This window comes from Myotis nattereri (genome assembly GCF_964212035.1).
Source record: "Myotis nattereri genome assembly, chromosome: 2".
Classification (NCBI taxonomy): domain Eukaryota; kingdom Metazoa; phylum Chordata; class Mammalia; order Chiroptera; family Vespertilionidae; genus Myotis; species Myotis nattereri.
Genome location: NC_138076.1, coordinates 119,249,648 through 119,321,736, shown reverse-complemented (window position 1 = coordinate 119,321,736; position 72,089 = coordinate 119,249,648). Strand labels below are relative to the sequence as shown.

Here is a 72,089-nt window from a genome sequence, read left to right as displayed (position 1 = left end):
TATTTCTTGTAACCACAGGGCTAATATTTCTGACCAGTAAATACAAAATTTAACTGAACAAGTGGCTGAGTTACAACAGCAGTTGAATTCACAGTCTTTACAAATTTTATGTGAAAATTATGACATGATTGAAAAATGATGGCATTTTGAAACGTGGAATAGAGAAATCTGATAGAATTCCAATGAAATTGAGAATCTGGCACCTATGAGCCACTCTGAGCATCCCTTAACAATGGAAGTAGGTCAGTACTACCATGACTAGCCTTCTTTTTGCTGGAAAACCCTGCATAACTTCACCTTGGGCAGATGCCTTGAAAGAGATGCACATCTTCCTCAAGACCCACTATTATCACCTCTTATTGCCACTAGACCCACACCTTGCTCAAATACTGCATGTTTCAGGGACTCATATACACAATGTCAATGTAAGAATGTCCAAATGTGTAGAAAATTTTTATGAGTTTATTAGAGTTTAGTTGAGCCAAACAGAAGACATGCCTTGCAGCAAGATCCCAACAGACAGGAAATGCTTCCCTGATGACAGTTTGCAGTTTCTGCTACATTTGGAATTAAGGAAAGAACCTGAGGAACATCACATGAACAAGGGATAAAGCAAGGCAGGGAAATCTCTATGATTGGATCACAAGATAGTTAATAAGATTATGTGCTCTCTTGAGGGCGGTTATGCTTCTGGGGGGGAGGGGTCTGAAAAAAAGGCATTTCTTTTTTTTTTTAATATATTTTATTGATTTTTTACAGAGCAGAAGGGAGAGGGATAGAGAGTTAGAAACATCGATGAGAGAGAGACATCGATCAGCTGCCTCCTGCACATCTCCTACTGGGGATGTGCCCGCAACCCAGGTACATGCCCTTGACCAGAATCGAACCTGGGACCTTTCAGTCCACGGGCCGACGCTCTATCCACTGAGCCAAACCGGTTTCAGCAAAAAAAAAGGCATTTCTTGTTTCATTTCTTCTTTTTTAGTATCTTCAATTTTCTTTTAATTTTTTATTTTTTTATCACCGTTTATCATCCCCTATACCCTCTTCCACTTCCACTTACTCCCCTGTCCCCCCCGCCTCCCAATCACCATGCTATTGTCCACATCAATGAGTTATTTTTCTTTTCATTTTTAGCTTTTTTGCTCCATCACCCCTCCCAGGTCACCCTCTCCCCTCCCACCATCACCACCACCACAGCTGTCAGCCTGTTCTCTCTGTGACAGCACGGGAGGACCTGGAGGACATTATGTTCAGTGAAATAAGCCAGTCAGAGAAAGACAAGTACCATATGATTTCATTCATATGTGGAATCTAATGAACAACTGAGCAAGCAAAATAGAGACAGACTCATAGAAAAAGGTATTTCAATGGTGTGTTAACAGAAACAACGGACAAGGACTGATCAGACCTTTCACTCAATAGGCTATACACCTGGAGCCCGACCATCCACCATGACCTTCCCAGATAGGACTTCGTGGTTAGACCAGCCTGAGGGGCTATTTACTCAACTTTATTACAGAGACCTGTTTTTATCTACAACAGTATGACCCAGAAGGAAACAGCTTACACACTAAAAGAATTGCAAGACTTTTTCTAATATATATGTTGGAAAAAGCTTGGGGTATGTGTGTGTGAATATATTCTAAGGGAGTTAGACCAAGGAGGGTAGAACATAGCACTGTATCAGGCCAAATTAATTTATATGTGTGTCCTTACTAGAGATTCCAGATTTCATTTTTTAAGTTATGCAGATGAAAATGGCTCTAAGATATTACTTAGTTGATTGGCATTTGTATTCAATATGTCTTCTGCTTAGTGAGGGTGAAATTCCATAGTTTCCATGGCCTGATGTAGAAGAAGGAATCCAAAGGTTTAGGAAGATAAGAATATTTCTGTGGATTTATCATGTGTAATACGCACACCCATGCCCCAACCACATCTTCTGGTTCAGAAAACACCTCATCACTAAGATTTTTAGAAGTAAATGAAGGAGTACCTGCATCCTTTAAAAGCTCTGTAGTTGCCCTCATTTGCAGACTAGATATGACCACGGGGGATGCTACTCTGATTTCAATGGCATTAATGGAATTTTGGAGTAAGAGATAGCACATAATTGTCTGACACAAGGTGGACCATATAGCTTCACAGGTGAATTTCACCAAACCTTTAAAGAAGAACTAACACCTATTCTTTTCAAACTATTCCCAAAAATAGACACAGGAAGGCTCCAACCTCAGTTTACAAAGCCAACATTACCCTGATTACAAAACCAAACAAAGACATTACAAAAAAAGAAAATTATAGATGCAAAAATCCTCACAAAATATTAGCATTTAAATTCAACAATACATTAAAAAAATCATACACCATGATCAAGTGGGATTTATTCCTGGGATGCAGGGTTGGTTTGATATCCACAAATCAATTAACATAATACACCAAATAAACAAAATAAAGAATAAAATCATATCACTATATCAATAGATTCAAAAAAAATCATTTGACAAAATCCAGCACCCATTTATAATAAAAACTCTGAGCGCAGTGAGAATAAATTGAACATACCTCTTCATTAAAAAGATCTTGTATGACAAACCAACAGCTAACATCATACTGAGCAGTGAAAAGCTAAATGCATTTTTTCTTAATATCAGGAACAATACAAGGTTGTCCACATTAACCACTTACATTCAGATGTTCTACATCTGAAACGAATATAATATTGAATGTCAACTGTAATTGCAAAAAATTTGTTTAAAGAAATGTTTACTGTCATATACACCAGACCTTGAGTTTTGACTGTGAACTTGATTGAGAAGACTACCACCACTCACAAGCCCTAGAAACATCAGTGAGGGTCTTTGGGAGCACGTGGTCATATTCCATTTGCCCAAAAAGTATTTGTTGAACCCCTGTTATGTACTAAAAACTGTTCTAGGCACTAGGTGCACAGCAACTATTGGCTCTGATTACCCCTAAAGTGTCCAGCAGATCTGATGAGTAACACCTCTCCTACACAAGTCCAAACATGCACCAGACAAAGCCTCACTCACAGCGTGTGGTCTCCCCATAAGCCCAGCTGAAGCTCAAAGGGGGCCTCACAGGGTCCTGCACACAGTGTGCCCGAAGATGCCCAGCCTAGAATGAGAGTCAAAGGTGGCACCCAGCAGCTTCAATTGCCAGGCTTTGCTCCTGCTGGGGGTTGTGTGAGCCTAGCAAGGCCATGCATTCATATAATCATACTAGTGGCCTGGTGCACAAAATTCGTGCTCGGTGGGCAGAGGGGTGTTGGGGTCCCTCAGCCTGGCCTGCGCCCTCTCCAATCTGTCCCCTTGGGGGATGTCAGACTGCTGGTTAGGCCCGATCCTATACCAGCAGTTGGACATCCCTCTCGCAATTCAGGACCGCTGGCTCCTAACTGCTTACCTGCCTGCCTGACTGATCGCCCCTAACCACTCTACCTGCCAGCCTGATGGCCCCCAACTGCCAGCCTGATCACCCCCAACTGCTCCCCTCCTGATGGCCTGTGGGCACTGGAGAAATGCTGGAGAACAGAAATTAGGAATCAAGAGCCATTTATTTTCATTACAGTTCGGCCTTTAGTGACTGACTTCTGGGGAGGCCCTCCTTCTCTCTGGACCTCAGTTGCCCCAACTGTGAAATGGGGGCTTGGATAACTGGATTCTTAGCCCCCTTCCACAGTGACAGCTGGGATTCCGCGAAAGCTCTAAGCAGCTGGGTGTGGCCCTGCCCCATGGGCGCCCAGAAAGGCCCAGGCTGGGGTCACACAGGGAAGGGCTCCAACCCTGCCCAGACCACAGTCTGAGCTTCCCGAAAAACTCAGGGTCTCCCTTCAATGGCGTGTACCCCGTGATTGCACCACAGCTGGCACTTCCACACCACGGGCCCTTCCGCCAGGGCAGGGTGCACACTCTACACCCTGCGCCCGCTCTGCTGTGACCCCAGAGGCACTCGCATCCAGGGAGGCTGGGGGTTCCTGAGGCACCCGTGGGTGAAGGGTGGGGAGGGGAGGAAGGAGGAGTTGCAACAATACTTCTGGGAGGAGTAGCTAGGGCAGCAGCAGTGGCTGCAGCAGCTGGAGGCGGAGGCTAAGGCCTAGGAGGAGATGCCCAGGCACTCCCCCTCCCATTGTCCCCAGCCCAGGACAGGCCTGGCCCCGTGCCCTGCAGCGTATCCCATGCCACGGGCCAACCAGCCCTTACCTTGCAGCGCCCAGCTGTCCCCCTGCTCGCTAAAGCTAATTATCCTGGGAAAGCTTGTGTGGGGCCCAGGAGCAAACCCACAGACAAAAAGTGAAACTTTGGCAGGGCTGGAGTGACTGCTGGTTGGTACCTTTCCCCCTCCTTCCTTCCCACCATCCCCACCCCCTCCCCTCGGTCTCCCGTGCTGTGCCCTGAGACTTGGAAGCTGACATCAGGGGCCCAAATTCCTGACTTTGCCTGCATGCTTTTGTCCATGTAAGGTATGGGAAGATGGGTGCCTGGGAGCCACGCAGTGCTGCCTGTTGGAGGAGGGGGCCGCCTATGGCAGGCAGGGGCTGTGCTAAAAGGTGGGCACACAGCGGACATTTTATTTCCTGGAAATGAGAGGAGGGGACCTAGGGATGCAGGGTGTGTCCGCTGGCTCTGGCCCCAGCAGCCCAGCACCACAGCCTCCGCAGGGCTGGGGCTGGGGTCCAGACCCCCGTGCGGGCTTGTGTGCCCGCTGGCCCCATGGCTCTGGCCGGCTCGGCCATCTTTGTGGTTATGGGCACTACCATCTTTGTCATGAAGTGATGGTTAATTTGCATATTACTCTTTTCTTAGATAGGATGTGCAGATGAAGATTCTGGGACCTCAGGTCCCACCTTGCTGAGAACACTGCTGAACTGGATGGGTCATTCAGGACAGTGAGCATATTCCAGCGCTTTCTTATCTGGGGAGAAGGGGAAAGTAGCAGTCGCCTCCTTCTTTGGTACTCTCTGCTAAGACTTGTACAACCCCCTTAGACTGTGGCTGGATCAGCTGCTGGAGGAAAGCAAAAACTAATTGTTTCTGGGGTAGAAGAAAAGCATGTCTCTGGATGCTCAAACCACCCAGCTTCCGTGGGCTCTTGTACCGTGTGGGGGCCCTGGAGTCAGTGTGGGAGCTGTCTACTGCTGTGTAACAAAGTCACATAAATTTAGCATCTTAAAGCAACACTTCACGGTTTAAGTTTAGCAGCTTAAAGCCTGCTCTGTCCCTAGCCTGGCCCAGCTGCTGTGGACTGTTGGTGGGGGACAGAGTAGAACCCAGACAGTTGTAGAGGAATGAGCAATTAATGGTGTGTGTGTGTCAGTTAATTCCCTTTATTAAGTGAGCCAGTAAGTATAAGGATTTGCTGTTACTTGTGATGCTGTTACACAACACTAGGCAATTATTCCCAGTTTTCGTATGATTAAGGTGCTTTTATTATGCATATTTTGTAAATGAAAATATTGGGAGGTTAAAGAACTTGCCCACGTTTATAACTCTAATACTACTGTCCTTGGGTGAGGATTAACTCCCTCCCAAATTTTATGGACTTAGGGTTAGATGGTTATGATCATTGCATCTCTGTTTGCTGAGGAAATAATAGAAAAAAGTATTTAGATAATTTATTTCATTGTTCAATTACATTTACACTCACTATTATTTTGTATTAGTTTCAGGTGTGCAGCATGGTAGTTAGATAATCATATACTTTAAAAGTGGTCTTCACCACCCGTATTTAAAGTACCCACCTGCACAGTAAATACTGAATACAATGTTGTTGGCTATACTAGTATTCCTATGCTGTACTTTACATCCCAATGACTATTTTGTTCTCAATTCCTTCAACTTTTTGACACAGCACCCCAACCCCTCTCCTCTCTAGCAACCATAAGTCTGATCTCTGTATCCATGAGTCTGTTCCTATTTTGGTTGTTTGTTTTGCTGTTTAGATTCAGTAAGTGAAATCATATAGTATTTGTCTTTTTATATCTGATTTATTTTACTTAGCATGATACCCTCTAGGTTGATTCATGCTTCCTTATACTAAGGAAATGGTAAGAATTCATTCTTTTTTATGGCCAAGTAATATTCCATATATACCACAGCTTTTTTATCCACTCCTCTATTGGTGAGCACATGGGTTGCTCCCATATCTTGGCTATCTATACTAAAAAAAAAAGGGTAATATGCTAATTAGACTGGACGTCTTCCAGACGTCCATCCGGACAAAGCCACAGCGGCTGGGAGGGCCGGTGGCATGGGAGAGGCACCGTGGGAGAGGAGGTGGCACAGCAGCCTCAGGAGCGGGAATGGAGGTGGGTGCGAGGACTATGACTTTTGCATCAACTGCTACAACACAAAGGGCCACGACCACAAGATGGTGAAGGTGGGGCTGGGCCTGGATGAAGAGGGCAATGAGGGCAGCAGCCAGGGCGAGCCGCAGTTCAGGAGCCCCTGGCAGTGGTGGCGCCAGCCCATCCAGCGCTGCATCCAGTCCCTGAGGCGTGCCCATCAGTGCCATGACGCCAACTGCCCGCAGCCATCCTGCCAGAAGATGAAGAGGGTTGTGCAGCACACCAAGGGCTGCCAGCACAAGACCAATGGAGGTTGCAGAGTGTGCAGCAGTTCATCACCCTTTGCTGCTACCATGCCCAACACTGCCAAGAAAACATGACCCATTCCCTACTGCCTCAACATCTAGCAGAAGCTCCGCCAGCAGGAGATACAGCACCGCCGGCAGCAGGCGTAGCTCATGCACCACGATCAGCAGAGTCTGCCTTCCTCCCCTTCAGCACCACCCCGGTCACCCACACTGCATCCCAGCACACCCTGGACACCACAGCCCCGACTCTGCCCAGACCTCGCCTGTGAGCAGGTCACTAGCCGGTGTCTCCAGCATGGCCAGAACTCAGCCCCCCACCAGTTTACACTGGGTGCCAGCCCCCCCGCCCCCGGCCCAGGCCCACCTGCAGCAGGGGAGGCGCCCGGCAGATTGCACATGGGACGCAGCAGCAGCAGCATCTGTACTGGGTGAGCACCAACAAGGGTATGCCCCTGAGGCACAGTGACCTCCGAGAGCCAGATGGCCCCCATGGGCCTGAATGTGACCCAACCAGGTCAGTGGGCCTGTTATTCTGCGCCCCCCCCCCAACCCCTGGCAGTGGCAGCTGGCACCCATCCCCGAGCAATAGCCAATGTGAGGCATCCCAGACCCGTGATGTCTATGCAGACCCAAGGTGCAGCCACCTCAGAGCACATCTCCAGGTGCCCTGCAGGACCTGCTGCAGACCCTGAAGTCTCCCAGCTCCCCCAGCAGCAGCACATGTTCAACATCCTCAAGTCAAACCCTCAGCTGATGGCAGCTCTCATCAGATAGCACACAGCCAAGTAAGTGGCCAGCCAGCCCGGCCTTCAGCTCTAGCCCAGCCTGCTGAACCTGAACGCCATGCAAGCCAGAGGGCCACGACCTGCTGTCCCTCCGCAGCAGCAAGCAATGGGAGGCCTGAACCCCCAGGGCCATCATAAACCTGGGGCGCAACCCCAGCGTGGCAAGTATGAGCCACAGTACAGAGAGATGCCACGGAGCAACAGCAGCAGCCGCAGCAACAACAGAAAGGCAGCGCTGGCATGGCTGCAGGCCTGGCAGGACACACCCAGGTCCAGCAGCCTCGGGGACACTGACGCTACCCGCAGCCATGCAGCAGCAGCGGACCCAGCAGCAGATTGGGTGCCAGGCCAGCCAAACCCTGTTAGGCATATTCTGTGCCTTTCTCCCGACCTCAGTTTCTCCCCTGCGCTCAGAACTTTCCTATTTTCCCCGCTTGAGGCTCCTGCCCTCTCTGCTGTTTTCCTATTATTTTCATTTCAGGTGTCACAAGAGAAGCTAAGCAGCCGAGAAAAGCAATGCTAAACCCAGCTTCCTGCAACTGCCTGCACCTATATCCGACCCACAGAGACATAAATATCCTACCCTCCCTACTCTTGCTGGCTGAAATGGATATACTGGTGTGTATTAAAAACAAAATTTCTAAAACTCTCACAATGTCTCTTGGCCTGTCTCCTGTCAGCACAGACCTAACAAACCCCATGAGCCCCAGCAGCACATGTTCTCAGAGAACCACAGGCCTCACCTCTCTGGCCAGCAGATGGCCACATCCCTCAGTAGCCAGGTAAGATCTCTGGCCCCTGTCCAGTCTCCAGACCCCAGTCCCAGCCTCCACATTCCAGCCCATCACCACGGATATGCCCCAGCCTTCACCACACCATGTCTCCCCCCAAATTGGTTCTCCCCACCCAAGACTCCCAGTCACCATGGCCAGTTCCATAGATCAGAGACACTTGGGGAACCCCAAACATGCAGTGCTACCACAGCTAAATACCCCCACAGGAATGCATTGCCCAGTGAGCTGTCCCTGGTTGGTGACATCACAGTAGACACCCTAGATATGTTGTGCGAGTGGGAGTGGAGGTAGCATCGCCGCGGCAGTAGAGGAGGCGCCGCCTCTGCCACCTCCCCCGCCACCACCCCTATTGCAGAGGCAGAGCAGGAGAGGCAGCGGAGCGGGCCCTTCCGCAGAGGCAGCGGGAGAGGGGGCTGCGCAGTCCCGGTCCCAGTGCTGCCCCTTCCACAGAGGCAGCCACAGAGGCAGCGGCACAGCCAGGTCCCGGTGCCACGCCTCCGCAGAGGCTGGACAGGGTGCAGCCTGCTGTGCCACAACCTCCCACAGCCCCTCCCCGAGCCGGCCTGGCCCCAGATAAGCCCCCACCCACCAGTGGGCAGGGCGGGGCCAGCACTAAGAAGCAAGGGCCGAGGGCCAGCAGCCAGGGCGGCCAGCTGTGGCAGCAGCAGCGGGGTGATGGAGGCGGTGGCTTCCCATCAGCGCCCGGTCACCTCCCACAGAGGGAGGCCAGACTGCAGCTTAGGCCTGCCCCCCAGTAGGTCAAACTTAATTCTAGACCAAACTTAATTTTCCCCAAGATTCGATCTCTTTCTGTTTTGTTTTGTTTTCTATCTCTGTTATGATGAGGACAGAGATTTTATGTTTTGCTTATTATTTCATTTGCTAATGCCTAGCATAGTATATTGCACCAAATAAATGCTCAATAAATATTTAAATAATTGACTTTCCAAGATCAAAGCCTTTGAAATTTATAATCATATTCTACTTTTCTTTATAAGCATCCATTACTCTTTGAATCACTTTTCTTGTTTTCTAGGCATTGCCTTCGGTCAGCTCCTCATTACTCTTACCTGGACTTTGTAGCAGTCTCCCAAGTGGTACTTTATTTCTTTTATGTCTTGTCTGTACTACCTGTTGTAGCCACCACGTTTTTAGTACAGTTCTGGTCATTGATTCAGCAAGTATTTCCTGAGCACATACTTTATGCTTGGGTCTGGTATAGATGCTAGCATAAAATGATATAGTATTCTTGTCTAACATCATCTTTCTGTATACAAATCATCTTTGATTCTATAAGGAATCCTCCTTTCTTGTGTAATAATGGCATATCTGGAAGTAACATCTGGAATATGTTGCTCAGCCTGTGTTGATGCCAGGCAGCATGCATGTGTGTGAATTATCCCTGGATGGTTTGACAATAAACACCAGCAGTGAATGAGGATTCCTTTTTCTCTGCAACCTCTCCAATACTTATCACTTGTTGATAATAGCCACTCTAACAGATGCGAGGTGCTGTATCTCACTGTAGTTTTGATTTGCATTTTCCTAATAGCTAGTGAAGTTGAACATCTTATCATATAGCTGTTGGCCATTTGTATGTCTTCTTGAGAGAGGTGTCTGTTCAGGTCCTTTGACCATTTTTTAATTGGACTGTTTGTTTAGTGTTGAGTTGTATGAGTTCTTTATATATTTTTGATACTAACCCCTTATCGGAGCTGTAGTTTGCAAATATAATCTTCCATTTGGTTGGTTGCCTTTTTGTTTTGCTGTCAGTTTCTTTTGCTGTGCAGCTTTTTAGTTTGATATAGTTCCATTGATTTATTTTTGCCTTTACTTCCCTTGCCTTTGGGGGCAAATTCATAAAATCCTCTCTAAGATCAAGGTCCATAATTTACTACCTATATTTTTCTCTACGTAATTCTTTGTTTCAGGTCTCATATTTAGGTCTTTGACCAGGAATCAAACCAGCAACCCTTTGGTGCACAGGACAACACATACCAACTGAGCCACACTGGCCAGGGCCCAACATGGTTTTTATACCAGGGAAATTAGGGGCCATCCCCCGGCTGCCAAATGTTTATAATGCAAACACTTAAGCCTAAAAGCGCCCTCAGTGGATGATGATGAACTTGTGCTAAGTTAACAAGTTGTCTTGTGTCACAGAGAGCCTGCCATAATTCTACTTTTTAAACTTGCAGTCCAGATTCACAATCAATAAGAAATAATTCCAAATGGCAGATCAGACCCTACACCAATCCTGGTCAATGTTATCTTCTTAAAGACCTTTAAAACTTATTTTACATCTCATCTTCTACATTTGCCCTATAAAAATTATTTTATAAAAACTTGTAGCCTATGTCCTGGTCATAAGTTGCAGTTTTTTTCTTTATGCTTATCTCAGTCTGTAAACTTGTAGTCTTAAATAGAAGGGAGTCAGCACATGTATTCTCCTGTTGGCTCCATAGCAAAACTAGATTTTACACAGGGGAACAATAAATTGGGTTATTATAATTTTTTTAAAGCGAAGAATAAAAACATTCTGGCTAGATAAGTAAGAATAATGATCAGTTAGCCATTTTGCAGCTGGACAGAGCATGAGACAAGCTCCCAACCTGGGGTGCAAAATTTAAGGAGGCACCCACTCTTGGGGGTCATGTGAATGAGGGTCCTAAGAGTGAGTGCCTCCTTAAATTTTACACCCTGGGTGCCTCACCTGCTTCACTCTAGCCCTGGCCCTGTCCTGGAAGAAACATATATTAAGGAAGGCCAATAAAATACCTATAAGTAGAAATTATTTCTAAAATATTCCCTAGCCAGAGAGTAAATTTTTAGTAATTTCATCTATCAACATGCTGCCTGCTCATAATGATAATTCAGGAAAGTCCCACTCTCCCACAGAATGACGATAACACCATAACCACATTGATCTGGTTGGAGTATGGGTAGAATGGCTGTAAGCCCCAATTTCAAGTGGTACATCCTGTCGACAACTCATCCCAATCTGTGATTTAGAAAATTCTGTAGCTTGAATATGCACCGAGATTGCATCCTTTTGCTTTTACATTAGTTGCTCTCTACTAATAGAAAGATGCACTGAGTTAACTTCTGAGGATCAAAGCCACTATTGCACAACAGGAGATTGGGGTACAGCAAGGCTAAAAAATGCACACAATTCAAATTCCTTTGTCATGGCTGGAACAACAACCCATATTTCAACTCTGTCTTGGGCCGTTCCACTATAATTTTGCTGCCACTCTCCTTGGACCACAGCCCACTCAAATTTCTTTTAGAAGAAAGTTGTAGTAACAACAACAACAACAAAATCTGCATCAAACTGGTTTAAGCAAACAGAGAATTGTTGGTCCACACAACAAAATATTCCAGGAGTATTCTACCTTCATGTTCAGCTGGATTTAAGGCCCTAAACAATGTTCTCATGACTGGGTTCTCCCAGCCGTTTGGCTTGCTTCTCCCTCTCTATAGGTCAGAACAATGGCTGCCAGCTAAAGCTCTAACTTTAGAGAGCTTTTAAAATCTGAGAAAGGCCTTGCCATTTTTCCCATGGGATTTCCACAGTTCAGATGGCATCTCATTGGCTCTGACTGGATCAAGTTCCATCATGGACATCGTTGCCATGGCTAGAAGGAGGTGCTGTTCTCTTTAGCCAAGCCTGAGTCCTACGTTCCTCCCGCCCCCGAGTGTAGAGCCTACAAAATCTGAAAGATGGGGCCTGAGAGTGGACATTGAGCTACTTTCATCAGAAGAAAGGGAAGTGAATGGAATGCATCTGAACAGGAAATGTTGGCTGTAGGCAAGTTTCTCTTTTACTCCACTCTCCTAGTAAATTCAACTCTATTTTCCAACTCAAACTGTAACTCTCCTGTCTCTCTCCAATGGCCATTTTCTCTTGTGTAGCTCATTTAACATTTCAGAAGGTAAATAGTGGGGGGGAAAAATTCAGTGGGAATTGCCCTGCTGGGTTTCAGACTTATTTGATACCAATGATTCCTCTTTTCCTTCCAAATTCTCCCACTGGATGGAGCCTCTATCCTATGTCTGTCTCACCATTGTTTTTGGAAACATGTAACTTGCTGCCTGGTTTCACAGGCTCACAGATAGAGAAGAGCTTTGCCCCACGGTGATTAACACAATAGGTCTCCTCTATAACCGACTTAAATGATTAAGATAATAAGACTTGGAACTTTGCGTTGAGGACATTTAGATGAAATTTTTGGACTTAGAGTTGATGTGAAATTGTAATGACTTTTGGGGATGTTGGGATGGGATAAATGTATTCAGCATGTGGGAAGGACATGAATTTGAGGGGATCAGAGAACAGACTGTTGTGGGTTGAATTGTGTCTCCCCAAAAGACGAAGTCGTAACCCTTGGTGTCTGTAAATCTGGTCTTATTTGGGAATAGGGTGCTTGCAGATATAATCAGATTAAGATTGCAGTAGACAGTTAGATAGGCATGAGTAGAGCAGGAATGATGGGCCGGGTGCAGAGGGTCACCAGGGTGAGAGTCCCAGGTGCCTAGCAATGGGAAAAACTACAAGCCCTTATATGACCCATTCCCTTAAGCATTAACCCCTGGAGATGACATCTAGGCTTCAGCTGTGTTTCAGTCCAGGCCCAGCGAAATAGCAAAAGCAGATGGAGCAATGCTGTGGCTGACATCAGGACCAGCTGCAATGACTAATGACCCCCTCCCCTCTGGCCGATCAATCAGTGGAGACTGTGAGGAGTACACCTGGAAGCTGATGAATACTCTATTGATATCCTCCCCTGAGACCTCAAATAAAAGCTCTCAGGTTGGAGAACCGAGCACTGCTCTCTCTATGGCGCACACCCATGCCTTTCCACACCCTTCTTTCCCCCTAAGGTCTCTCTCTCTCTCTCTCCCCCCTAAGATTCACAAGGGCCCTTCTTTTGCTGTAACTTGTTTCCTTCTACGGCTCACTTCTTCTACCCTGTGACTTTCTAAATAAACTTTCTCTTATAGTTTGAGCCTTGGCTCTGCATTCCTTCCTAGCCGGAAATTAAGTACCGAGGTTGCTAAGCTGAGGTTAACACCTGGTGCCATTTTCTGCTGATAACTAGATGATATCATACTGGATGAGTGTTGGCCCTAATCCAATACAATTGGTGTCTTTATAAAAAGAGGGAGATTTGTACTGGTACACAGACAAAGTGAAGATGGCCATGTAAAGTCAGAGATAAAGCTCGAAGTGATGCTGCCACAGCCGTGAAATGTCTAGGATTTCTAGAATCTGGAAGCAGCAAGGAAGGATCCTCCCCTGGAGGCTTTATAAGGAACTGGTCCTGCCAACACCTTGATTTTGCATTTCTAGCCTCCTGAACTGTGAGAATAAATGTCTGTGGCTTTAAGCCACTCAGGTTGTGGTGCTTTGTCATGGCAATCCTAGGAAAGTAATACACATTCAAGTCCGGCAAATGGCTCCCTAAACAACTATTTGTTGAACTGAATGGCAATTAAAACTTAAATTAAAACAGTCTGAGTGAAGTGTGTTGCGGCCAAAGGTAAACTGAGGGGGGGGGGGGGCGGCGGTTGAAAGGATTAAGGAAAGACAGATAAGAGAATGAAAGCAGGGTCTCGGTGGGACGCTGCTCCCTGATGAGGAGACAGCGCCAGCACCCACAAGCCGTGTCTTTATTTTATAGCAGATGCCACAAGGCAAAGTAGGGGCGTGATCACGTTGTTTACAGCATTCTCGTGAGTTCCAACCTCACTCAACTATATGTACCTGAACTCTACCACAAGGCACGTGGGGCTACGAGCTCGGACCATAGGTTTAAGCTTACAACCACAGCCGTTGGCTATGATTGTGCTGGGAGGGCCCTGCCCTCCAGGAGGGACTTGCACGTGGCAATGAGAGGACCCTGTCCTTTCATTAGTCCGAGGTTTGAACCTGGCCAAAACACTGTAGCTGTGCCCCATAAAGTGTTGTGCCCGTTTCTGGGATGCCTCATTGTCACCAGCTTAACACTCTTACTAGTCACTAAGTGGAGAAAACATTTTCCTTTCTCCCTGTTGTCCTCAGAAACACAGATGAGAGATCAATCATAAAATGGCTCCTTTGAGCCCTAAAATGATATCAAAACATTCCACAAGAAATGCACATGCAAAGCATTCTTCAGATAATGAAAATAATGAAAAATATCAAAATTACAATAAAAAATGCAGGTACTTAAAATTTTACTCTAAGGAAGATAGCAAATTACATAGAATTGGTGTTAAGAATGACATTTCTATTTTTACCTTTTTATGATAATTACAATACTGAGAGTAATTAACATAGAAAAATCATCTATTGTATCTTCACCGAGCTAACTCTGATGGGTGGCAAGGCGGATTTATAAACACTCCCCATCATTAGCTGCTGAACAAAAGGAAGCCTGTGAAAGTTGTGTCATCATCCTCATCCGCAAACAGGCCGTTAAACCTCTCCCCTCCGGACACCTGCAGCCACACCTCGTCCCCCAGCTTCAGCGGCAGCACAATGCCGCCAGAGGCCTGGTCCTCAGAGCTCATGTAACTGTCCTTCGTGTGCAGTATTTTTACCCCATTTTTGACCAAAGATACCTGCACATTCCTGGAGAACACAGTGATGTGGTAGGTGAAGTAATAGACGCCGGCAATGTGGCAAGTAAATTTTCCCGTAGCTATATCATAATGGTTGAATTCATTATACAAGATCCGGTCAAATTTAATGGGTACGTCTGAAGAAGGAAACTTGCTCAGCACAGTGAGCCCCACAGTGAAAGCACTTTTGGGCAAGACTGGAGTCTCACCAATTTTCCCTTTTTCCCCTCGATCCCCTTTCCAGCCTCTCATTCCCCGGGCTCCTGGCTCACCTTGAGGTCCCAAGGGCCCAGCATCTCCCTTGGGACCAGGCTTTCCAAGGGGGCCTATGGGGCCCTGCAAACCGGTTGGGCCCACAGGTCCACTGCTACCCTTTAGCCCTGCTGGGCCAACGGGACCCACATCGCCTTTCTCCCCCTTTTGCCCTTGAGGACCAGTCTCTCCTCTGAGGCCTTTCTCCCCCATGGGGCCAACAAATCCCTTTGGCCCATGTTTCCCTGGGGGTCCTCTGGAGCCTGGATCTCCTTTGATGCCTTTTGCTTCAACTCTTCCATCTGCTCCTAGGTAGAGAGAGAGAAAGAGAGAGAGAGTAAACCAAGGAAAAAATGATTTGTGAAACATTACCTATAAAAACAACTGGTTTTTCTACTATTGAATATACAAGTGTGATAAAACAGTGTACAGGTTTAGCATATACTCAAGGTTTGAAAACCCATCCATTCCTAAATCGCATGCGTGCGCACGTACCCACACAAACAAAACACTACTGAACTAGTGTCAGGGCTCTCATCAGGAGGCACAACTCTTTACCGTCTATTCGACTGCTAACATTGCCGATTCTTGAGGAAACATATCTTTGGAATTAGCTCAGGTTACTTTCAGGAAACTGACAACTATGTGATGTCCCCCGAAAAGCTCCTCATGGAGGGAGCAATCACTAGTCTTCAGTGTGCCATTTATTGGTCTCTACTGCCCAGCCCAGCCTGTCCATTGTGCCAACTGTATTGGGCTACTTGTCAATATGCAGAATAGCTCTGTGCTTCCAGGTTCCTTTGCCTTGACTGGAAAGCAGTGACTATGAGCATGGACTCAGAAGTTAAAGCCAGAATTCAATCCTGTCTCCACCACTTATGCACAGTGGGATGTTAGCCAAGCGGACTAGCCACCTCTCTTTCCTCCTCTGAATATTGGGATAATCATATTACTTCATTTATAGGCGGTTGTATTGAGTCAATATATGAAAAGCACTTAGGACAACCTAGCACAAAGTGAACATTATATGTTAGCCATTATGTCTATTCTCCATCCCCATCAGTCACAGTTGCCAAGGTTCCTCCCTTCCTTTCAGGGCCCAATTCAATGCCACCTTCTCCATGTAGAGGCACTGAGTCAAAATTCAGTGTCATTTCTCAGTGCTCATACGCTAACTGAGGCTGCAGCAATCTATGATCAAAGGCCAAATCCAGTGTGCTGTCTGATTGTATTTAATTGTTTGTTTGTTTATATATTTATTTACTATTTTTATTTATTTCAGAGAGGAAGGGAGAGGAAGAGAGAGATAGAAACATCAATGATGAGAGAGAATCATTGATCGGCTGCCTCCTGCATGCCCCTTACTGGGGATCGAGTCTGCAACCCAGGCATGTGCCCTTGACCAGAATTGAACCTGAGACCCTTCAGTCCACAGGCCAGTGCTCTATCCTCTGAGTGAACCAGGTGGTGCCTGTCTGATTTTATATGGCCCACAGCTAAGAATAATTTACACTTTTAAGTAGTCACAAATAACATTCCGCAATACATGACAATTATATAAAGTTCAGATTTTGTTTTTCATTTTTCATAAGCACTTCCCCACTTATATAAGTAGAGACTCCAGCTGCTTTTCACTACAATGGCCGAGTTAAGTGGTAGTGACAGAAACCGTATGGCCGGCAAAGCTAAAAATACTATTGGGCCCTTTGCAGAAAAAGCTTGCTGATCTCAGCACTGAATTATGAGCTTCTGGAGAGCAAGAACTGTTACCTTTATTGTTGGGTTATTCCCACAGCCCAGTAAACTACTTCTCCTTGGGAAGAACTTATTGCTAAATCCTTGATGGTTCGGAATGAGAGCATGGTGAAACGGAACACGGTGTCTGACCTTGTTCTCCTTTCTGGCCGTGCATGCCATCCTTCCCTGGACCACCAGGACGTCCTGGTTCTCCTAAGTGGGAAAGAGAGAAAAAAGACAAGAGTTGAATTTCCAGTTTTCCTAGATATCGGTCTCAATCAGTGATGTAGACTGGTGAGAGGCAGATGTGAGGGAGCAGTAGGGTGCTGGGTTGTGTGAAAGAAGTGAATTATTATAAAATGAATTGGACGTCTCAAGTACTCAGCTCCCAAAGGCAGGACAAGAAGGGAGCATGTGCACAGATCATCACAATTGAGTTTTCTCATGTGAGGAGCACTCAGGACGTGATCAAATATCTGGGGCACCCTGGCTGGTGTGGCTCAGGTGGTTGGAGCTTTGTCCCTTACATCAAACATGGCAGGTTCAATTCCCGGTCATGAGGCAACCAATAGATGTTTCTCTCTCACATCAATATTACTTGCTCCCTCTCCCTTCCTTTCTCTAAAAATTAATTTTAAAAAATGCCAAAGGCATTGGGTGACTTTGTCACTTCTCCTTTTCTTTATTTCCTTTTATGTTTTGAATTGAACATTTTATTTTTCATTTATGGTTTACATTTAAAATTATTTTGTATAAGCATTAGGTGACCAGCATACTGGTTAATCTTATACTTTACAAAGTGTTCTTCTAATATTTCCAGTACCCACTGGGCACCATACATGGTTATTACAATATTATTGACTATACTAGTGGCCTGGTGCACAAAATTCATGCACATTAAATGAGAATTAATTGGAGGAAATATTTTAATATTGTTATTTGCCCTTTCTCTATAATAGAAGTGTCAGAGATGAAAGAAAATTAGTAAAATGTATATGAAAATCTTTCTCCTGTCAGGGTCTGGGGTGCGCCATGGGACTCAGTGTCAAGTCCCCACCCAACCGCGTGCACCTTGAAATCAAGCGAGACCTAGACCCAGCCAGCCCCACCCTCATCAAGCCCTGCCGGGCAGGGGGCGCTGCCTCAGGTACCCTGGCCTGGCGCTGGGCAGGGGTCACAGCCTCAGGTCCCCCGTCAAGCCCCGCTGGGCTGGGGGCGCAGCCAGGCACCAGGGAAGGGAGTGCAACCTGAGGTCCCCCATCAAGCCCCATCAGGTGGGGGGGTGCGGCCTGAGGTCTCCCTTCAAGCCCTGCTGGGTGGGGGGTGCAACCTGAGGTCCCCTGCCGCGGCCCGGCACCACCCATCCTCAGGTCCCTGCTGATCGCTCTTTATGGCTCATTACGGGAACCCCGCCTCCGCTGTGGGCGCAGCCATCTCGTATTACAGGAACCCTGCCTCTGCTGTGGGCGCAGCCATCTTGTGACGGCGTGATGGAGTGAGGATCAATTTGCATATTACCTCTTTATTATATAGGATTCCCTATGCTCTACTTTACATCCCAATGAGTATTTTGTAATTACCACTTTATAATGCTTCTTCTTTGTTTTGGTTAATCCTCACCAGAGGATATTTTTTTCCATTGCTTTTTAGAGAGAGTGGAAGGGAGAGCAAGGGTGAGAAAGAAAGAGTGAGGGAGAGAGAGAAACATCGATATGAGAGAGACACATTGATTGGTTAGTCTCCCACACATGCCCTGACTGGGGCCAAGGATGAACCTGAAACCCTGATACGTGCCCTTGACCAGGAATTGAACTGGAGATTCAGGTGCATAGGCCACTGCTCTAACCATTTAGCTACACCACCCATGACCAAATTTGTACTTCTTAATTCCTTCACATTTTTTTTACCCAGTCCTCGAACCCCATCCCCCTCTGCAACCATTAGTCTGTTCTGCATCAATGAGTCTGTTTCAATTTTGTTTGTTCATTTATTTTTGTTCTTTAGATTCTACACATAAGTGAAATCATATGGTAGTTGTCCTTCTCTGAGTGACTTATTTTACTTAGCATCATACCCTCTAGGTTCATCTGTCCCAAATGGTAAGATTTTATTCTTTTGTATGACCCAGGAACATTCCATTTTATGTACGTACCACAACTTTTTTTTACTAAATTTGAAATGACACTTGGGTTACTTTCATAACTTGGCTATTGTAAACAATGCTGCAATAAACATAGGAGTGCATATATTCTTCCGAATTAGTGTTGTGGATATATATATATATAATCACTGGGTCACAGGCAGCTTCATTTTTAATTTTTGAGGACCCTCCATACTATTTTCCATAGTGGCTGTACCAATCTGCATTTCCACCAACACTGTTCAAGGGTTCCCTTTAGTCCAAATCCTCACCATCACTTATTATTTGTGGATTAATTGATGACAGCCATTCTGATAAGTATGAAGGGAAATCCTACTGTGGTTTTAAGTTGCATTTCTCTGATGATTAGTGACACTAAGCATCTTTTCATATGTCTGTTGGCCATCTGTATGCCCTTTTTGGAGAAGTGTCCAGTCTACTGCCTATATTTTTAACTAGATTTGTTTGACTCTGGTGTTGTTATATGAGTTCTTTATATATTTTAGATATTAACCCCTTATCAGATGTATCATTGGTGAGTATCTTCACCCATTCAACAGATTGTTTTTATGTTTTGTTAATAGTTTTCTTGGCTGTGCAGAAACTGTTTAGTTTGATGTAGTCCCATTTGTTATTTTTTAAAAAAATATTTTTATTGATTTCAGAGAGGAAGGGAAAGGGAGAGATAGAAATATCAATGATGAGAGAGAATCATTGATTGGCTGCCTCCTGCATGCCCCACACTAGGGATCAAGCCCACAACCCAGGCATGTGCCCTGACCAGGAATCAAACCATGACTTCCTGATTCATAGGTCAATGCTCAACGATTGAGCCACACTGGCTGGGCCCATTTGTTTTTTATTTGTTTCCTTTGCCTAAGGAAAACATATCAGAAAAAAGTATTACTAGGAGAAATGTCAGAGATTTTACTGCCTATGATTTCTTCCAGGAGTTTTATGGTTTTGAGTCTTACATATAAGTCTTTAATCCATTTAGAGTTTATTCTTGTATATGGTGTAGAAGGTAGTTTAGTTTCATTTTTTTTTTTTTTGCATATATCTGTTCAATTTTCCCAACACAATTTACTGAATAGATAGTCTTTTTCCCATTGTATGTTTTTGCCTCCTTTGTCAAATATTAATTGACCATATGGTGTGGGTTTATATCTGGGCTCTCTATTCTATTCCATTGAAGTATTTGTCTGTATTTATGCTGGTATTATTCTGTTTTTATCACTGTGGCCTTATCGTATTGTTTGCTATCAGGTAGCATGATACCTTCACTTTGTTCTGTTTCAAGATTACTGTGGCTATTCAGGGCCTTTTGTGATTCCATATAAATTTTTGCATTATTTGTTTTAGTTTTGTGAATTATGTCATTTGCACCTTGATAGAAATTGCATTGAATCTGTAGATTGCTTTGGGTAATATGGGCATTTTAATGATGTTAATTATTCTTATCTATTTACATGGCATATCCTTCCATTTATTTGTATGTTCTTCAGTTTTTTTCTTCATTATATTATAATTTTCTGAGTTGCAGGTCTTTTATCTCCTTGATTAAATTTATTCCTAGATATTTTTGATGCAATTATAAGTGGGATTGTTTTCTTCCTCTTTTTGAGGGTTCATTATTGGTATATAAAAATGCAATTGATTTCTGAATGTTTATTTTGTATCTTGGTACTTTACTGAATTTATCATGTCCAATAGGTTTTTTTGGTAGAATCTGTAGGGTTCTCTATATACAGTATGATGTAATATGCAAATAAGGACAGTTTACTTCTTCATTTCCAATTTGGATGCCTTTTATTTCTTCTTCTTGTCTGATTGCTGTGGCTAAGGCTTTCTGGGACTATGTTGAACAAGAGGGGTGGAAGTGGATATCCCTTTCTTATTCTTAATCTTAAGAAAAACACTTTGAGTTTTTCCCATTTTATTTATGTGGTATAACACATCAATTGATTTGCAGATATTGTACCCACCTTGAATTCCAGTAATAAATCTCATTTGATCATGGTGTATGATCTTGTTAATGTATTGCTAGATCCAGTTTGCTAATATTTTGTGGAAGATTTTAGCATCTATGTTCATCAGGGATATTGGACTACAGTTTTCTTTCTTTGTATTGTCTTTATCTAGTTTTGGAATTAGGATAATGCTGGCTTCATAAATAAGCATGGAAGTTTTCTCTCCTCTTGAATTTTTTAGAATAATTTAAGAAGGGTGGCAGTAGAAGAACTTACTAGGATGCGGATTGAGTCCGCAACCCAGGCATATGCCCTGACCAGGAATCAAACCCTGACCTCCTGGCTCATAGGCTGACATTCAACCACTGAGCCACTCTGGCTGGACTAGTCTTTGTTTTAAAGTTTATTTTGTCTGATATAAGTATTGTTACCCCATATTTTTTTGTTTCCATTTAATATATTTTTTTATCCCTTCACTTTTAGTCTATATATGTTTCTCATTCTGAGGTGGGTTTCTTTTAGATAGCATAAATATGGCTCTTGTTTTCTTATCCATTCAGTTACTCTATGCGTTTTGATTGGAGCATTTAAGCCATTTACGTTTAAAGTGATTATTGATAGTTACATATTTATTGACAATTTTATTCCTCTTTTTTTCTTTCTTCTTAAAGAATCCTTTTAACATTTCTTGTAATAATAGTTTTGTACTAATATACCCCTTTAGCTTTTTCTTGTCTGGAAAGCTCTTTATTCCTTCTTCAATTTTAAAGCTAGCCTTACTAGATAGAGTAGTCTTGATTGTAAGTCTTTGTTTTTCATCACTTCAAATATTTTGAGTCAATTAATTCTGTTCTGAAATGTTTCTGTTGAGAAATTAGCTGACAAGGAGCTCCCTTGTAGGAAACTAACTGTCTTTCTCTTGCTGCTTTTAAGATTCTCTCTTTGTCTTTGACCTTTGCCATTTTAATTTTGATGTGTCTTAGTATTGGCCTGTTTGGGTTCATCTTGTTTGGGATTCTTTGTACATCCAGGCCTAGTGTGTCTTTTTTCTTCTCAAGATTAGGAAAGTTTTCAGTTATTGTTTCTTCAAATAGGATCCAATCTTTTGCTCTCTCTCTTCTCCTTCTGGCATCCCTGTATTGCAAATGTTGTTATACTTCATTGTTTCATATAGATCCCTTAAACTTATCCTCATTTTTAAGAAATTCTTTTTTCTTTTTGCTGCTCTGATTGGGTGTTTTTTGCTACCTGTCTTCCAAATCACTGTCTCAATCTCCACTTTATCTAATCTGCTGTTGATTTCATTTCAGATATTGTATTCTTCATTTTTACTAGTTCTTTTTTATGATTTTTGTGAATTTTTTTTTTATGTTTACTATCTTTTTGTTTAAGTTCTCACTGAGCTCATCAATTCTTCTTCTAGGTTCCTTGAGCATCCTTATAACTATTGTTTTGAACTCTGTATCTGGTAGATGCTCGCCTCCATTTCATTTAGTTATTTCCTGGGTATTTCTTCTATTCTTTCATTTTGGGCATTTTTTTGTAATTGTTTCTGTGCATTAGGTAGATCTGCTATGCTTCCCAGTCTTGGTATGGATGCCTTATGTAGTAGGTGTCTTGTGGGCTCAGTGGTGCTGTCTCCCTGATCGCATAGGTGGTACATGCTCCAAGAATGTCCCTCATGTGTGATATGTGAAACTTGCTATATTAGTTGAGTTTTGCCACTTTGAGGCAAAAAGAGTAGGTAAGCCCGGCTGGTGTTGCTCAGTGGTTCAGTTTTTTTGTTTTGTTTTGTTTTGTTTTGTTTTTTTCCCCAGTGGTTCAGTTTTGACTCATGCACCAAGAAGTCACTGGTTTGATTATGGGTCAAGATACATATCCATAAAATTAATGAAAACATTTTTAAAAGGACAGGAAATTACTATTATTATTTTTTGTAAATCAATCAAAATTATACCCATTTCTTGTTAGATCAGTAAAAATATATATTTTTGGTGTGCTGCAGAACTTTAGTAATTATTGTATGTGGCCCATGAGATGAAAAAGGTTGAAAATCTCTGTCCTAGAAAAGTCCACCTCGAGCACCCAGCCTCTGCAAGCATACCCTCGGCCACAACCCCTCCAGCAGCTCCAGGTAGCTCAGGCTCAGGCACCTGTCCTGCCCCCCTGAGTCCCTCATGCTGAGCAAGGAGGACTTCTCCTCCCCCCTGCCGCCCCCCCCCCCCCCCCGGCTCTATTCTCAGGGAGCTGGGAGACTTCCATCAATGAGACTGAGATCCCTCTGAATCCAGGGTCCCAGCACAGGCAGGGATCCCTGAGTAGCAGCTGTATGGCTTCAGGTTAGTGTCCATTTTTGTATTCTCTACAGTCCTCTGCCTTGCAGCACGGCCAGGAGTCATTAACTCCCACCTGCATTGCAGCTGGATGCTCTCTGGCAAAAACTTTAACATGCTCAAAGTCACTAATCATCGGAGAGATGCAAATCAAAATGACAGTGAGGTACCATCTCACACCTGTCAGAGTGGCTATCATCAACAAATCAACAAATGACAAGTGCTGGCAAGGATGCAGAGAAAAAGGAACACTCGTGCATTGCTGGTGGGAATGCAGATTGGTGCAGCCACTATGGAAGACAGTATGGCGTTTCCTCAAAAAGTTAAAAATGGAACTCCCATTTGACCCAGTGATCCCACTTCTAGGAATATATCCAAAGAAACTAGAAACACCAATCAGAAAGGATATATGCACCCCTATGTTCATAGCAGCACAATTTACAATAGCTGAAATTTGGAAACAGCCTAAGTGCCCATAGCAAATGAGTGGATTAAAAACTATCTACACAATGGAATACTATGCTACTGTAAAGAGGAAGGAACTCCTACCATTTGCAACAGCATGGATGGACCTGGAGAGCATTATGCTAAGTGAAATAAGTCAGTCAGAGAAAGTTAAATATCACATGCTCTCACTCATTTGTGAAATATAATGAACAACATAAACTGATGAACAAAAACAGATCCAGAGACAGAGAAGCATCGATCAGACCATCAAACCTCAGAGGGAAGGTAGGGGAGGGTGGGGGTAAGGGGAGAGATCAACCAAAGGACTTGTATGCATGCATATAAGCCTAACCAATCGACACAGACAACAGGGGGGTGAGGGCATGAGTGGGGGGTTGGAGGGGGCAAAGGGGAGATAAGGGCACATATGTAATACCTTAATCAATAAAGAAAAAAACCAAACTTAGCAATTGGGTCTCTCTATAGCCCCATGTGCTCAAGATCCCTCATACCTGTCTTGTTGTCTGAGGCAGGAAGATCTATGACATTATATTCTCCCGAAAATGGTCTGTAATAGCGGAGATGATGGTTAACAACAGGTTTCCCCCAGTAGATGACAAAGTGCATGAGGAAGGAGTTCCTGTCACTCTTGTCCAAACACCCAGGCATTCGGCCCAGAATCTGGTGTGGAGCGGCTTTCAGTAAGTATGTGCTGAGTGATGGGTGAGTGAGGAGCAGGTGATGACCACACAGGTGATGAACGAATGAATGAGGGAAAAGAAATGAAGGGATAAATGGAACAGCAGCTAACGGCCACCAGGTGGTAAGTACCTGCATCCCCTTTGTCACCCTTTGCTCCATCTCGTCCATCTCTTCCAGGCAAACCATTGTGACCGGGATTCCCAGGGACACCAGGGTGCCCTTGCCTGCACGTGTCCTGTGAGTTCACGTTCCCTGTGCAGACTCCAGTGGCAAGCAGGAGCCACCAGATCCTCATGGTCCAGACGACAGAGCTGAACTGAAAGAGATCAAAAGGGGGAACCTTTGTCCCGGGGACCATGGCAAGCCTCTGCTCCTCACCCCTGGTGAGGCCCGCACAGATGGTCAGGGTGGGTCAGGGTAGGAGCTGGTAGCAGTCCAAGTTGCTTACAACGAGAAAGACATTGTCCTTGGAAGGGACACATGTGATTGGCACCACTTTTAATGGTGAGCAATCCAGGAGAAAGGCAGGTCCCAAGTCAGGGCACTTCCCTTTACCACGTCACTTTGGGAAACCACTTTTCAGAGCCGCAGAAGATGTTAACGCCTACTTACCTCAGAGAGCTGCTGCAAAAACCAGATTTGGTCACCATGCACATGAAAGTACAGCCAACTAGAGGTAGCATTTGACTCGGCAATCCCCCTTCTGGGTATATATGCACAAGCACTGAAAGCAGGGTCTCCAGCAGCTGGTTCTCCGCCCATGTTCACAGTTGCATCACTCACGATAGTCAAAAGGTGGAAGCAACCCAATAAATGCATAGATGAAATCTGGCCTATCCATGCTGTGGAATGTGAGTCAGCCTTAAAGAGGAAAGAAACTCGGGCCCTGCCACACATGGAGAAACCCGGAAGCATTATGCTGCTGCACAACAATGTCAGTGTCTCTAACACCATGAACCGAACTCTTAAAAATGATTAAAATGGTTTTGTGTGTATTTTACACAAAAATTTAATTTAAAAATATTGAAGTGTTCCAAGTGGTCCTACTACAATTAGATGTCTCCTTTGAGTCAAGGTTTGTTTTTAACGGGGGCGCATGCTCACACACAGGAGGGCACGCGGTGTGAGAAGTACACTTTCAAATCGCCCCTCCAAGCTATTGACTTGCTTTCCAACCTTACCAGAAGCTAAGACAATGCTGGTTGGTGAGGCAGGGGCTGCAATCTGAAGGAATGTTCTAGACAAAGAGAACAACACTGGCAAGTCCCCAGCAGTGTGAACCCTTGGGATGCATAGGGCCCACCTGACCAGGTCAATCTCCCCTGGAAGGGGCACAGAGTTCCCTGTTCCTCTCTTTCATGGCACCAGGATAGAGGGGCTACCTTTGTTTAGGTAATTGTATAACAAACAACCTGGCTCCCACCTGACTGTATTTTCCTCATTCTTGTAGTCCCAGTGCTCAGTGTTAAGCCTGGAATAGTAGGATAAATAAATATGTATAGAGTGGAATGAATATGTTATGGTAGATAACTTCAGATATAAAAAAATAATAACATAAGGCTAGTGCAACTGGTTAGAAGCCAGAACCGCTGCTGAAGGAAGTATATACAGCCCTTTAGAAAGTTAAAGAGAAAGGACATCCGTATCTAAGCCCAGTAATCTCATCCCCCAAATTCTTCTCAATACCCCAAAGTTTATGTGCCATAGATATTAACCCCAGCGTTACCTGTAATTGTGAAGAACATGCATACTACACAATGTGTAACAATAAGTAGTTTAGATAGCAGAATATTATGTAACCACTGAAATGATTATGAAGGTCATGTAGAAATATGTAAAATGTATCAGTTGTGCTGAGTTGAATTTTTAAAAAGTAGACTAAAATGCCTTGCACATGATGAATGCACCTCTGTAATTATGCACATTGACAAAAGCTAGGAGCAAATAGACCCAATTGAACATGGTAGTTCTGGATCAGTAGGATGGTTTTTTAATTCGTTTAGAAAAAATGCTGTTTTTACAGTGTCTATACATATATATATATATATATATATATATATATATGTATATATATATATATACATATATATATATATATATATATATATATATGTATATGTATATATAGTCATGCAAAAAATTATACCACCATCTTATGGAGGCCTCTGAATGTCACAGGACTTGAGGCAAGTGGAGTATTTTGGGGGAAGGAAATACAGATGTTTCCCTTTGAAGTCACAGACAAATGCCATTTCAGGAAATTGAGTTGTTTTCTTGGAGCCAAATTCCATAAATAATCCACACCAGCCTCTTTTGTTTAACTCAGAAGTGACTCAAATCTAAATTGCACAGGTCAAACTCTATTAAGGGGTCTGTATTTTTTACTTTTTAATTTTTTAAAAATGTGTTACAATTGTGCCAGTAATTAAAAGCTTACAAGATAGTAAAGGTGTCAACTTGTGATAAACTCCATTTTGTTCTTCAGCTAGAGAAGAGCTAAGATAAAGCAAACATTTACTCTTCTCCAATTTTTTCACTAGTTTTGGCATACTTCATAAAGGCAGAGATCACAGCTAGCTTGCTTCTACCTCATGCCTGCCCTGTAGCCAACCTTCAGCAATTGGTTTTGAATAATTGAATATACTTAGCTCCCAAATGAGCAGTGAAATAAGTCGCGGCACTATCTCTAATAAAAGGGACAGAAGGGTTTGCACAAGGCATGCGGTAGAATTTGTATTAATGTGTTACTTTAAAAAAATAAAACAATTACATTTGTGCTCTCACAAAGCCATGGTTTGGATCCTGTTTCATGAGTTCAACTAGTTCCTATACTTGAATTTTATTGTCTGTTATCTCTCCAAAATGCATTAGAGCTAGGATCACCGTCCAACCCCATTCTCCCCTCTCCCTCTCCCTCCCCATCTCATCTGGATCACTGCCACCTCCACCCGTCTGTATGTCCTTTCCACTGCATCCAGACCAGGGTTCTTATCCAGTACCAAATGAGATTATAGCTTTTTTAAGATAGTGACTGCATCTTTCCCTTTCTTTTTTCAGTATATCACAGTCAAATACTTGTTGAATGATATAATGAATAAATGAATGAGTGGAAGGAAGGAATGGAGGGAGGTATGGAGGGAGGGAGGAAAGAAGGAAGGAAAGAAGGTTGTCTTAGTTCTAACTGTGTGTAGGTCAGTTGGGGAGGTGACTGGCTATGAAATCTAATCCTTGTCAATGCTTCTGGTGAGGACTGCAGCGTGGATATTACTATGAAACTAGATTTTGGCCAGTGAGAAGCCAGCAGAGGGAATGTGTGCTACTTTGGGTCCTTAAATGCAAACAGTGTGCCCTCCCTTGCCCCTCCCCCCTTCCCATGGCTGAAGTGAGCATGGGGCGCTGAGCCATCTTGAACTCCTCAAAGGAGATAGAAAAGCCCTGATACCTAATGGCGCCACAGACCAGATCTGTCCCGCTAACCCATCTTTGACATGAGAGAGGAATACGCTCTTAACTGAGCTACCATTATGTGGGGTCCTTTACACCAGCTAAGCCTCTGTCTTAACTCATGCAAGGTTTCTACTGTGGAAGCTGTGGCCACTCCTCGGAGGCGAGGACGGTGTGGACTTCCAGGGCAGCCAGCCTGACAGTCCGAGTACAGGGCCCTCCAGGTGACATATTGGGAACCGACAATCATCACCGCCTTGAGCAGATCAATACAATCAACCGGAATGCAGAGACCTCAGGAAGCGGCTGCCGTCTCACAGCCTGACATGCTGGGGCACAGGACACAGGCTGCAAATGACTCGCGAGTTACTGTTTCTTAATCCCAAATAAAACAGGTCCTTACTCAGTTGACTTCTTATTTCTTTATTGTTTCTTCTGTGCTGAACCTAGATTTCTCCTTCACTCCTGAATTTCTTGATAAAAGGTTACTCAATCCCCAAGGACATGATGACTAATTCATGGCCAAGGCTAAAGGTTTCAATACTGAGATTTCATAGGCTGGCCAGAGCCACACTGAGCAGCCGCTGAGCTCCTGATGCTTGGGCAAGGGATGAACTAATCTCCCCCACACACACATCCCCCCCGCCCCCCCGAACTGGCAATTAAGAATCTAAAAATCTCTGAATTGCCTTCACCGAATACATTTTTTTCCATGTGCTCTATATGTTATACACTTTAGGTATTCCTTCTTCAACACATGTTGAGGGGCTTTAAAAAAAAACCACTAGAATAAATTAAGATAGCCATAAATATAAACTCACACATTAAAATTTGCACAAAATTATCAACGAGCTGCTCTAGAAAAGTCTGTTCATTCCACGGCTTTCTATGGTTTCAGGCTTCCTATCAGCCAATTCAGAGTTCTGGCAGAAGAATGTCAAAATCTGCTTCATCCTATTTAGCCTCTTCCTCACAAGTGAATTTTGGAACTGGCTCACTCCTTTCCTACCCAAAACTCTGCAGACATCTGCCTTTTTACTTTGCAAATAACTGAGCAGGGTTGTCACACACTAATAATAAAAAGGGCAGTTTTAGGACTCGGATGCCTTAAGCTGAATGTAAAGAATTAGTTTCCTAATGCACTTACCTGCTCCCCAGGGCTGCGGGCTGCACCCAGGTGCTGCGCAAACCAGGACTCAAGGACAAACTAAGTAAAATCACACCTTCCTGGCATACAATTCCCTGGTGGATGTATCTGCAAAACAGCAGGAAGGGGCGGGAACAGAGAGGCACAAATGTCTTGGAAGAGCGTCAAAACTGCAGCCACACTTGAGTCAGGTGGCATCTTCCCCCAGCTCCACTGAGTTTAGAAAACTCAGCTCCCCGCCCTCCCCCCTCCATCGCCAGCCCTGACCTCCCTTCCGGGCTTCCCTCTGTTCATCTCACTACCCACAGGACAGACCTGTCTCGAATCCAAACGCGGAACTCCTGCCTCACCCCTTCACGCTGTATTTTCTGTATCGGTTTACGGCACTAGCACCCACCCATCACCCCAAGGCAGAACTTGGAAATTATCCTTCTCCCAACATCTGGAGGCCGACTGAGACCTGTTGTTACCACTGAGCATCCTTCACACCTAGCCCTCTCCTATCCCGTGGCATCTTCACTGGACACTGTCTCCTAAATCAGTGGTCGCCAATCGGTGGTCCGTGAGGTCTGAAATGTTGGTGACCGCTGTCCTAAATCACCTCCCTGCCTCTGCTTCCCAATCCACCCTTTTCCCTGCCACTGGAATGAGCTCCTAAGCAGATCTGCCACAACATCCCTTTCCTAAAGCCTTTCCATCCCTTCCCTAAAGCCTTATCATACAGAATGAAATCCCAGCTTCCAACACTGTGGTCTCACACAACTTGCATCACACTGGCCAGCAAACCTCCCCGCCCTGCTGTGCTGAGTTAACGTTCCAGAGCAGCGGTTCTCAACCTGTGGGTCGCGACCCCTTTGGCGGTCGAAGGACCCTTTCACAGGGGTCGCCTAAGACCATCCTGCATATCAGATGTTTACATTACGATTCATAACAGTAGCAACATCACAGTGATGAAGTAGCAACGAAAATAATTTTATGTTTGGGTCACAACATGAGGAGCTGTGTTTAAAGGGCCCGAAGGCTGAGAACCACTGCTCCAGAGCCCCGCTGGGCCCTGGCCTCCTGGGTGCTGCCTTCCCACCCGCCACCAGAGGAAGGGACCCCGTGTCCTGAAGGCCTTTCACAGCATGTACACGCTCCTGCTGTGCATAGTTCACTCTCAATTGTAATTGTACCTCGTGTTTGCCTTCCCTCTTTGACCATAAGCTCCTTTTGGAGGATTCGTACATTTCAGGTGGTCTTTCCCGGGCATAGGGTAGGTGGCTCAGGTCACCTCCCCAGGACTCTGCCAGAGGAAATGGCCACAGCCCTCCATTTTTTTTCTTTTCTATATATTTTACTGATTTTTTACAGAGAGGAAGGGAGAGGGATAGTTAGAAACATCGATCAGCTGCCTCCTGCACACTCCCTGTTAGGGATGTGCCCGCAACCAAGGCACATGCCCTTGACCGGAATCGAACCTGGGACCCTTCAGTCCGCAGGCTGACGCTCTATCCACTGAGCCAAACCGGTCAGGGCACAGCCTCTATTTTCACTCCCGCCTATCTATGGTACCGCCTGAGTCCCTGGGAGCCAACCTTTGAGAGGCAGCTTGGTTCCTGGTGCTTTTACCCTCCCCTGGCCCAGCCGCCCCCCTCCCTCCCCCCCCCGCCCCCCTCCCTCCCCCCCCCACCTCTAAGTTAGCCCCCCCTTTCAGCCCAGCTCCAGGAGGGGAAACCAGTTTGGGAAGTAGGCGGTTATTAGAGTAAACAAACAAAAAGTGGGAATGGCTGCCTGGCAACCTTTATAGGAATCCTTTTCTGATTATAGTCGCAGCAAACAATGGGCTATTTACTAGCTCTTCTGAGCTGTAAATTAGGGGAGGAAATTGTTATCTACCCCACCCCTGAGGGTAGGCAGGCCTAGGGCACTAGCAGGTCTCCTGGGGAAGGGGCCTGCCTCTTCCTTGGCCAGCAGCAGGGAAATGAAAGGCGAACACATTCTGTGCATCTACCTCCCACCATCTGTGCAAAAGCTGCCACTACAAATAGGACTTCTCATTTCGGGTGTTATCAGACCTGTTCCAGCGTTTAGTGACTTTTTCCATTCAAGTGGCCCCTATTTGCTTCCCTCAGAGCTTCTTTCTCATAGTTGTCCATGGTCTGATCCAGCTCATTAGCGGACAAGTTATTACTGAAAAGAAGTCTATTGATACCCAGGCAGGAAATGAGCTTGAATCACACAAACCCTACTGACATACTCTCTCCATTAAAAAAAAAAAATCCTATTCTAACATGGCAATGCATTGCTAGAACCAGTTTGGCAAATTAAGTTTAATATACAGATACAAAACAACAAATATAGATTCACAGCATTTACAAGAAATCATTCAATAACATTGTAAATAAATTTTTCTTTTTTTACAAAAACTTCATTCAACAAAAATACATATCAAGTTACAGCAACCTGTAACATCTTTCCGCTGTCAACAGCAAAGTCATCAGTTTGGAAGCTGTCACAACTTATACAGATAATGTCATCTTGACATGGATGAGTTAACATGAAAAGGTTACCCAAAGCTTTGCAAAGTAGCTAAGTCAAACATGAATAATGCTAATACTTAAAAAATGACCAATTATGAAATCACAGAATCAATTCAAGTATTTTCTAAATACAAATGTTGATACCTATGGAATAACTAAAGACGATATCGCTACATGTGTTGTAGCTCAGTACGTCTGCATCAAATATTTAAGCTTTTTGGTTTTTCAAGATCAGATAGTTTTTACTTATTTTTTTTTCTCAAAATCATTTGAATTCCACTTCCACCACATCCATCCAGAGAGCAGCGTTAGCCAGGTGAAAGTCTAACCAGGAGAGCAATCTGTAGGTTACGCTACTACAGGGACAACTGTTTTTGTCGGTCAGACCTTGTTGATTTGTGTCCTGTAGCCTTGGAAGGACATTTATTCACGCTGCTGGCACTGGCCTGGGTGGGACACATCTGTTTCTCTCCTCAACAATTTCCCCCCTAAACTCCAGGTAATCAAGCTGGTTTTAAGAAAGTTGATTTTTATTGAGGAATAACAGCAATTGGGGCACGTAAAGATTTCCAACTGGTAAAATATTGCGTCACATGGCTTTTACAAAAGATTTTACAAAAGAACACGCATGGAGTTAATCTTCATCTAGATTAGGTTTACAAAGACACAACAATATTCAGAACTAGCAGGGAGATGGAAGCGAAATGTTTCCAACTACAAAGTCAGATCTACCAGGTGAAAAAGATCAGAGCTACCGAAAACAAACTGTGCAGATGGTCCCGTGTAAGCGCTGGCCAGCTGCTGCCACTCCTTTTCCAGTTTGCAGGCCAAAGAAGTAGCAAAGAATGCTACTTCTTCAGGGCTTTACAAAAATTCTACTCTGTGAGTCCTTACAGCTACCGCAAGGCTGTGCTAGTTTTAGGCATGATCAACATCGAGAAGGTTGTTCTTGACCCAACTATCTTTCAACAGAGTTAGCAAATTCTGATATATGAATAATAGTATAAGTAAAATTCATCAGAATTCTATATCGTCGTTTTTTTTGGAGGGGGGGTAGTTTCACCATATTATGCAATGTAGGGTTAAAAAGAGAGAAAGACAGAGAAAGTGAGATTCCCAATGAAATTCATACACACTCCGTATAGAAGACTCTTTGCTTTTTCTCTACTTTCTGAGTAGAACAAGAAGGAAGTTTGGCAAACCAAAATTAGAATACTTGAGCCACCTATTCTTTATAGAACTCAGGCATTTGGTAAAACAACTGAAATTGGACATACAAACTTAAAGAAGTCAAGGACATTCTAACATTTAAAATCTATTGTGGCAGTTTTCAAAATCATCAGGATCCACCAGAACAGGTACTGATTGATCAGGCGATTCTCACAGGTACAGAGCTGACAGGGCTGCTGTGCCGCATGCCCTGGTGCCCGAGCTTCCTGCTCCTGTTAGGAGGCCTGGAGCAGGAGGTGGGACCAGAGCTAGGGCTCAGCTGGGAAACAAACCAGGACTCGTCACAGAATTTAAAGCATTTCTTCATTGCTCATTAATAAACATTAGTAAATGGAAGCCCTCTGAGTGGTTCTTTACTTGCTGAATCCTCATTGAAAATATAACCTAAGCAAGTAACTCTCTTTGCTTCTTTTACATAATTCTTTATTATCACACACACACACACACACACACACACACACACACACACACACACCACAGCCAGCTGTTTAAAATTGCTGTGTATATGAACAATTTTTTTAGCACAGAGACCCCTACAGTTATTCTGTAAGGGATCCAGGAAAAGCATATTTAGTATAGTTTATAAAATATATAATTTTGTTAATAAAAATGTCAGTTGTATAAACACAACTAAAATTGAGACATGTATTCAAAACCGAAGCACACATGCACACACATGCTCATGCACGCAGTCACAGCCCCTCCTGAGACGCTACCTCACAAACGCAGCCTCACAAATGCAGCTTCTATCCTGGGACACTCCCTATGAAGGTCCAAGGAAGTGGCCCAGGGACGTTGGCCATGGGGCAGCACCACCTACTGCCTTCTCCAGCAATACTGCCTAGAAGTGAGCACACGGAGATGCAGAGCAGGCTCAAGAACAGGTAAGATTCTGCTTAGTATACTAGTAATACTCTCTAGGCCCATCCATGCTGTTGCAAATAGTAAGAGTTCTTTCTTTTTTATAGCTTCATAGTATTCCACTGTGTAAATGTATACTAAGCAAAATAAGCCAGTCAGAGAAAGGTAAGTATCACATGATCTCACTCATATGTGGAATCTAATGAACAAAATAAACTGATGAACAAAATAGATCCAGAGACATAGAAGCATAGAACCAACTGTCGAACCTCAGAAGGAAGGCGGAGGAGGGTGCGTGGGTGGTAAGAGGTCAATGGAAGACCTTGTATGCACATATGCATAACCCATGGACACAGACAATAGGGTGGTGAAGGCCTGGGGTGGGGAGTGGGGGTCAATGGGGTAAAAAGGGGACATATGTAATACTTTCAACAATAAAGATTTTTTAAAAAAATAAATAAATAAAACATAGCTAATAAAAGATTTAAAAAAAGAACCAGTAAGATTTCCTGACAAACTTTCACATAATGTTGCTCTAAGCCTCACCGAGAGGTCCAAGCTTGTCTCTTCTTGTTGCAGGTCATCATCTCCTTCCGGAAGAGCTCTGGGGGTGTGTGTGGGAGTGGGGGGGTTGGCAGGGGGGAGGGTGTGGAGGAGCCACACGCCCAGAGACTCAGACTACACCTCTGTGACTGACAGTACAGGTTTCTTTATTCTTAAGCATGGGCCTCGTAGAAAAAAGAACGTTCCAAGAGTAGCATACAAAAAGGAGATTTTCAAATAGAAAAACACAAACTGAGTCATACAATACCCTTCCCCCATCCAGTGCACTAAGTAGATTACAATGGCATCTCTCTTGCAGAGCCTGTCTTCTCCAGACACATTTTAAAGTTATTTTCATCAAAATTTACAATATAGACAAAGACTAGGAGAAAACTGTTGACAGGTATCAGCCCATGTGGCCCTCGTTAAAGGAAGGGTGTATCTCTGCGTCTAGATATATTCTGTTAAGGCCTCTTGTATAAAGAGGGAATCTTCAGAAACCCGTTGACATGCTAATAATGGCAGGTCAGCACTACTGTTTGGGTTAATGCAACCAAGTGGGCTCCGCCTGGAGCTGATGGACTGCTTTGAAGCTCAAGCTTTCTCAGGGGACGTACATGTCATTATAACTTCATTGGTGAAGGTGCCAGGAACAACTGATTGAATGAGAAATCCTTTCAGTCAGTGCATTTGCATATTCACTTTATCGTGAACCTAAAGTGAATGGGTTTTTATATTGCAAATGGATGTGTTTGAATAGTTTTTAGATTATGAACCAGCAGACAGGGTTCTGCTCGTGGAGTTACATTATGAGCGTGGGCAGGACGGTACCTGACTAGAGAAGGATCTATCTAGCGCCATCAGCCTGCCACAGGATTTCCCCGCCTCCCTCCCTCCCTGGAAAGCAGCCTCACCCTAGGAGGCTGAAGTTCCTGCACTGCAGGCCCCCCTGCTTTTAGACAGGCTCCTCCTGCTAATTACCATGTGGCCACTGTGTGGGTTCAGATGACACCAGGGAACAGGTCTGCACTAAGTCCCCTAACACCAAGGAAGAGAGGAACGGCTTACTCTGCCAGTGACGTCCCAACCCCTGGACGACCATTCCCTTCAAACCGAATGCAAAAGCCCCGAGCCATCCTGTCCTTCCTTGCAGCACCTGGACCTGGGCTGCAGCACGGGTCTCCTCACCAGCGAGGCTAGCAGGGTCACTGCTCAGCACTCACTTCAGAGCATGTCACCAGTTCCTCAGTGCCGGCCGCCTAGGCTCCTGTGTACCGGGAGCATCATCACCTTCTCCCACTTCCAAGCAGGCAGCTGCATCTGTGAGACTGAAGGCGGGTCCAGGTCCTTCTCTTCTTTATTCAGCCCCAAAGAAGAGCACTGGGTCCAGTAGACGGTCCTTGGACTGAGCACAGAAGGAACAAAAAGGTCCTCTTCACGGCCACAGGCCGAGGTGCGCCCTCGCGCTTTCATTTCTTGAAAGGGGTGAGTTTGTTGAAGGTGTGCCAGAACAGCGAAGGCTTCCGCTTGGGTTCTGCCAGGGCGAACACCTGCTGCTGAGGGACGCTGGTGGGCACCGTGACGTGGCGCTGGTGCACGGGGTGCAAGCTCTGGTGTGGTGGGGCCACGGGGCATCCACTATAGCCTGACTCAAGAGAGAAGAAAGAAGATACATGGAACGAGAGTCACTCATTAACCAAAAAGGAAAAAAAATTGTCAAGACTTAAAGTGCTTAGCTGACTCTCAATTCACATTCACCGAAAGTACATCTGACAGCAATCGTAACACATTTAGCCCATGCTGTGTGTGGAGATGGGACATAGTTTATCTCACTGAATCCTCACAAAAAATCCTCCTAAGAAGGTACCATTACAGGAATGTGGCTGAGAAGAACACGGAAACCAGAGAGGTTATGTGAATCTTTAGTCACATGGCAGTAAGTGGCAAGATTAGAACTAGACTGCTATTTGGGATGAGAAACAATACCATGCTGCTCGGCCCAGAGCCTACTCTATCACTTATGAGCTGTAAGTATTTGGGAAATCAGTTGACTTTCCTGTGCTTCAGTTCCCTAAATCTAAAGCAGAGATACCAGTGCCTACTGGGGAATGAGAATTAAACGAGTTAATAGAAGTAATGTGCCTAGAACAGTGACCCAGATACCTCATCAGTTTAATCAAAACTGCTTTATTAAAGTTGATATTTTAAATTTGTGCAGAGGTCATTAAAAAGGCGTATTAAAATTAACTACAAGGCCACACAGTACCTGTGAAAGTCAGCATGATAAGAGGAAAGAGTGTAGGTTTTGGAAGGAGCCAGGACCTCAGTTCAGAATCCATCCCTGCCTCTGGCTTGCCACAGGCTTTCCCAATCTCCCAGGATGACAGGGAGGATGAAGTGAGGTAACTCATGAAAAGTGCCTGGCAGGTGACCTTCAGTTGCATTTTCGGGGCCTCACTGCTAAGCTAGTGACTCTTGGAAGACACAGAAATGAATAAGTTCTAATAAATTGATATTTATTGGTCACTTGACATTAAAGTGAAGATGTAAAAAAGAATACGGTGTGTTTTTCTGCCTTGAACGTGTTTATAAAAAGGCGTATTAAAATTAGCTACAAGGCCACACAGTACCCTAGGGGGGAAATTCTGCATTTGAGTGGTGGGAGCAGGAAAATGTTGAGTGTTATTTTGGCAATGAATTCGTCTTGGTGCAGCAGTTGATGGCTTATCACAGTCCTAGGCTGAACTGATCCTTCTTTCTGCATTTTCAGTTAGGAAAATACTGAGTAGGATAAATGTCATAGGGTAATCCCTCTTGGAGTCAATCTGAATTAAGTTTATAAAATATAATATTTTTGGAATAAAGATCTTCAGTGTTTCTGATGGGCTAGAATATTAGTATTACCTACTCAAAGAAACTCTGCCTGCAAATCGGAACCCGGGTGTGTGTGTGTGGTGTGTGTGTGTGTGTGTGTGTGTGTGAGACCTGGGCGTTGGTATTTTTAAACAGCTGCCCGGTCATTCTGAGGTGCTTGCAGGGTAGAGAATATGCTCTAAATAAGCGAGTCTGTCTTGTTTTTCCTTAGCTCATTGCTTGATGTACTGAACTTTCAGATCTTCTTACTTGAACTAAAATGTAGCCTGCAGGGACACGCAGCCGGGGTTGGAGATTCCTCCTCACATGTCCCAAAGATACAAGAGTGGCTGACCTGCCTCAGACTAAGGAATGCTGACCTGGCCATACCATCACCCCTCAGCAGGGGGGCCAGAGGGGTTGTGGGCAGCAGAGGGAGGTCTGGGAGCTCTTGGCTACCAATTCAATACACCTTTTATAGACTCATATGCAAATGTAAGCAAAAAAAATGGAAGTACATTCAAAATCAAATGCTCATTATGGTAAAACTGTCCATTATTTTGGATCTATCATTTTGAGTTTCATCCGCACTCCTCTCCTTCATTCAGAGTTGGTCATGTGCTAACTTTGAGCCTTCCCCCAATTTTAATTCCAATGCTGAAACACATTACAGAGAGGGAGGCTTCTGCAAAACTTACCTTTTGACTTTCCATGTCCTGCCTTTTGAGCATTTAACATGGCAAGTTTCTTTTGATTTTCGGAAATTTCCATTCCTGTATTTAAAAACAAAGGTAATACGTATTCAAAACAAGTGAAAACATTTTAGATTAAAACTTGCGCCGTAACCCATGTTACCCTGAAATATTCATTATAACCTGAAGCAAAGAACCTTGATCCTTGAGGAACTAGAAGAAGTCGAAAGACTGGATAAGAGAAGAAAGGAGCCAGGACTGTCACTGGGACACCAGAAAGACTGAAATGGGGTGCTGTGGGAGGGACGCACAGACTACCTGTGCAAACCCAGATGTGTCACAGTCACCCTATTATCCCCCTAAAGGATAAGGCTCTGGGAGGAAAGGATGAATCAAAGGCCGCGGGTCTGCTCACTCACTGTGAAAGCTGAGTGAGTTCTGATTGTCCCCTAAACAAAGGTATCATTTGAGTAATGGGAACTAAATTTTGTACCCCAACTGTAGAGAGCATGAGGAGAGAGGCAAGGACAGAGGCAGAGGTGGCCACAGCTGCCGGACTGGCCCTGCCCTGGGGGAGGCCTCCGCCTGGTGGAAGGTGACCTGGGCTCTGCACTCTGCTGCCTGGGGTCACTCGCCAGGGCTCGCCCTCCACCTTCGAACACGCTGCTCCCTATGGCCTGACTCCTCGACATGCTCAACATCTGTCCGTAATGAGTCATGAGTCTCCTTCAGGCTCCATACACTGGCCCCCTGGCTTCTACAGCTCTGAGGCCTACACTGGCCTTGCCTTATTCCCACCCTCCATGCCCCGCCTGTTCAATGGCACAATCTCTAGGATCGACCTACACCAGTGATGGCGAACCTTTTGAGCTCAGCGTGTCAGCATTTTGAAAACCCTAACTTAACTCTGGTGCCGTGTCACATATAGAAATTTTTTGATATTTGCAACCATAGTAAAACAAAGATTTATATTTTTGATATTTATTTTATATTTAAATGCCATTTAACAAAGAAAAATCAACCAAAAAAATGAGTTCGCATGTCACCTCTGACACGCGTGTCATAGGTTCGCCATCACTGACCTACATGCAATATACTGGACACCTAGGCTGACAGAATATACCAGGCAAGGGCCTGGATCAGTCCCATTTTTGTCCACTCTCACCCAGATCACAGATTTAATGGCTCCAGGAGTGCCGCATGCACGCATCCCTTCATCCCTGTATTCATTCATTCATTCATTCATTCATTCATTCCTGTCTCTCTTTTGAGCACCAGCAATAGGGAAGTGCTGAACTGCAAAGGTACAACATCCGGTCCCTCCTTGCTTCTCCTGCCAAAAGGCAGAATTGAGACGTATTTAGAATGCCCTTGTAACATTTGGGTCAATCTGAGGAAAAACCAAAACACTCCAACTTACAAATGATTTCAGGGTCTGCACTAGACAACAGTACATGGCAGGTAAGATTAGCATTGTGTGGCTCTCTCAGTTTGCATTTGAATATATGTGACCTTCAACTATCTGAAGAATTCTCGGCATGATGGAGTGATGAGCCTTATTCCAATGAGGCCTGAAAGTCAAAAGCTGCACCAATATATGGAAGTGGCTGGGGATCAGCTTTCCTGTGGGAATAAATACAGGACACTTCCACTCAGCGGAAGGGGCCACCTACAGCAGTGAGCTCTGTCATTAGAGGTTGAGGAACAGGCCAGTGCTCAGCTATTAGAGTGTTTCAGGGGAGATTCCTGCTTCTGATGGTGGCAGCCTGGCCGAGTGGTAAAGCCCTTTCTACTCTAATACCAGCATATGATCCCACGAAACCTCCTATGGTGAGAGCAACATCTGTGGCCAGCCTGAGCCAGTGCTGGTGACACACACTATGGGGAGGGCCAGCGGAGCACCGGCTGGTTTTGTTCTGGCTTTCCTCTTGGCAGTGGGTGGGGAAGAAAGAGGGGGAGGGCCTTCTCCATCCTGCACCACAGCCTTGGGGGTCTGGGCCCAGGAAGGCTGCAGAGAGGGGGATCCTTCATCCCACCTCATCTCTAGGGCCCATGGTCCCTGTGGCATCCTGACTTACCTTCAACAGTTTGTGCTCAAAACCCTACTGTGCCAGGGAGGCACTGGAGCCCGGCTGAGACAGTGCCCCACCGTAAACACCAGGCTGGAGGGTTTGCCCCACAGGCCAGTGAGTACTTGGAGGGGGCAGCAGTGTGAACAAGACAGTGGTCCTGCATGTGGAGAGGCCTGGCCTTTACTGCAGTACAGGGCCGTAAGCCTCGATTTTTTCATCTGTGAAATGTGTACAGCAATGGTATCCATGTTTTGAAACTAAATGAGGCGCTCTCTGTAAATGTGTAGGAGAGCACCTGGCATGTAAATGTTGCCTGTGGTAATTACATCTGCCACAGCCTGTCTTGTAAGCAAATTTAGGAATGTTTAGAATTTGCACCTTTTCTTTTCCCACGGGTGGGAGTTAACTCTGTGGGAGAGGGCTGGGGAATGAGGTCAGAAAGCAGAGGCCAACGAAACCCCGTGGCGCTGAGCGCTGCTTACCCATTTCCCGGTCCTCCTGCACCCGTCTCCTCTCATCCGCACACGCCTGCAGCCACCTCGCCTTGTCTTCCTGTTTCTTGGCACAAAACAGATGAGCCTCGTCAGTGGTTTTGCTGACGAGCTTGAAGGCGTTTTTCACGCTTAGGTTCCAGTCCTTGTCCCGCCCGTCCTCTAGGTCCACGAGCTCCATGTCATCCATGTCCATGCGGCCCCTGTAATAGAGCATGTCCCTGCGCAGCAGGTCCTTCTTGCAGGACACGAGCTGGTGGTCAAACAGAAAGAATGTCCGCTGCTGGCTCTTGCCTTGCTTAGTGATTCTGGTCAGCTCCCCAGAATGGATCAGTTCTGAACTTCGGTCCAAAATGTCCCGTCCCTGGAGGATGAAAACACACTGTGAGACCTTCCAATTCTTACCTCCAGGTGCCGGGAGCCCTGACCCAGAAGTCCCCCCAGAGTTGCCAGGTGCCCGAGGCCCACTCACAGGTAGCCAAGCCTCAGAGGCCATTTGAAACCTCGGTTTGTTAGTCTTCTTGCGTGTGAAGGTTCTTTTATTTCCTACTAAATGGGAAAATGTTACAGGGCCTCTGTTATCTGAGGTGACTTCCTTATCAGAAAGAGCAGTGAAGAGCCTGCTGGGCTAACGAGTCCGATCAAGGTCTGATATGGCAGCTGACCAAGGCCGATCCTTGGAGAACGAGGGCCACAGATAGGTTTGGGCAGGTGGGACAAACTACAGATGCTCTGGCTTTAGTCAGGCCTATGGCAGCTGCCTGGACTAACGCGTTTAGGATCTTTGGAAACCAAAGGCCAGGTGGCAAGTTACCAGCAAGATAATTGGAAAACTTCTGACAATAAATTATCTCCTCAGTGTCAGAGTCCAAGAACGGAAGGAAAACCACACTTTTATCATATTTAGGTTTGGGTCTAATTCCATGGAACTTTATGGTATTTAGCACGACACTGGCTTTCCATTTTACAAACTGAAGATTTTATTCTCCTTTAATCTCAGTCATACACAACATTTTTTTTGTAGGCAAAAGCTCCTGACTCCAAAATACCTCTTCTATTTACCTGCCTCAAGCAATTCTGTGTCCTAGATTCTTCACTTACAAAATAAGAGAGTTAGACTTGGAGATCTCTGAGGGCCTGTCCAGGTTCCAGAAGTCTATAAGGCCTTGAAATACAAGTATTTCTTTCCACCTTTCATCACTATTATCTACTTTAGTTAAAAACCTAACTTCTCAGCCCAAACTTTCACAAGCCGTTGGGAAAGTGAGTTTTGACCAACTAGTTTGATGTAGGATGAATCTAGCTTGTTCTAAAAACAATATGAACAGCCGAAACCGGTTTGGCTCAGTGGATAGAGCGTCGGCCTGCGGACTGAAGGGTACCAGGTTCGATTCCGGTCAAGGGCATGTACCTGGGTTGCGGGCACATCCCCAGTAGGAGATGTGCAGGAGGCAGCTGATCGATGTTTCTCTCTCGATGTTTCTAACTCTCTATCTCTCTCCCTTCCTCTCTGTAAAAAATCAATAAAATATATTAAAAAAAAAATAAAAACAATATGAACAGCACCAATTTATCAATCTTAAGAATGGCCAGAGACTAGTGGTTAGCCTCATGGACTCTGACGCCAGGCTGCCTGCCTGGGTTTGAATCCAGTTTGGCCACTTCCTAGCTCTGTGGCCATGACAGGCCACTTAACTGTATGTGCTTTAGCTTCCCCATATGTTAAATGGGTGCAATATTTCCTACTTCATTGGACTGCTGAGAGGATTAAAATGAGTTCATACATATAAATGGCTTAAACCAGTGCTAGGCATGTGGTAAACACAATACAGGTACTATTATTGTCATCATTCCTGTTTTTAGAAATGAGTGTGTGTGTGTGTGTGCGCGCATTCATGCTGGACCATTACTACAGGCTGTATAGGCATTGCATTTGCGCTGTCTTATATAATCCTCACAATAGCCCTACGAGGTAGGAAATAGTTTCCTCTCCATCTCTTAGATGAAAAGAGTGATCATGCCCAGGTCATAGGGGATTCACACACAGGCAGGGTGGCTGCACAGTCCATACTCTCACCAACTGCAATTTATTTAAATCTTCTCCAGCTGCTTCATGAAGCTCATGCTCTAGCAGGAGAGAAGGCAATAAATTTTAATTACAGGCACTCCTAAGAGTGTTTCTTGGTGGAGGTAAAAGGTAAAGTAGTTGACTTCAATTCAATTACATGCCTCAAAATATATACAGGTATCCCCTGCTTCTTGAAAGTTCTCTTTATACTACTTTACTTTTACTAAAGACCTACATTAGTACCTGTTTTTGCTAATGGAAAGAAATCCAAAGACAATTTTCATTTTTTCCAAAAAAGGGGAGAAGCAATAATAGCGTTCAGTGTTGGTTTTGCAGGGAGCCATTACAGAGGAAGCGGCACTGGAGTGTCGAGTGTCAGGCTTGGCCCCAGGAAGCTCCTTCCCTGGAACCACACCCTGCATCGCAGGTCCAGTGTGAGAGGCCAGCTGTGGCTGTGAGCATCTGTGCAGTGAAAGCTGTGAGCCGGGACCCAGATGTCATGGACAGGCCTTTTCTCGGTTTATTCTGTGAATCTGCTAGCAAGATGTGTCCTGAGGTGTTGGTCTTTGGCTTTGCACCATTTCAGCATATGAACATTTCATAGGAACATGCTAATTCCAGACAGCAAGGGAACCCTGTGTACCATTAAGCCATGAGTATAAAGTATCAATCATAGGACATCAAAGTCTGTCATTAAACTAGACCAAAGGTAGGGGAGGGTGTCAGTGGTGATGCATGATGTGGGGTGGGGGGTGGTATCCACTCACCTCCCAGCCTACGATGGATACTTGCCAACGCGCTATCTTGTCTATACTCTCCAGCTTGCGTTTGCGCTCATTGATCAAACAGGCTACGTTTTTCATGGCCTCGTAGGCTGCCTTTATATTGTTGTAATCACTGAAAAGTGAGAGGTGAATTTTAACCATATGACAGGCTACTCAACAAAATAATACACTCCTTCCCCGATCTGTATCCTAAGTCTAGACAGCATGGCATTTAAACAGTAGCCATTGTTCCCTTTTTCTTGTTCCTCCATGAATAGGCTGTAGTCTGCATAGGTTAAGGGAGCTGACCAATGCAATCCAGAATTCTTTGGAATAAGAATGCTGTCCTCATTTCCCAGAAATTACCATGAATGAAAGTAAATGCCACAAGAAATGTCTTAATCACTGTGACAATGAATGATTTTCATTAATAAAGAAAGGGCGGTCTGTGATTGCTTTGGTTCTGATATAGCAAGTTGGCTATAGAAAGTACTTTAATATAATCACTAACCATTTTCAAGAGTAATAATTTGCTCTGAGTTCCATCTTTCAAGGTGTTCAGGAAAGGACACCAGAGAATACAGCCACAGAAGGTTGACCTAATGAGTCATGTAAACGCCAATGTGGCATTTACTTCATCAACAGATCTTCAGTTCTGGTGCTTTCCATAGGCTACAGTCAGATCAAACTAACTGCTGCCCCACCAGGCTCCTGCTCCCAGCGCCTCTAAACTATAGGTAATAAAAGAACTAAAACTGGAGTTCTAATCTGCACACAGGCTAAGAGATGTCCACTATTAGAAACTTTCACATCCAAGTTTTGCTCAGTTAGTAACGGGAATATGTAAGTCAATTGTCCAGTGGATGAGCTGGATTTTTTTACTTTCTAGCACTTTCCTTGTCTTACAGGGCAGACAGAGCCTATGGACTCAGTGGGACTGAATTAGAGTCCTCCTACAAAGCCCAGAGAAAAGCCTTGGAAGCAGGTTCTATTGTTTATTTACCAAACACAAGGAAATGCAGCTCCCAGGAAGTCTCTGGCCATCTGCCCAGAAGGCAGACCTGCTGTCTCAGACAGGCGATTCACATGGCAGCAGAGGAAGAAGAGAAATATTCAAGGGGCTGCCAAAATCCTGGAGCACAGTGCCCAGGGAGCTCTCCAGCAAGGAAGAAAGTGGGCAAGATAATTGTTTTCTTCCTCAAGTTTTTATTTTATATATATAATTCCAGAAAAAAACAACAACCAAAAAAGAGTGTAATTTTAAAAAAAATGGGCTTTATGCCATTTTCTTTAAAATGATTTTTTTTAAAAAACAGATCTAATCTGCAATTTCCTTATATTGAAAATTAACTGCTGAAAGGTGATGTGTGAACTTCTGGCCACAGCTTTCCCGTCTTGGGATCTAATCTGCTTGCCTGGGTCTTTCAAGATGTCTTTGCTTCTTATTTATTATTTTCTTTAGTTTCTCATCATGATGCATTTTTATTCTTTTTAAAAATTTTCTTCAAATTTGTGATTCTGTTGACTTTATTTTCTTTCCAAACTTTTCTGATTTTTCCATCAAAAAGAGAAAATACACAGCTCTTTCATCTGTTTCAATAAGCTCCCTTCTCTTAGCTTGGTAGTCCTAACTCTTTAAGTACTCACATCTAGGATTAATTGTCCAGTGACCAGTGGCCAGGCAAAGAATGATCTATTCTGGGCACCCTGCAGGGCCAGGCACTGCCCTGGAGAATGTGACGCTTTCCGAACAAAGGTTAGAACCCCAAACAGTTGTGGTTTGCTCCAGCAGATTTCCTCACCGTCCATCCCCCCGCCCCTTCCCACCAGAACCCTCCCCGGCTGTCCCCTCCAGGGCTGCGGGTGCAGAGAAAGCTGTGTTCCGGTGAGGTGTCAAGGACAGGTGTGACTCTGGTCTGGAACAGTAAGCTGTATCCTAAAACCTTGCCTGCAAAGGTTGTGTCCTCACTGGCATTTCAGCTCTGCCCTGGTGAGAACATAAGCAATGACCCAACTGCTGCCACCTAAAGGCACCAAATAGGCGGGTGGTGCTGTGGTGACGTGGTCATGGAAAATGGATGTGCCCATTCCACTACCGAATGGGCGACAGCGTACACATAAGCACAGCAAGATTACACCTTATTCTGTGCATGCAGGAAAATGTTGAGTTGCTATTACGTAAGCAATGGAGAACTTTTGGCTCCCCCAGAACTTAGGCACAAAGTAAGTCCTAAGGGAAGATGGAGCAGGCAGCCAATCACGTGAAACCCTGTGCTGAAAGGACAGGAAATGGGGTGGAAGGAATCTGCAGACAGAGCAGGCACCCGGGCTGGGCCAGAAAGGACTGAGAGCCAACCAGGACCTCGGTGAAATGTGCCTCCCAAGTGGACCCCACACGCTACTCTAAGCCTTGAGATTTCCTACTTTTTTACAGCTCAAATTTTTCGATGTCCTCACCCCTTCTACAGAGTGACATTTCGTTGGCAGTAAATAGCACTGCTCTGAGGGTGACTTAGTGGGAAGCAGCTAGAGGAGTAAGGAGAGAAAAGGAATGTTTCTTACACTGTATTCAATTGGTCTATTTCTCTTTAAAAATTGTTTTTATTAACGACTGAGTAGCTATAAAAGAGTATTTATAAAATATATGCCAATGATAGGACCAACAACACAATAAAAATCCCTATGTGCACAGAATACAGTGTAAGAAATATTATTTTTTTTAAAATTGATTTAGAGAAAGAGCCGAAGTGGGTGGGAAGGGGGAGGGGAAAAAGGGGGAGAGAGAGAGAAAGAGAGAAACGTTGATCTGTTGTTCTACTTATTTATACATTCATTGGTTGATTCTTGTATGTGTCCTGACTGGGGATTGAACCTGCAACCCTGGCATATCCGGACGATGTTCTAACCAACTGAACTACCCAGCCAGGGCCCAAATAATTTATTATTATTTTTTTGGCAGACTGTTAAAACCATAAACCATATATATCTTTTTTTTAAAAAAATGTTTTTACTGATTTCAGAGAGAGAGAGATGAAGGGAGAGGGAGAGACAGAGAGAGAAACATCGATTGGCTACCTCCTGCACACACCCTACTGGAGACTTAGCCCGCAACCTGGGCATGCACCCTGACTGGGAATTGAACTGGTGACCTTTTGGTGTAAGGGACAGTGCTCGAATAACTAAGCCACACCAGACAGGGCTATTTTTCAATATCTCTAGGAATGGATATTCTGGAGCCTCAATAACCCTATTTTAGAAGTAACAAAAGTGACAAGCCTGACATCTGAGCCCTCTGTCCCTGCCATCCTGGGAAGTTCGGGAGAGCTGAAGGCCGCAGCACATGGTGGAGAGACGGGCGTTGCCCGGTGGCCTCTCACCTGTGCTCCTGCGTGGTGTACTTGAGCAGCTCGGCCAGCTGCAGGGGGTACTTGCAGATCTTCTGCACGGGTGTGAGCAGGAAGCCGTCGATGGCGATGTCGATCATCTGCTGCAGCAGGCGGCAGGCCTCGAAGAAGTGCCGGTACCTGCTCTGCTTCATCAGGCCGGACAGCTCCATGCAGGCCCCCGGGTGGTTGTTACAGTACTCGGAATAGATAGCGAAGCCCTCTTGCTGGGAAGGGGAAAGCACAGCGTCATCAGGCTATGGGGGCTGTGGGCTGAGACAAGGACAATCCTGTGGGAGGGGGCATCCCTGAGAGGAGGGAGAGGTGCCCCAAGTCCTTCGGCAGCGTTTTTCCCACCTGGGCAAGAAGCCAAAATTTTCTCTGTGGTAAGGGGCCATTTTCAGACTCTCCAGAGGGTTCTTATCTCTTGGGGGTACAGGGGGAGGCTGTTCTAGGACTCAGAGCCCTGGTCCCCTTCCAGGAAGCCTCCCACAGACCCTGGAAGGGTGAGTCATAGGTGCATTGGGCTTCCCCTGAGAACAGCGCCCTTTACTGTCACCCTCCTCACCCCAGCTCTGATCTAAGAGAAGAAGGTGCTGTTCTTATGCCCAACTCGCTCCCTCCTCGTCCTCTTTACTTTCCCTTTAAACTCCTTGATCAAGATGTGAGGATTCAAAGCTACCGCCTTCTCATTGCGATATTCCCCCACTTGGCTCCCACACACGTTGCCCACCCACCTGTAAGGCAAACTCTTTGCTCACTTCCTTTCTCCCTGGGTCACTTCCAGGCTGCAGCCATCCTGCCGGCTTCTCCATGATGCCTGCCCTTCCCCTGGACTCTGAAAAGCCCCTTGGTGACCTCCACCCTCCCTCCCTGCACACTCCCAGGAGCAGGCTTGCTGGCTCGGTTCTTGGGCCTCTGCTCCCCACTCCAGGTGTCTCCTCACCACTGCCAGGCTTTACGGTCACAAACATCGACCTGCCCCGAGCAGGTTCCTTTCCGGCCATCTCCACTCCAACGTTTATACACAGGCGTGCTCAAAGGCAACACCCACAACCAAACTCCTGCTGCCCTACAAGGCAGGCTTTCCTAACCCACCTGTTCATTCTTTCAGACTCAAAACCCTGCGTGTGGTTCTGACCGCTGCTTTTCTTTGTTACCTATGACCAGTCTTGTCAGTTTGTCCTCAATGAGTTTGTCTTTGTGTTTCCTGCCATCACCTTGCCCAGGGCCAGAAGCAGCAACCCCTTTGGTCCTTAGCTGAACTCCCCTGTCTCCAGGCGAGATCCACCCACTGAGGCTTCTTCCCGCTCGGGCGCTACTGCCTCTGCAGCCTGCCCTTCGGTGACTCAGAAGCTTCTCTTAACCTCCATGGACCTTCTACTCTGGCCAAACAGGTGTTTTACAAAATCCCATACAGGCCCAGGGCTCTCATGGGCTCGACCTTCCCACGTGCATTTTCCCCACAGCATTATTTTCAGCTATTTGAAAGCAACCACCTCGGGTACCTGCTCCACACCACTGCCTCTATGAATCTCCTGGCCGCGGACCAGCCTGTGCCGCAAGGAGGTGGTGGTGGTGTCATTGCTGTTCCTGTTACTATTATTGGGCCCTGGCCATTTTGGCTGGGAATAGAATCTCCCTCTGGAATTTTCTGGTATTAAATAGTGGCAGTCAGTCATCAGCTACATGATCAGCTCATGCCATCATCGCAAGACTGGCCTGTGCATTTACACTGGTTACAGGCCGGGGTCCCAGAGCCACAGGCCTCAGTCTGTCTTCCCACCTGCCACTTACTAATGTGTGACCCTGGGTCAGTTACCCTATGGGCTTCAGATTCCTCATCTGTAAAATGAGGACAATAATATACCTACCTCACAGCAGTACAGGAGCTAATATAAGAAGATCCTGAAAACAGTGCTTAACATATAATAGACAATTAATAGGACTTATTAAAAATTACTCCAAACTGCATAAAAGTGGGAAGATTAAAAAAAAATGGACTTAGTATATTTAGCTAAAGATTAACCATATAAACTAATCAACTTACTTTACAAGTGACATCTCCATTCTATGGGCAATTAATCTAGCAAACAAAGAAACAAAAAGGACTCCTATTTTTAATGAAGAAACATTGCAAAATTATTTAACCAGATGTTATTAATAAAGAAGTAACAGGTGACGTACATGTTGAAGAAAGCAGGATCCTATTTCACTTAAATGAGGCTCATCTTTATTGTACTGTTTCTCCAGGTCTTTCAGGAACTTTCTTTGGAATTTATAAATATCTTCTATGTTTCCAAAAATGGTGGCTAGCTGTGCAACAGTGAACATTCCCGTGTGCTTGCGACACTGTCGAATATAGCCCTGCAAAAGGGAACATATGCTTTTAAAAATGAATTTGGAAATTCATAGAATTTATTTCTCTGAATAATACAGTATTTTGCATCCAAAGCCATTGTCTTGGAGAAGATTTTAATTAGAGAAAATTACTTTAACATCTATGGGTCTCTGTTAGGAGAATCCTACTTCCGTGACTACAATGTGCCATGTTTTAAAAACAAAAGGAAAGAGAAAAGATGTATGTGGCTGGATTTATCATACAAGAAGTCATATCCAGTTTCTATATTCATGAAACAAGTTGCTCAGTTTCAAATTCTAGCTCAGAAATTGGCCTTGTTATATTTTTCTAAACTCTTCAGCTAATCATTCTCCGATTGCTGATTCTATTTCACAACCAAGAAGACTTGTTAGAAACTACTAATTATGCACCCTGCTCGTACTATGGCTTCGGTAGGAGTTAGTGAGGAAAGGCCATACATATATGTAATAATTATTCCCAAATTAACATCAGGTAATTACAGACTAGACTGACTCTATGGTAAAATCCCACCCTGGACTATTTGGTATGAATTTTAACAGAAAGACAATGCAAAGGTTCAGGGTACAGGCTCTGGGCAGGCTGCCTGGTTTAAATTCCAGCCCCACCACTCAATTTTTCCACACCCGTTTCCTCACCTGTACACGGGCTAAGACCTAGTGAGAGTGTTGTGAGAGTAAAATGAGTTAACCCAGGTACAGAGGGGTGGCACATAGTCAATGCTCAACAATTATTAGCAATTACTTTCATCTTCATAGAATGCCACTTTAAAGAAACTCCCTTAGCCATATATTCCTACTGAACAAGACGGCACAAACACACAAAACATTGGTATATCTGCATCTGGCCAGTTAATCCAGTTACAAATGCGCGGCTGTCTCACTTCAGCTTGTCTTCAGGGCTGAACGTCCCAGCCGAATTGAGAGTGCAGAGGTCAGCACTCGCAGCAGGACAGTCTGGTATAATGCTCACACAAAACCCACAAAAACAAAAATGCCACGGGAGGAATAAAATGCATCACGCAGCAGAACTATCATGATGCTGTGGAATACAGCTTTGGCTATCACTAGTGTTTTGTTTGTTTTTCTACATCTAAATGACTCAGAATCCCGCCTGCGAGACAGTGTTCGAGGCAGTGGGCTGTACACCGCCAAACTTTTGAATCTTTGTCAAGTTAAGTGGGGTTCACTGACAGGTGTTACCTTCACTGACAGGCTCTTGCTCTGAGTAGGCTCAGGGTTCGGTGCTGAAAGAGACAGTGGCACAGGGCCCCGAAAGAGACCTGACTGCAACAGCCTGGCGGATGGCCATGCTGCTCACCACTGAGGCTCACCGAGGTAGACGCATATGGAATGAGCGAGCAGTGTGTGCAGGAGCCAGAGGTATAGGAGGAGGTGAGGCGGAAGGAGGGCTTTAAAAAATATGTGCATAGGAGGGTGTGACTGGGAACAGAAGAGAGCCAGGTGGGCATATCAGTCATGTGAAACCTCAGTGAGGCCGCAGGTCTGGCGCCCTACCTCACAGATATCCCTGAGGTGCTTGATGTACACCCGCTCGGTGTTCATGATCTCCTGGATGACGTTGGTCCGCATCTGCTGCTTGCTCTCAGAGTGTTTGTGGCGGGTCGTGCCAGCATCCTCCTGCTGCTCCTCACCCTGCGTGCTGCTGGAATTCTCCGACAGCTCTTCCTGGTTGACACGCAACTGCAGTGCACACACAGGGATGGGGGCGTTGGGAGAGGTGGCATGGAACAGGCAGGGGCCCCCATGGCTTCTGCTTCCTCGGGAAGGCAGCCTGACCCTCGCCTGACTTACGTACTTGGCAGAGCCGCACGGCGTCAGTGGCTCAAAACACAGCAGCAGTGCCAAACAACTAGTTACCTTGGTTAAAAGTTTTCCTTTGACCCAGTTGAATTTCTAGGTTTGATTGAAACAATTATAACAAACTGAATTTGTACAAAGAGTGAGTTTGGCCTGAACCATTCTATCTGCCGCTCCCCAGAGACAGGTGTGAGGGGTGAGAGGGCCAACACCTACCCTGACAAAGCTTGCCGGGAACCAGGCTTCCTTCTCCTCACTCCTGCCCCACCACCAGTCCTTGTTAGAGGCTTCCAGAACCTGGATGACATCTCCTGCCTTGAAGCCCAGTTCCTGGTCATCCATGGTCACGTGGTCCCACAGGGCTTCTGCACAGACCACACTGCCATCGCTGATCAGCTGAAATGGAGACACGCAGGCGTGCTTAGTGCGAAAGTCAGGCGGGCACAATGGGTGGGCGGGGGTCTGTGTGGCGTCTCAGGGTGAGATGCACATCTCCTAGTTCTCATTTGTATACGCCAACGGCTTTGGGTCAGTACTGACTGATTGTTACACAAAATGAATGAAGAAAAACATATTAGGGAAAAGAGAATTAGGTGAGTCTCTCTCACATGACCTTAAAGCCCAAATCCACTTTTTTTTTTAAAAAAAGTATAAGTAGCTCACTTATCTGTAGGTTGGTTAACTAACAAACCTGAATATCTCGAATATACACGGAGAAATGCTTTCTGAGCTGCCAAGCAAGATGTTGCCGAGCGGAGCCTCTGAAGGTCACGAGGGGGCTTAGCTGCAAGACCCTCAGCGTCACCCAGAACTCAGCCTTCACACTTCACTCACAATTTGAAAACACTTTATAGTTTACTGCAACCAAAGAGAACACAGAATGATCTCGAGATAGTCTACAGTTCATAATAAAAGTAAACAACAGACGCAGCTCATGTGAGCCCAGTGCAGGGGCAGACAACGACATCCGCTTGGCTCCTGGGGCACCCTCAGAGCCTACTCACTGAGGCGTCAAGAACTCCAAAGCTAGCGGTGCCCTCGAGAAAGACTGCTGTGAAAAAGGCTAAAGATGCAGACTGGTAGAAAGAATACCAGATTCGCAGTGAGAAATATGCGGCTCATGCCAGCTCTGCCATTTACCAGCAAGTAATTTAGCCTCTTACTTTCAGAGTGTTTATTACAATATGGACGGTAACTGCAACCTCTTAGATTGGCTGTGAGAGTTATGATAAAGTGCGAGTTTGTCAGAATGAATGGCTGCCTAAGCTAATGACTGCTGCTCTTATCACAAAAAGGGAGGAACTTCATTACATAAATTGTCCTTGAAAATGCCAGAAACTGTTTGTCTAGTCAAAGTTCTAGGTTTTAGAACATGCAATAAGAAATAATCAGAGAGCGAAGTCTGAAGCGATGCTGGCCCTGGTATCAGGTGTCCACCACTGGTCACATGTGGGATCCCAGTACCTCGTTGATGGCCAGCTGCTCCCCGCCTGGCTGCAGGTATCTGGGGTTGGCCTGACAGAGGTCTTCATAGCTGTAGTCCTCCTCGCTGCCGTTGTCATCCACTAAGGCACAGGATTCAGTACCGCCATCTGAAGAAACTTAAAAAAAGGTAGTGGCATGGTTTAAAAGACGCAGCTAACAAACATTTTTAAATGACAAAATCATTAGAAAGTTTCTACTGATCTATTTAATCCAAAAGTAGCAGTTGATGCTAAAAAGGGCTGGGGTTAAGCGACACATTCGGTAGGAAGGGGAACAATTCAGAGAGCATTGCCAATGTTAACATAGTGTTATTTCGTGAGCTAGGATACTGCGTGAACTAGGTGTGATTTAGTTGGAAATTTGTGCTGCCAAGCGGATATAAAAATATAAATACAGATAGTGTTTCTAAGCAACATGTTGATAAAGCTTGAGAAGTAAAGAAATGAAAAATATAATCATTTTTTAAAAAAGCATTTTGTTTCCATTTTTTACCTGCAAGGCAGTAGCACTACTAAAATCAAATGGTTCTAGTAGTGTCATTAAGTGAAAACATGTAGCCATTTTTGCTAGTTTTTCACATGGGAAAAGGTTGGAACTCACATTATCAGAATTGGGAATTTACCAAAAAAAGAGAAAGACCTTTTAACGATGGGTATAATGTTTTAGATTAACCACTGTGGTATTCAGATTTTCTTTCTTGGGACAGTGGCCTATTCTTGCCAAGGCTAATCTGTCATCGAGCAAAGGGAATTTAAACAACAACAGGACAGAAAAGGTCTCATGGAACGAAATGTGGCCAGATCCGATACAAAAGCAGCACATCTAACGAGAGACGAGCCTGGATGAGCAAGCTGGGAGCACACTGCCTGTCGGGGCTTCGAGAGCACGGAGTGACGGGTTTAGAGTCACAGGGCCGGGTTTGAATTCTGGCTCTGCCCCTCTGCAGGCAGGCGGCCCTAACCAAGCACTTCAATCTCTCTGAGCTTTACATTCTGTTGTAAAAATATTTTCTTTCTTTTTAGAGAATCAAGTGAGATTATGTGTGTCAAGATCCTGGCAACTCACTACAGAGAGTTACTGTGGTGATGGCAGCGAGCGTGGTGGGAACAGGGTTGGTGGAGCAGAGGCCGGATCCAGGGAAACCAGAGGGGAGGCGCTGCGCCTGGGAAATGAAACTCAGAACATGGTGCACAGGTTGAGCAGTGGGAGGGAGATGTCTGCCCTTGTTTTCATCAAGGACTTACGATTCTAAATTTGTAATAACGGGGACAGGTCTACTTTCTAAACAAAACAACTTTCTTGAAAAATAATTTTTCTTAATCCTCACCGAGGACATGTTCTTATTGATTTAAGAGAGAGAGGAAGAGAGAGAAACATCAATCGGCTGCCTCATGTAGGCACCTCACAGGGGATCGAACCCACAACATAGTTCGTGCCTTGACTGGGAGTCCAACCTGTGACTTTTTGGTATACGGGATGATGCTCCAACCAACTGAGCTACACTGGCCAGGGCAGAACACCTTTCTTTTTTTAATGGCATCTTTTCTATTATTTATTTTGTACTAAGCCTTCAACATTTGATGGGCATTTTACATTTGCAGCCCACCCCATCTGGACAGGCCACATTTTAGGTGCTCCGCACACGCAGCCAGCCCTGCCCATGCCCAAGCTCTGCGTCCCAGGCCCTCACAGCTTTCCTCCCTCCCCATCACTTCAGCTATGCTATTGTGAACAACTTTTTTAAAGCAATACGTTTTGTAAACAGAGACTAGAATTTTTACAGCAAAAACTATTGAAAAAGAATTGCAACAATGGAGGGTAATAAATGTGAAAACAAGTTCTATGGATGTATTTTTAGCACTGGATTGTTAAGTTTTCTTCACTGAACAGACAGGACAACAATGATGATGTCGAGAGAGATGCGTAACACACGAAGTGCAATGGTGGGAAGGCGGACGGCCAGTGCAGTCCACAAGCTGGACCCACTCTTTCCTAGTGCCTGGCCTCTGGGCCCACGCTCTGGACAGAGCACCTCTTGGCGATGCCCAACAAGCCAAGTCTCTACAAGGGCCCATGCCTTACATGTGCTTTCACACAGCCTGGGGTGCTCCGTTGTACCTGGAAACCCCACACCCCAACTGCAGTCACTCCCCTTCAGAGCGGCTCCCCAGTCATTCTGCAGCAGCACCTACATGGTGAAGCATAGCCTGCCACTCGCATGCCTGTGTCCTAGTTAGGCTAACGGTGGTCTGTTTACAGTGAGGATGGTCTGGATATTGGGCCAGTGAATCTGGGATATGCTGATGACTAAGCAGCTGAGTTGGAGGACAGGAGGGTGCACCCTCCTGCACCCCACTCTCTCCACCCTGCTCCCAGCACGTCTCACTCAGGAAAGACCAGGGCCCGTGTCTGAGAGGTAAAAGTGAAAGTGAGCTGCCTCAGGGAGGAAGAAATTGCAGGGAACAAATGTTCCTGAACTTGACCACAAAGCCAAGAAGCAGATGAAAGCTCTCCAGACACCTGGCACTGCCTTCCAGACGCCAGCTTGCTTGCTGACACACTGAGAGGCAGCACCTGGCCCCGGCACTGCTGATGGGCCAGGTGAGGGGACTGCAGGCAGGTGGGCAGAGAGCCAGCTGTGTGTGTGCACATGTCCTTCCCTGATAGGGGCTGATGCATATGCGAGGACCCTCTCTCTCAAGGGGCTTCCCTCAGGAGTACAGAGCTGGTGGTGCTCCTGTTGCTAGTGCTGGAGGTTTTGGGTAGAATTTTGGGGAGAAATTTAGGCCCCCCTGTCTGAGAAGGGTGTGTGAGCCTGGACAAGGCATAGTGCCTTCCACCTCCTATGCTGTGGTGAGTGCTTGCCGGCAGAGAACACAGGGCCACCTGGTCTACTTTCCTTGTGTGTGTTTGGGTGAGGTTGGGAGAAGGTGTTGACGAAGCAAGTTATAAAGTTTTTCAAAGACAAACAAGTCTGTCTTAGACTACAGAGGAGATAACACTAAAGCTGAAAGTCTCTACCTTGAGTCCTTGGAGCAGCTGCCCAGACTATCATCCTACAATGAGGCTGGTTGACAACAGAAATGTCCCAATGATCTTGGGCGAGGAAGGTACACATAAACCCCAGGCTGTATGGGGGCAGGAACCCCCAGCTTTAGCAAGCGCTGATCTATACAGCCTGGCTCCAACGGCAAGGCTCCTCATGACGTGTCAGCTGCGGCCGGCCCAAATAAGTAAAGCTCAGAAAAATAAAGGGATCTGGGCCTCTTACCCACAGCAAAGCCCTGACAATGACACTTTCTCCCTCAGAGACCCACTCAACAATGTTTACCTAAGGAGACTTCCTTATCATTGGGTCTGGCTATTGCTGTGATGATAATCAGTAAAGGAGAATAAAAGCCAGCAGTGATAATGTACAAATCCACAATTTACAAGTTTATTGAAAAAAGGGTACCACTGAAAAACAGGCTAAACCTTTACAGGAGGTACTGGAATAAAGTTCTTTGGAAACAGATTTGGACTTCATATATTGAATGATCTCTGAGTTGCTATTATAAAAACTTAGAAAAATGGCTCGGGCTGAGGTGCTTCCTAAAATTACAACAGTGAATGTTTCAACACAGATTAGTATTCCACTGAGCACTGAAGAAACTGGAGGGTTCTCAGTGCTCGGGGAAGGCTGGTGGGGTAGGAGGCCCAGGGTGGGAGAGATGCGATGTGCACAAGAGAAAGGCTATGGAATTTTGACTGAATACCTGGGAAATCATCCTAGCTTTATGAATGTTCCAGCTAAATGACCTTGGGGCAAGTCACTTATCCTTTTCCAACCTCACTTTTCTCATCTGTAAAATGGGAATGTTTAAATTTTATCTCTTTAGAGGTCATTCTTTTTCTTCTGCCTTTCACATCCCAGTTCCAACTCATCACCAATCCTGACTCTCCCTTCGAATGTGTCCAGAATCCAGCCACTTCTCACCACTCTCCCACTGCTCAAGCCTCATTCACCTCAAGTTGGGTCACCCCAGCAATGCCTTACTGTTCTCCCTGCTGCTGCCCCTGTTCCCATACCAATTCTCATCAAACAGCCAGAATGACCATCCTAATCCATTCAGAAGTTGGATCATTCACTCCATCTCCAACCCCTCTGACTCGGCTCTGGCCCTGATGGCTGCCTGCTTCACACACCAGGCACCCTCTGTCAGGGCCTCCCGCTCCCTGAATCCAACACCTTCTCCCAAGCATATAAACGTGCAGCATGTCCTTCCCTGACCATCACATTTAAAACTGCAATTCTCAACCCCACCCCCTCTTCTTTCCTGGTTCATTTTTCTCCATAGCATTGATCACCATCTAATATATTGTGTTCGTCGTCTGTCTCCCCCAACTAAAATGTAAACTACATAAAGATAGTGATTTTGGTCTGCTTTGTTCTCCTTTTTTTTTTTTTTTTAATCTTCACCAGAGGATAAACTTTCATTGATTTAGAGAGGACGGGAGAGAGAGAAATATCGATTGGCTGCCTCCTGCACATACCCTGACGGGGATCGAACCCTCAACCTATGTATGTGTCCTGACTGGGAATCGAACCCGCAACCTTTTGGTGCTTTGGGTATATGGGACGACATCCCCACCAACTGAGCCACCTGGTCAGGGTTGTCTGCTTTGCTCTTAATTGTATTCCTAATGCCTAAACCACTGCCTGGCACACATAAGTGCAGTAAGTTTTTATTGGATAGATGGCCAGATGGCCAGATGGAAAAACAGCATATGAACTAATAGCAGGGTTTTATGGTCAGACTAACCTGGCTTCAAATAACCATGCTGCACAAATTCTTTTTACATTTTTTTTTTTTTTTTGTAATCTGAGTCCTTTGTCAAATTCCTTTCTCGGGTTTTTCACCTGTTGAATGTAGATAATAATACCCACCTCACAGGGTCATTTGTAAATTCTCAATAAGTAATTGTTATTAGTTTGTTGTGAGCCACAAATGAAATGATGATATATAAAAGCACTGAAAAAAACTTTAAAGAAATGCAAGCCTATTTTATGGGGCACTTTGGATGTGCCAGGCATTGTTTTAAGCCTTTTTTGCATGACTCAAGCTCATATAATCCTCATGCCTCTGCTCCGAGGTGGTACTATTAGTTTTCCCCATTTACAGATGAGTAGACCGAAGTCCCAATACCACACGGCTGTGTGCAGAAGCCCCAAGCCCACATCATCTGACACCCGCCCACTGGGCGCCACTGCCTCTTCTAATATAGTACTAACTCTGCTACTAGTGAGAAGGCAAAAGCTACTAGACAGATATTAAAAAGAGCTTAGTACCCCAAGTCTAGCACTTCTACATCATTTGGGATAGTAGCAAATTCACTGGTCCTCTGCTCCTTTTACTAACCTTTTCTTCTTACTCCTGATCCCTGTCTCCAGCTGGGTCTGCAAGGATCTCATCAACTTCTGCTGTACCCTTTGCCTTCATGACCTTAACTATTTCATAACTTTATAGACCCCTCCCCGTTGGTAATTCCTTGAATCCCTGCCTGTAATTTAGTGAACTTCATGGAGCTGGATTTTTCAGTGTCTGGTGTCTCGCTGGGAGGGGCCTCAGAGCTACATTTGGACACTATGTGCTCATCGCATAGTTTGCTCTCATTCCCCACACTCACTGTCTTCACATGGGTTTCCTTTCTGAGACCACAACCTCCTCCAGGGAGGGGCAGTCTTTCTGTTTGTATCCCCAGTGCTGAGCATAATACCTGACATATAGAAGGCAATCAATGAATCTTTTTCAATTGAACTGCAAATTGCTGATGGGGAAACTAAGGTTCCAAGGAGCTTATTTATCTGGGCTACACAAGTGCTGGGTCCAAGGCATGATGCACACCCAGATCTCCCTGCCTCCCATTGAGGATTTATCCCAACTTCTAGCAGAATACTCTTCTCCTGTCTCCACAGCCCCTGCCCCCACCCTAAGCCACCCTACATGTTACTTCCAAGGTAAGCCTCCTAAAACAGTGGTTTCATCATTTTCACAAGAAACTATACAGCAGTTATCTATTGCATCATGACAAAATTCTTCTTTGGTATTTCAAAGTCCTCTGTAGTCTACTTAGATAATCTTTATCTCCCACTGCGTGCCAATCTTCCACTGGGCAAACCCCTTCACCACGGCCCAAACCACAGGCCTGCACACTGCTTCCTCATGCCTCATGTCACTCTTCACATGGATGTAGAACCACTAACTTCAATGGCTTCAAAATATTCAACTATAGATCAGAGTTAATAATGATGACTTTAATGAAATTTTGCATGATGTAGAGCTACTACAAATTCTCAAAATGTACTTCAGCAAAATTAGGGAAAATATATTCTCAAAATACAAGAGAAAATTTTTTCATTCCTTCTTTCTATTGTAGTAAAAAAAACACACACATTAAAATTAACCATCTGAACCATTTTTAAGTATACAGTTCATAGTGTTAAGTATATTCACATTGTTGTATGACAGATCTCTAGAACTGAAACTTTATACCCACTAAACTAATTCTCCTTTCTCCTTTCTGTTTCTATAAATCTGGATACTCCCTATAAGTAGAATCATACAGTCTTTATCCCTTTTGTATCTGGCTTATTTCACTTAATATAATTTCCTTAGTCATGTATCAGAATTTCCTTCTTTTTTAAGGAATGATATTCTATTGTATGCATGTACCAGGTTTTCTTTAGCCACTTATCTGTCTGTGCTGCTTCCATCTCTTGGCTACTGTGAATAATGCTGCTATGAACATGGGTGTGCACCCATCTCTTCAAGATCTTGCTTTAAATTCTTTTGGATATACTAGTATATCCAGAAGTGGGAATACTGACTCATATAGTAATTCTATTTTCAACTTTTGGAGGAATACCCACACTGTCTTCTATTATGGCTGCACCATTCTATATTCTCATCAAGAGTGCACATGGTTCCAATTTCTCTGCACCCTCACCAACTGTATTATTACTTGTATTGAATAAACCAGTGTGGAAAAGCCATTTTGAAAATGACCCTGTGAAAGACCCCGAATAGCTGCAATTTTGAGAAAGAAAAAAAAAAAAGATGGAGGAATAACAATACCAGATTTCATGTTATACTACAAAGCCACTGTAAACAAAACAGCCTGGTACTGGCACAAGAGCAGGAATATAAATCAATAGAACAGAACAGAGAAACCAGAAATTGACACAAGCCATTACATTCAATTAATATTTGACAAAGGAGGCAAGAGCATACAATGGAGTCAAGAGAATCTCTTCAATAAATGGTGTTGGAAAAATTGGACAGATACATGCAAAAAAAAAAAAAAGAAAGAAAGAAAGAAACTAAACCACCAACTTACACCATACACAAGAATAAACTCAAAATGGCTAAAAGACTTTAAGTTGTGAAACCATAAAAATCCTAGAAGAAACCATAGGCAGCAAAATTTCAGACATATCTCATAGCAATATGTTTACAGATACATCTCCTAAGGCAAAGGAAACTAAGGAGAAAATAAACAAAGGGGACCACATCAAAATAAAAAGCTGCTGCACAGCAAAAGAAACCATCAACAAAATGAAAAGGGAGCCCACTCTATGGGAGAGCATATTTGGCAATGATACATCTGATAAAGGGTTAATATTCAAACTATATAAGGAACTCATACAACTTCAGAGAAGGAAGACAAACAATCCAATTTAAAGAATGGGCAAAGGACCTAAACAGACACTTCTCCAAAGAGGACATACAGATGGCCAAGAGACATATGAAAAAAATGCTCAAAGTCATTGATCATCAGAAAGATGCAAATGAAAACAACAATGAAGGATCACCTCACACCTGTCAGAATGGCTACCATCAACAAATCAACAAATGACAAGTGCTGGCAAGGATGTAGAGAAAAGGAACCCTAGTACACTGCTGGAGGGAATGCAGACTGGTGCAGCCATTATGGAAAACAGTATGGAATTTCCTTAAAAAACTAAATATGAAACTTCCATTTGACCCAGTGATCCCACTTCTTGGAATATATCCTATGAAACCCAAAGCACCAATCAGAAAGAATGTATGCACCCCTATGTTCATAGCAGCACAATTTACAATAGCTAAGATCTGGAAACAACCCAAGTGCCCATAGATGAGTGGATAAAAAAGCTGTGGAACATTTATACCATGGACTACTATGCAGTATGGAGGGACCTGGAGGGTATCATGCTAAGTGAAAATGAGTCAGTCAGAGAAAGACAATAATCTCATTCATATGTGCAATCTAAGTAACAAAATTAACTGATGAACGGAGTGGATCCAGAGACATGGAGGCATGGAACAGAGTGAGGAATCTCAGAGGGAAAGTGGGGGAGGGTGGTGGGAGATAATCAACCAAAGACCTTGTATGCATATATGTATAACCCATGGACGTAGACAATGGGGTTCTGAGGCTTGGGACACAGGGGAGGACCTGAAGGGGGTCAATGGGGGAAAAAAAGGAACATATGTAATACTTTCAATAATAAAGAATTATTGGGGCGGTGGGGGGCTTGCCTGGGGTAAGAATGGCTGGGGGAGGGGGTGTCAATTGGGAAAAGGGAGACGTACGTAAAACTTTAGACAATAATATATAAAATTATAAAAAAGTTTAAAAAGTAATAAAGAATTATTGTTGAAAGTATTACAAAGTGTTATATATTTTGGGGAAAAAAGAAAATGGCCCTGTAAACATGGAGCAAAGACTATTGCAAACTGAAATCATGTTTAAAACCCCAAATTCCTAGACATAATGATAAGAGGGCAGACAAGCTGTAGTCATGCCCAGTGAGAACATCTTTTATCATCTAAAAGTTCTGCATATGGATTTTTAGCACATATTTCTGGCTATGGACAGTTCTGAGACAATGCACTATATATATATATATATGTATGTATAAACTAGAGGCCCAGTGCACGAATTTGTGCATGGGTGGGTTCTAGCCAGCCCACACCAATGGGGGACAATCGGGGCCGTGCTGGTGGGAGGAGGGGCCATGGGAAGTTGGGGTGGGGGCGATCAGGGCCCCCGATCAGACCAGTCAGCTGCCACAGTGCGCGTCATAGAAACCGGTCATTCTGTCGTTCCGGTCACTTGGCTTTTATATATATAGATATTCTAAATTTGTAAAAAGTGAATTTTTAACATTCTTGTTTAGTCATCATACTTAATAGTATTCCAGGAAGGCTGCCGTGTCGGGTCTCCTAGACACTGTATTTGGGCACCTTCTTTGTGTGGCACCATCTATCCTACCAGCCTCCTGCTCCACACAGTCCTGTCTTAAGATTCAGCCCTCAGTTCTCCTCTCACCTCCAAACTCAGTACTTTTCATTATTCCCTAAATGACCTGATCACTTCCCAGGCTGCAGGTGCAGCATGAGCAGGTGCCCGCCCACATTTCCAGCCCTGGTGAGAAATGCCGATCCAGAGAAGATAGGCCAATCTTTCAGTCAACAGCACTGTTGCAAATACAATCAGAGATTGTTTACATTTTTTAATAAGGCCAGCAATAAATAGCTCCCACACTCCTCAGAAAACTTAACATCCTTCTGTCTGAACTGAGATTTGTGAAGGGACAAAACTTGACAACTGATTATGAAGGTGAATTTTTATGACAGGAAATATCAAATATCACCAACAATGGACAACTATAATATAACACGTGCCAAAGTATAAGGACTTCCTATAGGAGTTATGCCCATAGAAAAAACAGGCCCTCAACTCATGTCCTGGTGGGAGTTTTTCTCAGGACATACAACAGGTCTCTTTCTTGTTTGGTTTATTTTTGCTCATTTTAAGGGCTTTTGTTCAGAGTGACAAAATTTCAAAAGCACTGGACTTCAAAGCCCTTGGTTTGGGCCCCAGGGAGGCGAGTTGGAAGAGGCCCTGACCTCCCTGAGGCTCTGCTTTCTCATTTGTAACTGAGGAAAACGCCACTGTCTTACCTGCCTCATGTGGCAGGGTGGGTGTGGAAGGGTTCTGTAAAATGAAAGGAAGGTAAGAACTGGCACCCTGGACTTCACAATCAGGCAGTCGGCAGGAAGGCAATACGGATGTTGGCTACTGTCATGAAGGGCCCAAGCCATCGCCAACACTAATGACCTCAGAGCAGCACTCTCCCCATCCCTGCAGCTCCTCCATGGGGATTTCCCTCACTAAATCTAGACTGACTGCAGGGAAATTCCCACACTTAGAATAATCTGTTAAAAACATGCCTTTCTTTTAGAAAACCTGCTGACAGACTTCCTCAAGTTTGAGATAAGCCATTCATTCTCGCTTCCCATCTTCAAACGGAAATGGCAAACGCAGGCAGAAGGCAGGCAGCTGGTGCTCAGGGCGGCGAGCAGCTTTCACAAGGCCACTGCTGTCTGGGCTGAAACTATGAGCCCACACCCTGATCATCACGGGGACTCTCAAGCCATGGCGATACACACGGAGGGAACGAACCGGTCACAGGAGGGTGATCTTCAATGGCAAACATGCTACACCACTTCCAGGACTGATGGCCTCCAATCACATGGGGCACGTTTAAAAAAACAAAGATTCCTGCCCACCCGCCCCCGCCCCCACCCCCCCCCCCGCCCCCATGGACAAGGGAATTAGGTTCTTGAGGGAGATGGGGAGGGGAGGGGAGGGGAGGAAAGGTGAGGAGAGGCAAGGAGAGGAAGTTTGCTGAGAATGTATTTTCAAAAGTTCTCCCAGGTTTCTGATGCCTGGCTAAGCATGGGAACTTCAGACTACACTTAAACCTACCTGCTCAAACGCATTCTAGGACGTGTTCATATTTTTGCCTGTCCCCGCAGCAAGCCACAAGTTGGAAGGCAACGGATTCTGATCTCATTGGCTGAAAACCTCTGCTTTAGCTGCATGTGTGCCACTGAGTTCCTAGTATTAACCAAAAGGACAAAATCCTTTTGTCCATGCTACCTCTCCACCCCAAACAGGTGATCAATCCCAACTCCCCCTCCCAGTCTAGCCATCACTTCTTGAGATGGGATCTGAGATTTCTCAGCTCTCCTCTGTTATTCCCCGATCCCCTGTGGTCATGATCTGTTTTTAATGTCCTAGAAGTATGGTGGACTTAGCTCTTTAAAAACATTTACCACAATTATGTTGCTATTATATGTTAGCATCTGAACTAAAATATTCTCACTAGCTGTTTATGTGTCTAACTCAGCCGTGGGCAAACTACGGCCCGCGGGCCGAATCCGGCCCGTTCGGCTGTTCTATCCGGCCCGCGAAGCCGAAAGAGCGGAGGGTTCTCCTGCTCTCCCCTCCGCTCCTTCACCAGCAGCAGTGTTAACATGGCAACATCAGGAAACACGGCCGCAGATCCTTCTTCTGAGTCCAGTTTAAGAACCCATTGTGGCCCTCGAGTCAAAAAGTTTGCCCACCCCTGACCTAACTCCTAATATCCAAGCCCAACGCCGATGCTCTCAGGGATAAGAACTTGCGTGTCAGTCAGGGTTAGTGGCTGAATTAGAGAGTGGAACATCTTTCACACTCTAGAATTTAAAAGGATAGTCAGAAAAGCTACGATCATGCCTAATATAGATTTCAAATCACTTTCCATACAGTACTTTTGAATCTTTTAAACATCAAAAATAAGGATCCTAGAAGTGGACTTGCTGCCTTCACTAATAACTTTTATCATGTCTAAGGGCCTCCTGGACATAATTCCCTTCATCTGTGCTCACCTTAGGGTCGCTGCTGACTTCTGCTGCCCAAAGCAGAGAGAGGAGTAAGTTATCTCATGACTGAGCTTAATTTACATCAAGCCTGAAAATATGTTGTTTCTATAAATGGTGTAGTTAGTTTTATTTTAAATTACCTACGAATAACTTTCCCTCTTCTCAAGTTAAAGCCAAAACCTGTCCTAGACTTGTATCACACAGGCCTGTAAAATGGGTATTCAGGGCCTTGGAAAGGCAGGAGGGTCTGGGCCATGAGCCCTGGTCAGGCATCCAGCCCCGGTCTTCCCTCCACTGTCTCCTGGGAGCACAATGGCTTGAGAGCCCCCTCAGTCAGTAGCTCTGCTTCTTCCTGTTCTGGAATTTTGCTGTCATTTCCATTTCTTAAAAAATCCTCACTAGAAGATATGTTTCCATTGATTTTTAGAGAGAGAGGAAGGAAGAGGGAGAGAGGGAGAGGGATACTAGAAAAGGGAGACGGAAGGAGGAAAGGAGAGAGAGAAACATCCATGGGTTGATTGCTTCTCATATTCACCCTGACCAGGGATTGAACCCACAAACTGGGCATGTGTCCTGACCAGGAATTGAACCCATGACCCTTCGGTGCATGGGATGATGCTCCAACCAAACTAGCCACACCGGCCAGGATTCATTTCCATTTAATACACGTACACCTAGTCTCAGGAACAGACTGAACCGGTCTTCCAAGTCAGAGAAGCAGTGAGCTCCTTCCTCCCAGCCAGGCTCATCAAGGGAACAGAGGCACTTACGATGGCAGGGCCTGAGCGCAGGAGCCCTGATGGTACTGGTGAGGGGGAGTGTGCACAGCTTTGCACAGCAGCTTCTGACGTGCTGGGTCCTAGCTCCGAGATCATGCCACTCAGAGCCAGAGGCTAGGCCAGGCTTCCCTCGGCCTGTGCCTGGTGTGGAAAGAACGGGAATCATGCCCTGGGAGTGAAGGAATGCTGGGGGAGGAGCAGGATGGCGGGGCTACCATCACTGACTGCCTGGCCGCCTCTGCTCACCCCGCACTGGCTTTGCTCACTTGGCTGGAATAAACACAGCTACTCCCATCAGACTCAAGATGAGCCCATACTCCTCCACGACACTGGGACACGTGATGGACACTTGGACCATCATACCCAGTTATTCAGGTCCACAAGCACAGCCACTCTGTAAGCAGGCGTATGTTCTGAACGCAGACATCACTGGGCAACTTTGTTCTCTTTTTCTAACTTTTGGTTAGTGAAATGGAGTGCAGGCTGGTCTTGTTTTTTTTTTTTAATCTGCCAGATATAGAAGCCATAACCACATCCCTGTCTGTTCTCAGCCAGCACAGAAAACCAATCAAAACAAGGAAGAAGCACAAACTACCAACTAGACTGCTCTGGCAAGGCCCAGGCTGTCTTCAAGCTGTCAGCTACAGTTCTCATGCACTCAGTGAGTTATTGGCATTGATTTAAGGCAAAAACAGAGGCAAGACTCTTTAAAGCATATATTGTACCCATGTGCAGCAGTCAGCTAAAGTCCTTTCAGTGTTTTTTTTTTTTTTACTTTTTTTTTAAGAACATGGATTGCAATTTACAACTCCCTTGTGTGAGGAGAGTGCCACATTTCTTTCACATTTAAATAGAAATTAGCATAAATGACAATACTCACAAAAATATTGTGGAAACCATGGAATGAAAACAGTATTTCTCAAAAATCAATCCATAGCCGTAACCTTACCCACCCCAGATTAGCAAGGCACATTTTTACAGAACCTGACAGAAAACTCTTGTACAAAGAAACTCCATGTAACAGAAGCAAAAACCAGCACAATAAAAACCAGATCCATTCTTGATTCTTATTATTCTCTATATCCTTCTAACTGCTCTGCCATAAACAAAATCAATGTCTTTGCTTTACTACGTCTACAACTAAAACTATGCTCAGGGCACTGGACTAGGACAAATGAGCTTTCACACACGCACACATCTGACAAGCAGCAGCAAAGGCAGACAGCACTGCAACTCAGAAAGGAAAGAGTCAAATCAACAACAAAACAATTCTTTCTCTGCACACATACCCATGTGAAGGCTTTCCAGACTCCAAAATCTTGCTATTTCTCCTCTAGCTACCATCCTTCTTCTTGAAAAACAGCCTCACTCAGAGCAGGACTGGGGTATGACTGAGCATCCCAAGAATCACACAGGCTCTCGCTCTGGAACTGCAGAAATTGCTTATTCACAGCTTTGACGCTGGCTCCCCGTGACCACGCCAGCTAGAGCCTGCTGAGCGCTCACCGCTCTGCAACTCCGAGGCTGGCGGCTCCAGACATCTCCGGACGCCAGGGAGGAAATTCTAAACTAAGGCAAACCTGCACATGCCAAACCCACACACTCTCACAGCGTATCAGGTGCAGTCAACAACCCTCCGTGAAGGTGGAAGGAATGCGTTTGCTGCTTTTCATTACAATCCCAAAGCCCCAGTTAGATTTTCAGAAAGCTTTAAAAAAGGTATCTGTTTACTGGAGAAAAATACCAGAGAGGTTGCTAAGTTCAAAAATGAAGTTGGGATTGCACACTATGTATGGCATGACAAAAATTTGAGTTATGATATTGCATTATGTTAACTGTTAATTTATGAAATCACTTTAAAAGAGGAATTTTGTTTAAAAATATGTATGTGAATGTGTACCTTTTACTATGTGAAAATGATAGGTATATCATTTACTATATGAAGTATATATAGGGTATCCCCCCAAAATGTATGCACACACTTTGAATAATTATAAAGCAGTGTTTATTAAAATACACTTCATTTTCAAAAGTGAGCTATCAGCTTTTGAAGTGTGTATACATTTTTGGGTGACACCCTGTATGCTCTATAATGAATAAATTGTTTTTGCTTTTTTTCCTAAAAGTTTTCTCCAGATAACATGGATTATTTATTTCCTTTACACTTTTTGGTATTTTCCAAGTTATCTACAATGAGCAAGTCTTTATGTTGTAAAACAATTGTTAACCAACTGTGTTTCCTTCAATTTGTTCATGACAGGAACTTGGCGAACAATGAGATAATATATGCAAAGTAGTGATCACATGGTCATCCCTCAATAAATGTTGATTTAAAAAAGATAGTGCCAATAATTAGGAAATGCATCCTTACTGTAATGGGCTGTGAAGTGAGTCAGACCAGCTAGGTTCAAAATCCACTCTATCACAACTACTTAAGGGAAAGTTTCCAAATCTCTAGGTAGTTGTTTCCAATCTCTAGAATGACCAACGACTCTTATCGGGTTATTGAGAACATATTACAAAGTATTTAGAACAATACTGACACTTCATTAGGGATTAATAAATGTTACCAATCAAGCTGCTGCTACTCTGAAAAACCCGTGGTCCATAATAATGTGTAAATTTCCACAAAATTCACAGCGTGAACTCAGCAGGCAAAGCTATTATTAGCTATAATATCTATGTTGACAAGGTGCTATGTTGTAAGCTTTTCTTATCATTAAATATTGTGGCTATTACTATTGACTGGGTGCATCCCACCCTTCAATCCAGCTGAGGGAGGTTTTCTGGGGAACTCAGGGCTTCAATAATCTACAACAAATGCGTGCGCATGCACACAATCATATTTGCAAAACCAGATTGCCTTCAAATATTCCCTTTGCAAGTATTTTTTAAAAAGTACTTAAAAGAGCCAAATTCTTTAAATGGTTAGATCATTTGATAGGAGCATATCTTTTCTTAATAAAGGTGGTAATTAAATTACATGCTCCAAAGACTGCTTGAAATTGTTTGCAGAGTAGACCACTCTCCATAAGGTAAAGTTTCCTATGTGGAGTATTAGTTGCATAATATGGTCCATAAAAAAAGTTTGAGCCCTATCTGGTTTGGCTCAGTGGATAGAGCATCAGCCTGTGAACTAAAGGGTCCCAGGTTCGATTCTGGTCAAGGGCACATGCTCGGGTTGCAGGCTCAATCCCCAGTAGGGGGCATGCAGGAGGTAGCCAATCAATGATTCTCTCTCATCATTGATGTTTATATCTATCTTTCCCTCTCCCTTCCTCTCTAAAATCAATAAAAATATATATTAAAAAAATAAAATAGGCTATTTTTAAAAAAGTTTGAAAACCACTGTATATTACATCTACCTCTTGGAAATCCTCAGGATATACAAGGCTTGAAGAAGTCCAAATAATGACATCTGTGTAACCTTGTTTAAGATAGAATTGCCCAATCTTATTTAGCCAAAATACTCTCTTTTTATAATAACACATATTACTATCCCAAAGAAAGTGTCTTAGGGTGTAGCTCCTTAGACTGTGGTCCACAGATCAGCAGCACTGGCTCGACCTGGGAGCTAGTTAGAAGTGAAGGTTCTCAAGCCACACCTGGGTCCCTGGAATCGAGGCTGCATTTTAATATGATCTACGGCAGTGATGGCGAACCTATGACATGCATGTCAGAGGTGACACGCGAACTCATTTTTTTGGTTGATTTTTCTTTGTTAAATGGCATTTAAATATATAAAATAAATATCAAAAATATAAGTCTTTGTTTTACTATGGTTGCAAAGATCAAAAAATTTCTATATGTGACACGGCACCAGAGTTAAGTTAGGGTTTTTCAAAATGCTGACACGCCGAGCTCAAAAGGTTCGCCATCACTGGCCTACGGCATGCAAATGCACATTCCTGTTTCAGAAGTGTTGTTCTAGGAAAGTCAAAAAACTCTTTGCTCTGAGGCAACATCTTGAATGCTGCTAGACTTTTTCATCAAGTCAAAAGCTAATGAAGACAGTGGAATGAATGGGAAGAATTCAGGATGAAGAGGTGAAATGCTGAACACTGAGATACAAAGCAGTGGAAAGGGGGAATTAATTGTGATGGGTATCCTTTCTAACAAAGCTTAAATTCCAACAGGAGGCAAATAAAATCCACAGTGTTTTCTTTTACTTGCTTTCTTCTTCTCCTCCTCCTTTTTGGTTAAAATTGCAAGTTTTCACAAAGAAATAGATCACTTTGCCACATTTCCTTAGTCTCACCCCAACGGTTTGTTTGCTTACTTTCACTTTTCACTGGCAGCTGGTACAGGAGAACAGCTTTGTCTCCCAAGGACTTTTTCTAAATCCAGAGATGGGATCAGGGCACTAGAGTAAGATCCTTTGGATTTTAAGATCTTAAAACGAAGGCATTCATTAAATAAATGTACTTTACAGTACACTCAAAACAAAAAGTGGAAAAGTAAATACACAAACACTGTATTTAAATGAGGCAACTTCTCAAAGGATGTTGAACCAACAACCCTTCTAAGATATTTTTGGGAGAAGCAACAAAGGTTTGACTTTGAGCTTTTAAAGAACTTTTTAGTGATGAGAGCCAATAAGAAAACTGCAACAAAATTCATAAGCAGAGTTGAAGTCTTAAACCCCTCCCCCTCCAACATATGCACTAATCTCTTCTCCTTGGATAAGATACCAACCACTCTACTACCCGGATAGGACTGGGAAGTCACAATCATTGCTTATTGGCAACACTGAAAGAATTAAGCAAAGGCATTAATCCCAAAGGAGAGTGGAGAAATCCAAATTATATATTAATATCAAATATCTAGAAATCAGACAGGATAAAAATTGAAAACAAATAGATGTTATGATCATTTTCATTCTATAGATACAGAAATTTTCAGCAAAGTGGCCCTAAGACTTATATATGTTTACATAATACATATGGAAAGAAATACCCTAAAACTGTCAGGGAGTTAAGTTAGTAATGGTGCCTCAAACACAAACCACTGGACCTATCTCTCCAGGACTGCTTCTTGAGATTGACTAGGTAGTCATTAAAATTCCATTTAGCTCCGAATTTCTGTTATCATCTTATTTTAAGTACAATGTGGTATGGAATTTTTCATATGACCACTTTGCTACTTTATGTAGAAAGATCCCTAGCATTGGTTATCTGCTCATCAACCAAAGTTTCCCTGCTGCCAATGCTTCACACCAAAGTAGTAACCTCTCTGTGTGGTACAGAGGTGTCCTTAACCTATGACCAGCTTAGGAACTTTATGTCCCCACTAGGTTTGGTCACAGCCTCACTGCCAAGGGCTATAGGACAGGCACAGGTTAGCAGGAATAATCCTACTTTTTGGCACAGCACTACTGTCAATTTTAGAAAATGGGCTTAAGGATGGATATCACATCAGTCAAGAATCAAGGGTCTCCCTTACCCTTGGCTGGACTAAGCCCCAGTCCAAGTTCCCTTATATGTCACGACTACCCAGAATCAAGAGTTACATAGCAAGGGTTCGATGTACACTCATGTGCTGCCCCATGGCCAATATGGGGCTGGAATGGGGGATTACTTAACAGGACTTGGCTACAGTTATTCAGACCAAAGCTCCCTTGTTCATTAGCATAAATAATTGTGTATCCAGAGTGGATTAAAAACAAGCATTATTAATTTACAGGTCACAATTACATTATTTTCCAGAAAAAATATAACACAGACATAACATACAACATTTTCTAGCACACATTGATGTTCAACTGCACCCAGTTTCAGAATACTGCCTACTCATGTATGGGGAAGGCAGGCTCCACTTAGGTTTTTTCTAAAAAAATATATTTTTATTGATTTCAGACAGGAAAGGAGAGGGTGAGACAGAGAATCACTGATTGGCTGCCTCCTGCATCCCCCTTCTCTCCGCGCCCCCTGCCCCCTAACACACACACACTGGGGATTGAGTCACAACCTGGGCATGTGCCCTGACAGGGAATCGAACCATGACCTCCTATTTCATAGGTGGTTGCTCAACTACTGAGCCACACCAGCTGGGCAGGCTCCACTTATGTCTTACTGAAACCTCAGTCAGCAGCCAGGCGCCTTACCACAAGGGGAAGGCCCCATCACAGAGCACTCAGGAAATGGGGCAGGGTTACAAGGACACGCTGGGTGAGGACCATGCAGTGTGCACTTGAAGCCAGAGGATGAATGTGTGCCTCTTTCTGTATCTTCAAAGGTATTTCTTTCAACCTGGGGTTATGTGAACATGAACACAGAAAATAATGGAAAACTTGTTCTCATTGGCTTCAGTACATTCTCCCATCATTTTTACACCTTCCCATGCCCCAACCACCCTAAAAATGATTCCAGAAAAGATAGTATTCCTGGGTACTGACTAGAACTTTTAGGTAAGTTCAAAAGCAAATATAAAGTCATCTTTTAAAAGACAGGTGCCACCGTAATTATAGGACCACTGCTTTTCCTGCTCTCTGGGAGCACACGTGGCTGTCATCCTCAAGGCCTAGAACGCAGTTCACCTTGCCTGGATCTATTTGTCTTCGGGTCCTTAGGACTGAGCATGTTTCAAACATAACAAGAACAAAATGGGTATTAGATCTGAGTTTCACTTTCTTTGTTTTAATAAAAGGCAATTGTTAAGGTGTGATCTTTGTAAAAATGAGATATAACTGACATATAACTTTAGTTTCAGGAAGGCATCTTCTTTAAACCTGCCAAACAAGTATACTTTTTGCAGATAGGTGGAATAATTTTGTGGTTTGTGACAGAAAAGCACAGCACTTCGACAGTGGAAACCAATCTAGGCTTTTGAGCCAGTCTGACCTGGTTGGGACGCCAGCTACACTACTGTGACTTAAATCTTGCTTAACAGAGAGAAGAAAATTACTGCACACTTTTAAGTCTTGGATCCCTTGTTTGTAAAGCAAGTAAAATGTAGAGTACGGGCACTTGGTGGCTGTTTGCCAGTTGTTTAGATCTCTTGCTCTCCTTTCCCTGACTTTTAAAATCCAATTTCTGGAATGTAGTATTAGACGCATGATATTTTGAAGACTCTAGTAGTTTAGAAAGATTAGAACAAATACAAGTTTTAGAACTGAGAATGTGTTAACTGTAAGAAGATAATAATGTCAAGAGTTTGCTGGAAAATGCTCAATACTTTGTTATACTTGTTTCTATATACAGAACCCTTTCTAATTTCTAAATTCCTGACTATGGGATCCATGCTCATCTCAACAGCACAGACAGAAGGGAGTGATTTTAATGTGCAGTGTTTAGCAGTTAGGAAAACATTTTTACCAAAGTACCTGTCTAAAGACAAGCTAACTGAATTATCTTGTTTTACAAATAAATACAGCCGACGACGCCAATGCTTCTTGGTAATGGAGTATAAAGGGACATGGGAAAGGGAGAAGAGAACTA

The 72,089-nt window shown here is 44.4% G+C and overlaps 2 protein-coding genes across 2 annotated transcripts; both read right to left on the bottom strand.

Annotated features, from left to right (window-relative positions):
• Positions 1-14,593: 14,593 nt before the first annotated feature.
• On the bottom strand, positions 14,594-24,679 carry LOC308514864 (complement C1q and tumor necrosis factor-related protein 9A; the record flags this gene model as incomplete). The annotated part of the gene is made up of 3 exons (XM_081085207.1): positions 14,594-15,363; positions 16,943-17,005; positions 24,514-24,679. The coding sequence occupies 3 exons, from the start codon at positions 24,677-24,679 to the stop codon at positions 14,594-14,596; spliced, it is 999 nt and encodes a 332-aa protein (XP_080941333.1).
• A 9,599-nt stretch (positions 24,680-34,278) lies between these two features.
• On the bottom strand, positions 34,279-65,997 carry SPATA13 (spermatogenesis associated 13; the record flags this gene model as incomplete). Its single annotated transcript, XM_081083130.1, has 10 exons — positions 34,279-35,776; positions 37,683-37,757; positions 40,231-40,603; positions 43,075-43,204; positions 46,449-46,681; positions 48,642-48,821; positions 50,352-50,537; positions 50,871-51,050; positions 52,119-52,255; positions 65,943-65,997. The coding sequence occupies 10 exons, from the start codon at positions 65,995-65,997 to the stop codon at positions 35,601-35,603; spliced, it is 1,725 nt and encodes a 574-aa protein (XP_080939256.1). The 3' UTR covers positions 34,279-35,600.
• Between the last annotated feature and the right edge of the window lie 6,092 nt (positions 65,998-72,089).